Source organism: Fringilla coelebs (genome assembly GCF_963513975.1).
Source record: "Fringilla coelebs genome assembly, chromosome: 5".
Taxonomy (NCBI): Eukaryota; Metazoa; Chordata; class Aves; order Passeriformes; family Fringillidae; genus Fringilla; species Fringilla coelebs.
The window spans coordinates 30,778,207-30,850,295 of NC_140033.1; the positions used below are offsets into that span (position 1 = coordinate 30,778,207).

General features: G+C 38.5%; 2 protein-coding genes across 3 annotated transcripts; one reads left to right on the forward strand and one right to left on the reverse strand.

Annotated features, from left to right (window-relative positions):
* Nucleotides 1-20,054: 20,054 nt before the first annotated feature.
* Nucleotides 20,055-38,404, reverse strand: RPAP3 (RNA polymerase II associated protein 3). Of its 2 annotated transcripts, none has more exons than XM_084206229.1 (17): nucleotides 38,350-38,404; nucleotides 36,393-36,554; nucleotides 35,664-35,804; nucleotides 35,133-35,255; nucleotides 33,809-33,936; nucleotides 33,110-33,231; nucleotides 32,705-32,775; nucleotides 31,609-31,740; nucleotides 30,020-30,147; nucleotides 28,320-28,441; nucleotides 26,834-26,904; nucleotides 26,556-26,672; nucleotides 24,634-24,842; nucleotides 23,284-23,479; nucleotides 23,093-23,190; nucleotides 21,633-21,733; nucleotides 20,055-20,539 (listed from the first exon to the last, which is right to left on the reverse strand). In XM_084206229.1, the coding sequence occupies exons 2-17, from the start codon at nucleotides 36,546-36,548 to the stop codon at nucleotides 20,448-20,450; spliced, it is 2,007 nt and encodes a 668-aa protein (XP_084062355.1). In that variant the 5' UTR covers nucleotides 36,549-36,554; nucleotides 38,350-38,404; the 3' UTR covers nucleotides 20,055-20,447. The 2 variants fall into 2 exon arrangements, with proteins under 2 accessions (XP_084062355.1, XP_084062354.1); XM_084206228.1 differs by having other exon boundaries at nucleotides 36,393-36,551; nucleotides 38,350-38,390.
* A 108-nt stretch (nucleotides 38,405-38,512) lies between these two features.
* Nucleotides 38,513-46,086, forward strand: ATP23 (ATP23 metallopeptidase and ATP synthase assembly factor homolog). Its single transcript, XM_084206090.1, has 6 exons — nucleotides 38,513-38,742; nucleotides 39,996-40,041; nucleotides 40,149-40,230; nucleotides 40,511-40,648; nucleotides 42,993-43,076; nucleotides 43,999-46,086. Exons 1-6 carry the CDS (start codon nucleotides 38,559-38,561, stop codon nucleotides 44,200-44,202), a joined length of 738 nt encoding a protein of 245 aa, XP_084062216.1. The 5' UTR covers nucleotides 38,513-38,558; the 3' UTR covers nucleotides 44,203-46,086.
* The last annotated feature ends 26,003 nt before the right edge of the window (nucleotides 46,087-72,089 follow it).

Below are 72,089 nucleotides of genomic sequence, written 5' to 3' on the forward strand. Positions count from 1 at the left end.
GTATACAGTTCTCAAAGGACAGAACAAAACCCATAAAGGGGAAAAAAACAAACAAAAAACCAGCAACAGCAACAACAAAAATACAACCACCACCACAAAAAAAACCACCCCCCCCCGCAAAAAAAACCCAAAACCCCCCAAAAACCCCAAACAAAAAAATGAACAAAAACCCTGAACCAAAAAAAACAAAAAACCAACTCACTTTAGAAATGGTATACTTGATTACACTCCCCAGCCATGAAGAAAAGTAGATGGAAAGTATATTTCTTTTCCTTTCAGTGCTAGAAGTCCCTGTTGGGAGTTCTAACCACAAAAGTATTATTGGGAAACCAACTCATATAACAACTGGTATTTTTAAGGGTCCAGAACATAGAGCCTTGTCTCTTTTCTTAAAAAGATAAAAAAAGGCAAAATAATATTAGTTTTCAACTGACTAGCAGCTGTCAGCTCAAGGGTAACTTCTCATTACTATCTAATGTAACTTACTCTTTAAAAACAAATAGAGTAGCCATCTAACTTTTGGGTCTGTGAGTTTGCATTTGATATTTCATGGCATTCATTTCTCAGGCATGTTTTTTATGTCAAAGAGGAAATACCTTATGGATCTTGTGGCTATGGAAATATGTGCTACTTCTTAGTCATGTTTAGACTAGACACATATCTCACATTAAAAATTTGATTCTGACAACATTGGCATAAACAAATGTGAGAAGCATATTCTGGGTGATTTAAGGAGATATTTTCAGGATTATTCCCTTAAGGAGCTAATATGTGTTACATGAGACAGAAGAGGGTGTATGAAATGACTCATTTTCAGAGTTTAAAGGTTTAAAAATAAAACTACCTGGGTATTCGCAGGCTTCATGAATAAAGACAAATACCCTGTAAAGTAGGAAAGTTTCGGAAGAGTGACTCCATTACTTTAAAGAGTTCAGTGGACTGCAATGAACTGACTTCACAATAAATAGAATTTGTAAATTGCAACCTGATAAATGCGCTTATAGAAGGTAGAGGAAGATTTAAACACCATCTAAAGAAATAATGTCTATGTTACGGTATCTCATATTGTAAGAAAGCAATAGCCCAACATTTATAATTTTTTAGGTAATGACAGCTTATTAGGGGAAAAACTGGCATTCTCTTTATCTTCACTTGCTCCAACAGTTTTAAACAAGAAGCTTGTTTAATATGGAGACAAAGCAGCAAAAATAAATCACAGGAGATGAGCATATCTTTGGCTGCATAGGACTGGGATTTTGAATGAACCTTTCTTGCATATCTGATACGTATCGTGGGAGTACAAGAATTAATAACCACAATTTTAGACAAAGAATCTTCCATTAGATCAATCCCTCTATTATGTAATGCCTCTTGATTGCCTTTTTCAGTAGTTTATGTCATGATATACCAGAATAAATTCAGTCCAACCTGCATGCTGATTTAACTCACTGTAAGAGCTACCAGCAAGTTGCACTGGAGTGATGGAGGGTTTCCTCCTCCTCTGCTGCCAGCAGGTCTACCACGGTGTCAGGCATTTCCTACCAGATGGGAAATAACTAGGGATCTCACTGCTATTTTTCTTCTTTTTCCCCTCACTCTGTGAGTGTGGGTGGTGATTTGCACACACTGAAGCAGGTTAAAATGAGGTGGCTGTGTGCTGTGCCTATTTACCCACCAGCCCCTCTCGTGGCCCTGCCACCTCTGTGGCTATGAGTGAACCGTGTGTGTGGCTCCTGGCTGTCAGCCCACACAGCCGAAGCACAGCTCCTCATGGGCTGTGTGAACGTGCCATTCTGCAGGCTGAAGAGCTTCAGGACCTGCTCTGCATGTGATGAGATGCTGCTGCTGGAAGATAACCAAGTCTAATATCTCCTGGACAGCTTGAAGCCTCCCAGCATTATCTGAAGCCCTTTAGAAATAAGCTCTCCATCCTATTGGTACTCACAGGGGTATCACAAATGTTGGTGACATTTGTTCAACAGTTTGTCAGGTCTGGTGGTCTGACTGGAAGAAGTTTGGTAGCACATATAAGTTTTCTGGCTTGATTTCTCACATTTTACAAGACTGACATCCAAATATATTTTGTGTTGGCACAGCAATACATTACTTGAGAGCAAACCTGCTCCCACTGAGACCATTAAAAATTGTGAGTTGTGAGGAATAACTCAGGAATGACATTTACTCCTTCAATAGTGTGCTAAAGAAGTTGCAATGTGAGGACTGAAAATAACTTTCAAAAAGTCAAAGAATGGCTATGCAGTTGCTTAGGGTTTTTGGTCAATGTTGCAGATTCTCCATCTAGAAAAAATACTAATCTTGCAGATAGTTTAAAGAAATAAGGTTTCATTTTTAACAGGATAATATTTCAGAATAATTTCTGTAAGGCTCTCTTCACAATTTATTTTTACAAAAATTTTGACATGAAAATAATATACAGGGAACGTGTCTCTGATATGTTTTGGGAGCTCTTTATTTTACTCTGTTATGTGAAAATTGCTCAGGAAGTGATCTGACAACATCGCATATAACAGAAATGCAAAAACACTTCAAATGGGAAAACTATGTGTTGGTGAAGGGTTAGAGTAAAAAATCAGATCTGGTGATAAATATAAGCTTACTCTCTTGTTTTGTGGTCTGGTTTATTTTTATGTCATTTTATCTGTGTCTCTGCTTCCAAATTACGGTACTTTAATTAAGCAGAACTCGTCTGTCAGAAAGCAGAGGGTTCTTAGCCTGTCTCACAGTCCTCAGACCCAAAATAATTGAGGATACCACGAGGACAGCAGGATGCTCTTCTAAGAATACTCTTATGATTGACTTTTCTTCAGTGAGATTTTTCAATAATTACTATATTACAGCACTAAGCATATGGAGATGTCTTAGTGAGAAATTTGCTCTTGTGAAGAAGACTCGAACAAAAATATCCAGTTTCAGGTCTGGTCAGGGGGTAATGAATCATCTGAGTGGAAAAAAGCTCCAGCCAGGATGGGAAGCAAGCAAAGATGACCTTATCTTTTCGAGGTTTTTCCCTTTTTTTCTTTTACGCAATTTTTCTGAAGTGAGAGGAGTCCCACATCATATGAAATCTCCAGACTACTCCCTTTTTCCTCTGAGGAAATTCAGTTTCCATATCTCATCTGATCACTGATCTATGAACCACCCTGACAAACAGGGCAGAGAAGGAGGTTCATCATCTCTTCTGTTAACTGCATCTCATTTCAGAGTAATTGAAGCTTTATTAAATGGAAGGAGGAGACAACAGTTAGACAACAAGTAGGACACTGACCTGGAAATTATGAGAGATTATTTTCAATCCCTACCTTCCAGCCAGAGGAAAGAGTCTGGCTTCTTTTCTACACTCCATCCATAGAAGATGATGTGCTTGTCTTTGGCACTGCTGGGGGAAAACTGCTGTAGGCATCCAAGTCTGAATGAGGCTCATGGTGAGGAAACCAAACCCAGAAATGGGAGGAGAAGGAGTGAGGACAGAAAGGTCTTCTTGGTCTTTTCTGTGGTTCCTGAGGATCCCTACCAACCCTTGGCAAGGCACTGAACAACAAACCCCGACTGGAAAAACCCCTGTAGTTTTTCTGATGCTAGCAGAGAACCCCAGTAAAGGATTGTCTTTTTCTGAGTTGACTCCTGGTGTGTCATTTAATTGAAACAAAATGGCTTTCCAGTGTGTCTTTCCAGTGCTATTTTTCAAAAAGAGAGACTGAAAACAAAACTTTTTGTTATACTGCTTTTTTTATGGATAGGCAGAGTTAGGGTTACTAGACCTGTGCCTGCAGTGTGTCATTTTTGTGCCACACTTAGTTTCCAAAAGATCAAGGAGACTGCCAAGGACAAACACAGCTATGTAAACACAACTTTGGCTTTTGCAGTGCCCCCAAGAAAGATACAGAAAGGAGCCAAACAAGTCAAGGGTGATAACAGATTTCTTGCAACAACTTTTCTTTCCACTTGCCAAGAGCCCTCCAAACTGAGCTCTTGCCTGAGCATAGCTGCTGCTATGGACCATCTCCTGAATCCAGGAGCAGCTATTCAGAAACACCCCAGCCAGCCCCAGCCCAGCTCAACACAATCCACACCCACACCAGCATGGCACTGTGCAGTCAGGTGGATTTGAGTCAGAAGACTGTGCCCACGCCAGCTGGCTGTTCCATCAGTGAGGATGATGGTCTGGGATGCAGAGCCAGTGCTACACATTTTTGGTGTTTGCCTGGTCTCTGCTAACACCCAGCTTGGTGTGGGCAAGGACACCAAGAGGCGGTGCTGGGAGCTAACCCCACCTGAAGAGACACAGTGATGGCTCAGTGTGGGGACAAGCCCAACACAATTTAGATTAAAGGCATACTGTCCCATGATATATGTCAGCTGTGCATGTTGGGAACTAAGAGAGGTGTTTAAGAGATAGGTCTCACACTAGTCCTGAGACTTTTAAGATTGAATGCAATCAAATATGCTTTAAACTTTATACCTTACTTAATTTCTCATCTTATATTCTCATACAATAAACTTAGTCATCTCAATGGTCTTTTTCAACCTAAATGATTCTGTGATTCTATGCTCCCTGACAAGTAAATCCATATGTTAAATATCAAAATACTGTGGTGAAATAAACCTTGTATAGAAACACTGTAGAGTGCTGTGAAGCCCTCCACACTTGCCAAGATAGTTTAAAAATCACCAACAAACATTTTGGGGAGATGAAAATAACAGGCACTTAAGAGTTCATGAACCTACCCCAATAAAAATATATATCTGTAAGTTAAGCTGTACTCCAGCAAGAGCTTAAGTACTGCTAGAGCTTAGGAAGTCATTTTAATAATGAACTGGAATTTAGAAACCACAACCAAAGAGAAGGCAGTTCTCCCTCTCCTGCCATCTCCAGAGCACATCCAGATGCTGTCATCTGCTCTGTCTGAATGTAATTATTGGTCTTCATACAGAGACAGGAAAGATAAATCAAGTTTCCTGCATATGGGATGTCTCACGGGGTGATAGGAAAAACAAGAGCAGTTCTGAGGCACACAGCTGCAGCCTCAGTGGCTGAGATTACTGGAATGAGGTGCAACTGTGGGAGGAAACGGTGAAGCAACTCCAGCCAGGAGTGGTGATGGGCATGGTTATGTAATGGTGCACAACACAGAGATAGACACTCAAGCCTACAGTCAGACTTGCTGAGAGAAATTTGGCAGCTGCCTCCAACTCCCTCGGTCAGGGTGCTGTACTTACACAGCTTCAGGAGTCAAGGTAGCACTTTTGGAAAATACTCGTGTGGCTGGTGACTGGCTTCTTTAAAAAGGTCTCAAAATTCCCCTTATAGTGCAAAAAAATAGATAAAACGAATCCTGAATTCATATATTGTTTATCACATGTAAATAGAGATTAGAAATCCAATTTATGTAGCAGTAAGTGAAAGTCCTCTGATTCCTTTTCATACTCAGTTGAAGACTGAATTTCACCCACAATTCTATATGCATTTTTAGAGGTGTGACAAGTAATGGTGGGCAAGGGGAGAAAGAGGCTGGGTGTTTTTGCTACAGGTGCTGTTTAGGACCATTCTCCTCTTTTCACAATGGATAAACACTGAACAGAGCATGCATTTTAACTAGGAGGGATGTATTCTTGCCTTAATACATTTGTATGTGATTTTTTTTTTCAATGCAAACTGCATTGTATGCCTATGAGATTAATTACAAAGATGAAGCAATTTTAGCATCCATTCAGGAAATGGTATATTGATCACATATTTTGATTTACATTACAAAAAATATTGTCTGAGATCTGACTTCAGGCAGTCAGAATTTCATATATTTGTTGCCAACAATCTAATAAAAAGATCAAAATTGCTTTTTTTTTTGCTGTGGTTCCACACCAATTTATTTCCTCAAGGCAGTACCTGGTTCATATACTTAATACTTTGTATTTAAATCAATATTTTTGTTCCACTTACATTTGAAATCAAATATTAGAAGACTTGACCTATTCTTCTGTGAAATGACTGCTTCAGATGTCTCTATTAAAATATTAATGAAAATATAACATTTTCTTATGACTATGACTTTTGTCTGCACTTTTGATTCTAATTAAAAACAGTAAATCTGCCAGAAAATTCTTATTGTATAACTCTAGAATCGTCATAAATGGGAACATTTCATACCTCAATATTGTCTTCCAGAAATTCAGCTTTAAAATAGGAAATAAAATAGTTTTAAAAGACATCATCATAAAGAATTCATGTTAGTCCTGTTCTTAAGAGTTCATTGATAGTAGTTTAGCATACTAAATCACCCATGGGTTTTATTTTAAACTTTTTCCATTAAGTTTGTCTATCCAGGGGTCTAATGAATTTAGGCAAAGTGAAAAAGCCCAATACTGTCCTCAGTAGCCACACTCAGTGAGACTTTAGATAATATTTACAACAAACCTTGAAGTAAACCATTCACTGTAAACAACTTCTCCTATGATGTTTGACAGGAAAGGTGCTTGGAGGGATAGTTGCTTCTCCTGCTACCTTGTTTTGTTGCTGCTATGTATTTATCATCTCTGCCTCTGGAGTTTTTCAGAGCCAGAGGGGTAGATGTGAAGCAATACTTTCCAGAAATTTGACATAGAATCATACAATCATAGAATTATTATGGTTGGAAAAGAACTCCAAGACAATCAAGTCCAACCTTAGACAGAGCACCACCATGTAAACTAAACCATAGCACTAAGTGCCACATCCAGTCATTCCTTGAATACCTCCAGGGTGGCCACTTCACCACTTCTTTTCCAATGGGCATCCCTTTCCAATGCTTAATCAGCTTTTCAGTGAAAAAAACTTGTCTTGATGAGTTCAAGTGGGCTATATCTACTTTTGAGGCACATCCCACTTTTGAGGCACATCCACTTATCGTGGCTTTACCATTCAGACTACACCTCCTGAGTTTGGCTACAAGGAATTTTGCATTCTCCACACAAGAAAGTCTGGCTTCAAGAGGAAAAATTGAAATTCCATCTTGCCTCCATTAATTTCTCCTGTTTCTTTTTGCCTTCAGTGAAGATGTCTTCCTGTAGGTGAGTGTTGTAGCCTCATAGCCTGATATAAAAGGTGACTGGCAACATAGATTTTTCTATAATTTTTGAATGAAAGAGACTGTGATTCTCTGCTGTTGCTGTAAATGCAGGGAGGTCTAAGTACACTTATGGTAGTAAAGACATCTGCTCACTGTGCTATATTTGAGCTTTATTGAGGCTCTCCCACGCATTCAACATGGCTTTGATGCTGAGGTATTTTCTCTCTCTGATAGTTTATGTCTGTGCATGGATTTCTACCGTGCCTACAAACACATTGGACAATCTATACTCTTTCCTTCCAGCATCTTTCAGCTTTTCATCAATCCTCTTCCTTCCTTTTTTCAGAGATAAATGGGGGAATCTACCCTGAGAAGGTGGACTTCATGCTACAATGCAAATGGAGACCTCAGTGATTTCTGTAAGAAAATTATTTAACAGGTTTTCCAGCAGAGGACCACCACACCTAGTAATTTGGGATTTGACCATCCAGATTGGAGGTCTGCCTGGAGCCTATTGCATGTTCCTTTTCCCCTGAATCTGGGTTTTATTTTCACAGTAGAAAGGAGTAAGATGAAAGGGAAAGATCATGATACACACTTAAGTCAAAAGGCCAGTATGCACACAAAGACTGACTGCTACAAGTACAACTAATATTAAGGCAAGGGAATGTTCTGCAAATAACACCACGTTTTGTTTTCCTCAGTTTTAGCATGGAATTTTACACAAGATATGTGTAAAGATATTGCTCCTGTGGCAATCAATCCAGTATTTATGCAGTTATAAACTAGCTATAAAACTTCCCAGTAGCTGAAGAGAGGTCAAGGTTTGTATGTTTATATTCTACCATATTCCTTCATATTTTTTTCAAGCAGACATTTATCCAGGTCATTCAAAGCTGAATTTTCAGAATATCCTGCCCAAGATGTTCTAGGGCACTGGCTCGTGCTGTAAGGATGAGAAAGGTATTTGAACCAGGATTTTTCCTTCTGATGTTCATCCACTGTGATCTTAGGGAGTGTGTAGGGGCACCAAATTTTCTCTTGAGGTTTGGTTAAACTAAAGGATTAAGCCCTGTTGGTAGGGAAGATAAACCCCAAACTGGTTTCAGTGTCTGCTAGGGGTTGTGCAGCTCTGTCCTCTCTGGGTTTTGGTGGTCAGATGTACCCACTGTGAGAACTTCAGCTGACTGTGAAAATTCAGCAGTGAAATTGATGTGCTGAAGACATTTTACCTGATAGGTTAGAAGAGAAGGTCTGCTACAGTAATTTGGGTCCTAAATCCTCTTTGTGTTTTTGAACCTCCAAGCCTCTCTTCTCATCATTATTTTATGAGGAAAACCCAACAAGACTGAAAACTGTTTGTATTTTTTCTACTGCTGAGAATATACACGTATCGTATCCTTCGAATCTCCAACATGCTGCTGGACTTGCTGGATGCAAATTGCAATCACTTAAATAATTAAACCACAGAATTATTAAACAACTTGAAATACTCCAGCAGGAATTTTAATGCCTCAGGATAAAAAGCCCTTTTAAATAAGAATGTGAAATAGCAAGAGTTGTACTCCTGAATGCAAGTTGTACAAGTCAACAGTGTAGAACAGTTTGAAAAGGAAAATGCCAGACTTTATTTTTACCTTAATTTGCATTCAAAGTCTGGGTTTTTGGGCACACTGTACTGTGCTCAGCCTGTTTTATTGGTTTTATTGCTGTTTTCATTATGCCAGTTTTTCTGCTGGTGCTTTTTTTCTTTTTTTTCAAGATCAGCTTTTATTTGAAATTTTAATTTATTCTATTTATCTTCTTATCTATTTCTTGAAGAAGATTTAGAAAAAAGATAAAAGCTGCAAATGTATTTATGAGGCTGGCAGTCAGGTTGTTCTGGCTGGACAGTCCTCTCTGTATGTTTATTTTCTACACCAGGTTTTATGTTGGCTTTTCCAGCACAGCATAACAACCAAATAGAAAGTCACAGTGCACTTGGTATGATTACACACACTTAATCTCATCTTCCTCTTTTAATTTCCCTTTGGTGGAAGCTTTTCTATAAAGCTATTCATTGCTTTGCTTTTCTTCCATTAATGTTCACACATAAAAGAGCATTATGAGAAAAAAATCAGTGTTGCTCTAACCTTGTTTTCCTTTGTGTCATGAATAAGACTGTAGTGTGAAGTCCAAGGCAGCACCAAAGAATCGTGAAATATTCATATTTGTCATGTTTTCACATGGTGTCTTTAACTGAGGAAAAGTGATGTTAAAGCCAGAAGGAAAATATGTGTGTTGCATATGCTATTGGAAGCTCTCAGCTGGTGAGGGGAAAGGGTGACACAGCGCTATCTATGCCTGAAAGCAGGGTTTTCATTCAGTGTTTCACAAACTCACCTTTGCACAGGAAGAATTGCTATGATTTCAACAAGTTGTGGGGTAGAAAAGGCTGGACACTGGTCTGACTGCCGAAGAGAGGGTCCTCATCCTTCTTTTATCCCCCACCATTCCTTGCCTTCTGTTCTCACTGCTCCATGAGACGTTCTCCATACAGAAGAGAAGCACAGCCTGAGAAATGCTGTTTATGGCTTTCTTCCAGGCTCTGTTCCATGGACAATGTGCAAGAAGTGCAGAAATTTGGGAAAGGCATTTTTCAGCCCCATGCAGCTTCATTCTTGCAGCTTTCCATCAGCTTTTGCCTATTTTCCATAACATTCATTCTTGTGGCATGTGTGCTCTAAATGAATAGCTGAAGCCAGCTGAAGAAAACTCCTTCGTGCAATAGACCTGCATGTGCTTATTTGCCTTGAATGAAAAGCAGGGACTTCTGCAAATCAAACATCCTTTTTTTTTTTTTTTTTGTCTCTGCTACAAAATGACTCACAACAACAATTTCATTTGGTATTATATTCAAAGATTTTAATTTCTCCAAATGAAGGTCCATTTCTATTCTTTCTTTTCCATTCCTTTTATGTTAACACTGTAAAGAGTTCAGTGTGGGATCTTTCACTGAAAATGCATAAAAAATAAGGAAAGAGTGTGAATTATATTTTTTTTTTCACAGTGCTCTCTTTTGCCCATTATGTTGCAGAACTTAAAAGCACTGAAGAGCTATTTTGTTTTTGTATATGCCTGAAAAAGAAGGGATGGAGATACAGATGCATCTCATTTTCAGTTATCATAGAGGCATCAAATCAACCCATTTCTCCCATTTTGCCGTTTTCCAGAAAGGACTGATCCTTCCTCTCCATTTATAGTGCCTTTCCTGTGAAGCTGCGTGAACCTCTCCTGCACCTCCAATTACACTAGCTCCACATCTTCCTGCTGAGCTGGCTCTTCCCTGAAACATTTTCCCTTTACTCTGTCCTCCTTTTTTCTTAAATGTGGTGAATTTTTAGGGCAGTTTGGAGGGCCATGTCACAAGTCAGAGTAGGCACAGCCTCAGGAGGCCCCCAGGAAGCCCCTCTCCTCCGGGCACAGTCTCCCCTGTGCTTCTCCTAGCGGGTGTCTGAGCACTGCTGCTCTGGCTGCTTCCAGGCTTGACTTTAATTGCACAGCTCCAGCCACTCTCCAAAGGGCTACTCAGTGGAGCTGCTCTCCAGCCGGCTGACACAAGGAGATGTGCTGCATTTGGCCCAGCTGGAAGTGGTTTTTTTCCCATGTCTTTTAAGGTGCTTTCACAAAGCTCATGGCTTGTTCATTAGAAAAGTGTTATGGCTCATAGGCACAGTTAATTAGTACTTATGAATAAAAGAAAAGTAGGAAAGAAAATTAGACTAGTAAGAACAACAAAAAATTAAATTAAAAAACCGAAAAACAATGAAGGTCTATTGGAGCAAGGCACTCAAAAATTAATAAAAAATACATTGATGATGTAGATTTTACAGTGATTTTTCATTTCCAGTCTAACATAAAGCAAATACACATTGGCATGTGGTTCAGCTGAACTGGCGCACACACATACCTGTGTGCATGTCTGTCTGTCAGACAGGTGATTCTCAGGTGCCAGGAAACAGGGGAGTACTTAAACAGGGAGAACAGGGCAACTGTGCATGGCTGGGTTTTACAAGTTTCTTGATAGCATCATGTCACCGATGCTATCAAGAAACTTATAAAACCCAGCTGAGGAAGGACCCCTAGTTTCATTTTACTTTGCTCCCTGTGGCTGCAACTCAGCTAGATGTTTTTGAACAACTGTATTATAAAAAGCTTAAAAGCATGAACAGTGCTGCAGAGAGACTGACCTCTTGATGGTTAAATTCAGGCACCAAAAAATCTCCCTGGAAAAAAGCCAGTGTTTCAAACAAACCATCCATGTTTGTAAGATAAATACATTCTAAACGTGGCTGCTAGAAGGTAAGAAATTTGGTGAAACATGTAATTAAAGATTATACCATCATATGAAAAACACACAAATGGACTGTTATAGAGCTAAGTATTGCTTTGGGCATTATTGGCAATTTGAGCTGAGTGCTTGACTTTGCCATTCTACTTCTATTCTTTGAAGAAGAAACATTGTTTCCATGACTGTATTCAAACATGATCAGTAGGCTCAGTACAGCCAGCACATTCTATTTATCCATAAATCAACACACTCTACATTGAGAGAATGAATCAGTGACCAGAGAAATCTACATCAGCTAGTGTGGCTTCTTAAGGATTCTGGGATAATCTGGGGCAGAAAGAACAAGAAGCTGTGGCAAACTTTGCTCTTTCTGTCAGAGCAGAAAGCTGTGGCTCTCTTCTGACTTTTTTATTAGAGATAGAGCCAGTGAGTTATTTCAGGGAAAAATCTTCCCTTGAGCCAACAGCTGGACACTCCTGCCTCTTTCTATCTGTTTATCCTGGCATTCACACCCTCCCTACATGCCTAACCCTCTTGTGCTGCTCTTTAATACCAACAGCCACGTCCCAAGACACGTTACCCCTCGAAAAACAATTTCCTGTTTGTACCCTAACTGTCTGGATTTTAGGCAATTCTGTGAAGCTTCAAAATTTACTGTCACAATATATCTTGCTGGTAGGCTGTTAAGTAAGGAGAGAACTCAGGATTCTAATTTTTAGCATTAGATAGAAGAGGAAAAAGGAACCATGATCCTATATGACAAGTCAGATGATCCAGGACTGGGTGACAGGAAACAAGTGCCAGGATGGGACTGAAATAATAGAAGAGCCAAAGGTTTTCTTCACTGCCAGAAATAATTCAGTGAAGATAAAGGCCTTGTGCTCTCTTCCTCTCATAGCATTTCCTTTCTCCCAGGCTGGGTCAGATTCAGAGGTTGTCAAATAAATCAAACAAATCAAATATAGCTTTCCCTTCACAAAATTCACTTCACAAATAGTCCACAGATTTTCTTGAATCATTATGCCAGCTGTATAATTAGGAAGGAAAAAGGGTATTTCATGCAAATTTCATCAAATACAATCTTCAATTAGTCCTCTTAGCTGTAACATGAGCCCAAAGTTGCTCTAAGGTTTTTCCTTCTGATTCTTAGAGGCCAGAAGCCTCCCCCCCTGAGAAGCTCAGTGTACCTCCCCTTGCCCTGAGTCTCCTGCAGACCCAGAGTTGCCTTCCCCATCAGAAGAAAACATTTTTACCTTCTCCTGCCAGTGAGGAGAATTTAATCTCTACACTTGGCCAACAATCTCCTAATTATCTCTGAAAGCCTCAGATGTTCCCCCTGAGCTGGTCAGAGCTTGATGTAATAACACCAGGGTCTTGGGCTCAATCCCCTTATTGGCCATTTGCTTAAGAGCTGAGTTCATGATCCTTCTGAGTCCCTTCCAACTCAAACTGTGATTCTACGATAAATTTCACAGGTGACAATCTGCTTCTAATGTAGCAGTGATAGCACACAAGTACAGCTATGGTGACAAAAAAAGATCCAGGTCTTGAACTTACAGGACAAATGATTTCCAGGGAGGAACTTGCCTAAGACATGAGGCTATGCACAAAAGTGGGACAATTCTCAAAATGAGGCAATTCCCTAAAATCATGGAATATAATGATGGGCGGCTTGGTCTCATCACTCACTTCATTGCTCGCGTTCCCTTCTTTTCCCAAGGACTGATTAGTCCAAGTGTGCCAGTGGCCTGTAATAAAACTGTAAAACTGGACACAGCATTGCTCCCCCAGGGTTCATAATGCAGCTGTTTTTTTCCTGAGTTTTAGAGGCACATGGACGTTTAATTGTCACATGTCTTTGGCAATGTCCCAACAGATGCTCCTCAGTTTGGAAATATCTGTCTTAAGTTCTGAGATTTGTCAGTGTGCATTACTGTTCATGGGGGAATCTCGTACACAAGGATATTGAATGCATTGAGGTGCCGGAAAATCCTCTTTGGTCTATTATTCTGATTTAATTTCACCCATCCAAAACATCCTCCTTGCTCTGACAAACACATATTGTATTCAGTCAGGAACTGGCAGTGACAAGAGAGCACAGGCAGGCTGAAGGATGGCAAATTATCAGCACAGGGAATTAGCAGGGAAAAGTAATGAAGGCCAGAACAAACTCTGTTTTATGCATTAGGCAACTGGGAATGATAAACAAACATCCTTTATCAACCTTTTCAAGCTTGAGGTCTGAAGATGAAGTGCCATATATTGTAACCCCAGGTAGCTGAACAGGAACAAACAATCCCCCTCATCAGCCTCTGAGCACAGCAGCTGATCCCCGTGATATTTTGCACTGGCATTACTGCAGCTGGAGGAAGGAGCCTTATGAGAGGAGTTGAGGCTGGAGCTCTGGCTGTGTGGCACCATGGCTTCTTGTCTCTACCAGCACAAACCAGGTAGGAGTACAGTCAGAGCCTGGCTGTTTTATATGCAGCATGTGGGCATTCGTATTGAGCCAAATTTCTTTGTGTCCGAAGCAGCAGAGCTGTCCTGATAAAATCCACTGACTGCAGGAATCTGTCCTCAGTACAGCTGGCTTCACATAAACCCAGTATGTGAAAGGCACAAACACAAAAGGACAAAGACTAGGACAAAATGTGATTCTGAGAGGAAAGCTAGTGGAAGTTACCAAAAAAGGGTTAGTGGAGTTTGTTCTGTTCATAGCTTCAGCAAACCCTATGTTAAAAACATTAATTGATTTTTAGATTTTATTGAAGTAGAGAGAAAGGTTGAGACTGAAATTCTGAAAGCTTGAAAAAATACGCTAATCTCGAGTCTCGTGAAAGGGAAATTCACTTCTCCTTCAGCTGCCAGTCACTGAGTTCTTGGATTACATGGGGGAGTCTACATCTGCGTCCCAGATGATGTGATGTGTCAGATGATGGACCTGTCTCCATGAGAGCTCAGAGAGATGTCCATCATCTTGCCCCTCTCAGCTCAGGGGGTGTCCTGTATAATGTTTTTACCCATCTTTTGAAAAAAAACACACACACTTTCACTTAAATACTGCATTTAGTATGATGCAACCTGTAATAGCCTGGCTAATTTTCACAGCCACCAGAATCCAATCACAAAAAGCAAAGAAATCTGAACATTAAGGACAGAATTGGACTCCTCAAGTCTCACATGCTACATGGTGTTACACACAGTCTCCAGTGTACAGCAGTAGCTCATTACTTTTTATTTTAAACATCTGAACTTTGGGCTATTTTAGAAAGAGTTGGCAGCTTTTTCACGTTCCAGTGAAGGCTCTGGAGTACATTTTTCTCAAGTCAGCAAGGTGTTTACTGATTCTTCCAGAAGTGATAGCAATTCATTATAAATCACTTTCTGTTTCAACCCTGTAGATCATCCTCTGGTAGGAGGCCCCAAATATGTGTCTGGGGGCACTTCAAAGGTCTTTGATGGTTTTATAGCACTTTATAAGACGTGACAGCTGCCTCTCAAATCACGGTTTCCCATCAGTCTTTTCCCTTATCTGGCTCAAAATCCAGCTTTCTGCTAAACACAAGTTGGTTTGTCTAGTCACATTCTCTGGGGATGGATAGCACCCTCTCGGTCTGTTGCAGGTCAGAGGTTTCCCCACCACACACAAAACACTCTCCTCCTCCCTTTGGTTGGGGGATGCAAACCTGGCCTCAGCTAAGCACCCTTGAAACTGGCCAATTGTTTGAGCCATGAACCAGTAACATTTCACTCTCTCACAGGGGTTTCCATGGATCTCCTCACTTAGACTGATCTGATGCTCAGCTCATTGTGGAAGACCTGTCTAAATAGGGGGCCACAAAACAGGACTTGAATAGTTTATACAGAGCATTAATCAGGCATCAGGACAAGGAAGACTTTTGTATATTCAATTGTTGGTTAATGTAACACTATTCATGCTTCGTGGTACATTTCTGCTTTAAAAACCAGGTAGACTTACTAGGGACAAGGAACAAAGTCTATCTGTTATGCTGTCATCTTAAAGCTCACAAGTAGTGCTTGAAGAAAGCACTACTTTCTGCAATTATTAAGAAAGCAAGAGACTTTGAAGTATTCAACCACAACTGAACTCAGCAATCACTTGAATAGAAAGCAAAAGAAAAAAGAAAAAAGGAATTTGTTTGGGTTTTATGCTGTATTTGCTTCAGTTTATAAAGTAAGACTTTAGAGTGGAATACTTCTACAAAATGGAGTCTGAAGAAGCAAGGTTATTAGAAGGAGCCTTCAGAAAAAAAGAACTTTGAGCAGAAATCTTTAAAAATTAGAAGGGGCCTTCTAATGACACTTTCAGAAGCTGAGTTGCTTGCAACTAATGACAGGAAAGGGGAGGCAGTGAAGAATATAATGTTTTGAACAGAAAGGGCACAGTGAAAATGAAGATATTCAAAAAGGGAATCAGCACATAGTGACAGATAGAATAAGAAATATCTGATACAAATGGTTTGTGTGAAATGGTACAAAGAAAAAGTGACAGATGCATGAAACCCATAAAACTTTACTATTTCAATCAGTCTGAACTGCATGCTTAAGAGAAGACACAACAGTGAAAACCACACTTCCACCTTTTACCATAAAATCTGTACCTTCCCTCAGCCTAACCAGCAAAGAAAATAAAGTCAGATCAATCACTAATGCAATTCCTGGTCATTTGACAGACTTGCATGAAGATTAGATTCCAGTTTAGAATGCATTCCTTAGAGGTCAGGCTAGTTTCCTGCTCTCTCAAGGATAATCACTAACAAAGGATTTTGCAGGTCAATAGTGTCCTCTGAATAACACAACCCTTAGAAATATACCTTAAGGAAGTCAAAAAAGCCTCGTGCAAAAATAGCAAAGATAAAATGCAATTCAAAACACTAACTGCTCTCTAAGATATGAGATAGAGTGGCTTAACAGCTGCTCCAAAGAAAAACTACAGGGTGAATCTTACCTGGGCAGAAGTAAGAGACAGTAAATGTGCAGCCATATGCTATTATTAAGGTCCTTTTTGCTATTCCTAGAAAAGCATGGATTTACTGAAAACAAACAAAACCTAGTGGCAGAAGAGACTGGCACAGACTGCTTGCCTCACAGCTGCCCCTACATGGGACACAGAGACAAGAGGATGTATTTTTAATGCTCCCCACACTTGGATTCTAACACTGACAGTAGAGCAATCCCAAGCTGCCTAGATACCACAGCACCTGAACACAACTTTAAAAACTTCATTTCCTTAATCTTCTCTCTACTTCCTCTGCTGTAACATTGCTCATTAAGGTTTAATGGGAGAAAAATAAAAGGGCTGAAAAGGGTACACCAGAGTTGGCAGCTACCAAATAATATCAAGATAACAAGCTTAAATTATGCCAATGGAAAGAAAGGACAGCAAGTGTGCAAAGGGATCATCCTGAACAAAAAAGAGCTCCTCAATGATCTCAAAAGAGAAAAGCATGTAAATTATAGAAATGAGGACAGATTGTTTAATAATTATTAAGTAGCAGTAACAAGAAAACATAGAACCATGAGAGGAAAACAAAATAAGCAGTAGTTGACAGGAGTAAGAAGAGACTGCACTGTCAAGTGCACCAGCATTAAAACAAAAAACCGCCCTGAACAATGGAAATGTTAGTCATGGAAGATGGAAGAAAACAAGTGACAGTTGATGACACTGGTAATGAGCTGTTCAGTATCTGTTTCCATTTCAGTATTCCCTAGTGATGGCACCTACAAGCAATTGCATTCGTATCACTGAAAAGAAAGAAATCTGCCCAGTAAAGGAGAATAATGAGCTAGAACCTAAGTTTCCTCAAACTGGTTCTCTGGATGCTGAAGACTTATACTCTAAATATCAAAAACTGGTACATTCACCTTATACTAATATTAAAGTTATTAAAATAATATAAAAATTTATATAAATAAAATTATTTTAAAAGTAGCTTCAAAAGCAACAGTAGTTGTTGATATGAGAATTGGCAAGCTGAAATGACCATTTTAAAATAAAATGAAAAGAAAGAAGAAAAGCAGCGAGAACTTCTTGAGCAGCGTCACAATCATTAATTTTCAATCCTAGAAAAACATCCTAAAAAATCTTTGGGAACAAGTACATTCACTTATGCTTTCCACAGTAACTGACACAAGTATTGCCAAGTACAAGTTATGTTAAAACCTTTTTTTGAGAGCAGTTTAATAAAAAAGCAGTAAGTCGAATGTCTTTATCTTGATGTGTGATGGTCACCAGACATCCTTATAAGCAAGAAAAACACAGCTCAGATTAAACAATTACTTTATGAATGCAGAGCTACCCAGAGTTGCTGGAAAGCAAAAAAAGAAAATAAAATCACAGTCTACTGTCAAAGGGGAAAGCTGTAAGGATGTTCTACAGAAGTAAGTCCTAGGATAAGTTCCCTCAATATTCTAACAACTTGGGTTAAGGAATCAAGAGACAATATGGAGTTCGACTGTCTTGGAGATCTACTGGAGGACAACATCCAAATTTAAAACTTATCTTGATGAACTAAAAAGTTATCTAGAAAAACATAATTTAATACTGGTAAGTAAAAGAATAATTCAAAACTCAAGCCTGAATTCATCACTGCAGCAAACACAATCTCATATTTTTGACACCTTGAATGCTGTAACACAGCCAAGGCCTATGAAGGATTTCACAGTTTAACTGCTTCACACAATTTATGTAACCTTTCTTTTCTCCAACACAATAGGGTTATAACCACTGTAGAGTGTGTTAGATTGAAAAAAAAAAAAAAAGGAAAAATCCACTTCTCTCCCCAAAAAAGATTTTTTACTTGTTTTGCATCTGTGAATCTTCTCCATGTTTTATCAAATCCTACCATTTAGCAATTTGGCAGTCTGTAACAACTTAAAAGGGAAAAACACTGCCATCTCCTGGAGCAGGTGGAGCTGACAGATCCCAGGATACCTACATTCTGCTCTCCATCTTGCACTGTTTTCTATGCCCTGAAAAGTAACTTCAGGTGTTGCATTTAAAAATGAAAGCAAAAGTCTACAGTAGCATATCATCTGCAAGATTAATCTTGGCAGCCTAAATTCAATGGCAACATAAAATCAGGTCTACTCATCCACCTCTACATGATTGGAAAACTTCATGAGCCCTCCTCAACATGCACAAATCATGAACAGAAATCTGTAAAAGTAGCAGTTTGGCCAAAACCCAACAGCTTATTTTCTTTAGGAGCACAGCACAGCAAGGTTATAGGTGAACTCTTGGTTTACAGTTCAAGTAAAGTCCTTCTGCCATGATCTTGCTTTTACTTTTGAAGGTCCCTATTCCAATCACCTGTTTTCATACAACAGTTTTCAAAAACCAGCCTTTGAGAATGTACCAAATGGTTTATTAGTATAATGTAGTCATGCAAACACCTCTGCTGTACACTGAACAACTCGTAACAGTCCATAGGAAGGTACATTGTATCTACAAAATCTGTACCTGTAAAATTATCAGGTAACTACTCCATCCTCTACCATTTACTAGTGACAGCAGTATCACCAATACCTTATCCAAGGTGCTTTACAATAAGGGGAGTAAATAGCTGTTATCAGTAACTTGGGACACACCCAGCAGTAACAATTCTTACTGTAGGTAGTAAGCAGAGCGACATTAAGGCTCTTCCATTCCCCCAGCAGCACTGCCTGCTCTAGTGCTCAGGTCCATGGCTAATCTGAAACTACCTTAGGGGTCCGGCACTAATGTCATTTCTGTCAATTGCTACCAGGCCTGAGGATGCAGCTCAGTTTGGTTTTTTTTGTTGTTGTTATTTTTTGGTTTTTTTTCTTTTTTTTAATCTGGATTATATCTGAACTAGGACATAACATAGCTGCAAATGTTCTAAAATTATTTTTCTAGTACTGACTGCATAGAAGACAACATTTACACCTTTTCCCATTAATCCATGTTGGGACTTTGAAGTCTTTTTGAATGCTATAGCTATTTTATCATTTCTCTGAAAAAAGCACAACTACCAAACCAAAACTTTCAGAGAAGCATCAGCACAGCACAAGGGCTGAATCAGGATGAAAGCAAACTGGCTCTTCCATCAGGATGGAAGAGGCAGCAGATAAGCTTACACCACCACATGGATACTACAGTTACAGTATACTTGACAAGTGCTGCTATTTCCTCCTGGTCATGTGAGCAGTACAAGTAATTTATCATGCCTCATGCTCAATCTTATCTAAGAATTATAGTTAATTTCAGGCTTTTGCCTTCTTCTACTGTTGAAGTATTTTGCTTTGCCTCATGAGTCATCTTAAGGGGTTTACCCAGTCAGGAACAACTGACCCACAAGGATTAATTTTCACCAGATTGTATTAAAAGTACTCTTGAAAGGACACAGAGAGTGTTTTTCTTTAAACTTTTTGCTTAATTCTACAGTATTTGTTTTCCTTCTATTCTGCAATTACAGTTGGGGTCCACAGGAACAGCTTCAGAGATTCTCAGCTACTAATGCTAAAACTTCACTGTTAGATAAACTCAAGTAAAAATTCTGGAATTTTCTTGCCATCATACTTCAGATTCACTTTGCACAGTAGAAGTTCTGATGTGATGGATCTTTACAGAAGAGAGATTTAGGCATCTTAATAAAAAAAAATCCTTAAAAATATAATATCTTCAACATTCAGTTTATTTTCTAAAATAAAAACCCCATGCATAATTCTAATATACAGCATTTGATAAACAAAGACATGTTTATAAATATTTTTTTCCTTTTAACAAAGATCTTTATCTACAGTCCAGATCCTGAATGCCAATCTGCCCAACTGTTTCTCAGGCAAACAGATTCCACTGAAGAAAATGTAGATCCGTATTGTTTCAGGTACTGGAAAACAAGTGTACTTCAGAACTAAATAATGACCTCTTCAGGCACTTGCCATTTGGCTAACCCAAGCTTAGGAGTTTCATTATTTATAAAAAGCAACAAAATTGCAGTCTTTACAGCCTTCTTAGTAATTTCCACATGAAAAAAGTGCAAATCTAGACATTTACATCAGCCATCTTGCTAAGAGAAAATGCCGTATTTCTTCTCCAATTCTCCAACAGAAGCATCTTTTAATCCCATGTGGTTCACATGATTGAATAATACCTGTGTAACTGAAAAAGAAAATCCCAACATGAATTCTTATTTTTCTAACACACACTCTTTAAGTAAATTAGTCCATTTCTTTCCTTGGTTGAGAGTAAGGGGCATATAGATTATACAGTTGAAATACAAATATATTTCTGAACTACTGGGAGGATGAAAACAAGTAGCAAAGCAAAACTCTCACTTTGTTTCAATGCCCAGGAGCTGCCTAATATTGTTAAGTTTATATGTAAACTTAAGCAGGTGTATAATTCAGGCAACAGAGAGCTTTTAGTTTCTTTACTAACTTGACCCTATGCCACTACATGCAGAAGACAAACATGCCTTTTCCTTACACGAGGAAAATGCATGAATGTCATTCATAAGAAGCATTACACTTCAGTAAGTCAAGTTATTTTATTTTAAGGAGATTCCCATTTCAAAATTTTTTAGGTATAACAGTAGTGAAACTCAACTGTAGATAGTGAACTTAAATTTACATGGACCAAGAGAAATGTTTTTAAGAGTCTCACTATTACATAGTCTGTCTGGTGCACTAAATAAAGAAAAAGCTTGAGACAAAACCCACTTTTATAAACCATGAATTCAAGCCAATGTCAACACAAATTGCAAACTAACATGACTCATGCCTCTAGAACAGGACAGACAACCAGGCTGAGTGCTTTAGAGATTCTGTTTTCATTCTTCTGCCAACAGAAAAGTCAGGATTTGTCAAGAAATAGTTGTAAATTGCGGAAACTGTATAATCATCTCGATACCTTGGATCTCAGATGTAGGATTTCATACAAATTCATAAATTTGTAACATTACCAGCTACAAACTGACAAGCTGGCAAAGCTCATATTTACCAGAATAAAATGCAGTGGTATTAGTGATTAAAATAAGAGGATTTAGCTGTAGTTTTCTAGTCTAAACAATAAATAAAGAGTCAAAGGATAAAGAAAAATTACATGACATTCATATTAACTTCTAAAATAATAAAAAGCTAGACTAAATGATTATTACATAGAATAAACAAGAATAACGCTAAGTTTTACATATTTTTGCCAGATTCTACAGTATCACGAAGTATGCTTACAAAGACACTACCAAATTACTTACTTTTTTTTTCTGAACCTGACATAAACATTACTGCCATATCAAATCTTTTTAATTCAGAGAGCCTCTGGAGGATTTCAAGGATGAGTGATGGCTCCTCTTTCCTGAAGAAGATTATTACAAATATAAAAATAACCACTTTTGATTAGAAATATTCAGTAGCTGCAAGCAATATTGAAGAATTCAGGAACAAGAAATTAAAGGACAAATAAAATTCCCATCTTTCATATTCGCTATCTTTGTCTTTTCATTTGTCCATTCACAAAGCAAAAAGTCAATATCTAGAAACCTTTATGTAGGTATTATTGTTCTGCTGAGCAAGAGTGAAGAAATACAAAAACCCAGACTGATGCAAACTGACTGCTGGTCATCTACAGAATACCTACTATATAATTTAAAGCTTACACCTGGCTATAACATTGCTGTTTTTATATGTATCAGGTAGTGTGAAAAGAAGCAGCACCTGGGGCCTTAGGAAGGCCATTGAAAAGCTGAGCCAATTACAGCTGCCTTAATTTTCATCCATACAGAAAATTCCTAGATTGTTTTCATTTTACATTTTTTTGTTAACAGTAAACAGGCACTGCCTTTGTTATAAATACTAACAAATATTATTTTTCTTTCATAATTTCATATTTCTTTTGGAGAGAGACAGGACTCTCACCTTACAGCAAACAATTTCAGCTTCCTAGCTTTTTTAAGTTGTATCACCAAATGCAGGACTGTATCTCTAAGACAGCATTTTTCACCCATTTGATGGATATTTTACTTTTTAAGGAAACCAAGGGAAAGCAAAATATTGATTTATGCTTGCTTATCTCCATAAAAAAACACCGAAAAACATTGAGTGTAATTCAGAAAAGCAGTACAGTGCCTCTGACAGACAAAATGAACTTTAGGACTCAAATGGTAGCATGGATAGAAATTTCAAAAATAACTTGTCAGGTTCTGTCTTATCAGAACCTCAGTCTCCAATACACATTTGCTACAGGCAACTGCAAAATGCTAGCAGATAATTAAGTCTGAATGCATCACAGTAATCGTGGTATAAAACCGAAACCCTCTGAATTTCTCAGCTTTAGAAATTTAAAATAGAGGATAATGTGCAATTCTGTGTGCTCTCAGAATATGCACACAATACTATGAACAAAAGTTATTTCATACAAATTAATGCAAGTTTATGGTGCTCTTTTGCAAAGCACAGTTCAACAACACGACAAAAGTTTTTTTTTTTCCATTTTTCTACCTGTTTTTTCATTATGAGTTTCACTTCTTAAGAAGCAACTACTGAATAATTCCAATGATTTCATTATGCTCATGTAATGCTGTGTGCTGGGACTAGAGAGAACATAAAAAACCCCCAAACACAAACCAAAAAAAACAACCTTCCCCCACCACAAAACCCCCCCAGACCTTTCAAAACAGCAATAAGCAATGTAAAACAAAGGAGGAGTTAAACTTACTCAATATAGAAGTCATGTAGAATTTTCAGGATCTGGTTAAACAAGTCTGGATCTAAGGACTTCTGAAACAGCTTTCCATAAAGAGAGGGCTCTATTTGCTATAGAAAAATTTTAAAAGTTAAATTCAGACAAAAAATACAACTGATGTTGAAGAAACTGTTCAAACACTGCTGAGACTCTGTGTTTCATACCTTCAGGTACAAGTACATGTTTTCAGGGCAGTCTTTCAATTTCCTGAAGTCAGATTCAAGCTGGAAAGAATTTGCAGGAATGGGAGGAACTGGAGAAGCAGACATAAATGACCTTCTGATATCTTTTTCTCTCTGTTGGCTTGCAGGAAAAGATGGATGCAATGTTGATGAAACTCCTTTCACATTTACAGGCAGCCTGCAAAGATATTTCGAAACACATAAACAAATCAACTTTTAAGGAAATTCTACAGTGAGACCTAACTGGAGATCCCTCTATTCATTAAAAGCCAAAGTACTGAAAACTTTTTAGAAAAGAATGTGCTTTAGTTTAAGAAGATATTTTAAAATTCCTTCAAATTATACAAGTTTTATAGTTGATTCACCTTTCCTAAAAAAAACACATCTGCAAATACTTAAATTTACTCTGCCTCTCTCTACTTTGTTCCTGGAAATAACTGCATTTTATAGGAGGTTTCTCCCATACATACCTGCCAAAACAACAAAAAAAAAAATCATATTTTCTGCAATTTCATAATGCAAAGCAGCAACAAGATCAAATGGATAAACTAGTTTCAACACTGATAGCAGCAGATCTATTTTTTGTCCTATAATTTGTCATTTAAGTACATTGATTTTTTAGAAATTAAGAAATGGCTAAGAATATCCTTTTTTCTTCAACATTTCACAGTAAATCCATCTAACTGAGCTAGAAAAGGTGTGTGGGGCCAGTGTTTCTCATAGAAGTTCTTTGATAAGGATTCTTTATATCAACAGAATGAGGCGGTGCCAATGCAGCAGACGAGTTCTAAGACTGAGCAAGGATGAAGCTTCTGAACTTCAGCCTAGTTTTACCAAGACAGACTTCACTCTGCCTAAGTAACAGTGTGACTTACAAACTGAGCACATCTGAAGCTACCACCTGCCTCAGCAGAGGAAAGGGTGGTGACACTCATCTCCTCCTCTTCTCTCACACAAGTGGGGCACAAAGAATGCTTGAATTCTGTTCAAAATATCTTCTAAGAACAACAAATAAAAGTTTAAAAAACAGCTAGGGAAGATGGAGTGCCCAAGAAAGAAAGCATACAGCATGCAGGAAAATATGAATGCCTTTATATTTGCAATGTAATTCTGAGTTTTCCACCTGACACTAAATAGATCGTATTTGTCTGAACCACTGAGTGGCCAAAAAGGCAGATGTGCAAGAACTGCACATTTCTTTTAACAGTTCTTTTTCAATTCAGATTCTCCAAAGTATCTTCAACACCTCGCCACATGTAGACATCTGGAAATTAAGATTCTATTTCAGCTACATTTACCTTTTAAAAAGAGGATCAGAAGTATTATACTTACTGTAATAGTGATGTATCACTGATTTCTTCTATTTTCAAGTGCTTTGCTTTTGGAATATCAACTGTAGTCAACAGATCATCCTGATCTAGAGCTTCTGTTGCTTCAACACTCACTGAATTCCTCCAGTTATTGACTAAAGTAGTGCTGGGCAAGTCACCATCTGACGTATCATCATCAACTTCCTCAATATCTATTCTTTGCAATGGCTTCTAAACAGAGCACAGACCTCAGGTCACAAGTGGACTCAACATAAAAGTGTTTAAACAGACTCCAGACACAGCTGTGTAACTTAAAATAATCAAATGATAACCAGTTACCTCTGCAGTGGTGCACAGAGAAGACACTTTGCATAAAGGTAAATGGCAAAACCAGAACACCATAAAAATCTACATGAAGCCTGATATGATAATTTTATTGCTTTACCCTCATAAACCAGTATATCCTTATCCTAGAGGATCTCCGTATGCAGTCTGTTTTCCCATAATAATTCAAAATGTATACTTTTTTCACACTAAAGCTGAATAGGTAAGATCTATCATATACTTTGTCCTATTATGTGGTAAAGCTTTGTAATTTAGCAAAACAAAAAAATATCCAATAACCCAGGCCTTGGCCCACAACTTAAAATTTTGATATAATAAATATCTGTAACTCAACCCTGTTGACTGACCAAATTACATACATCCTAAGGTAATTAATTCCACCATATGCTAAAATGCTTCAGCTTATTTAATCTCTGTATGATCCCTATTATTTTTGACCATCACCTAGTACCACCATCACAGGTCTTTGTAAAAAAGCTCTCATCACTTCTTACTTTGGAACTTCATTTCCTGAACATGAACATAGTATATATTATACTGCAAATGCACATGCTTAAACACACTCAACAATTTATACTTCTTGGAATACTAAAAGCACAGATGTTTCATCTGTACTTATTCTACCTTAACAAAATAACAAGAGGAATACAACCAACCTAACATCTTCACTTAATTTATCAGCCAAAATGAACACTTAATAAATATAACTGTCTACAGTATTTCAGCTACTTCACAATATATTCATTTAGGTTTAAAGAAATAATGTTTCTAGTTATAGAGAGGACATAATACTCTCTCCCAAAGGACCAAAATAATCCCATGTTTTCTATTAAAACTATCCATCTGAATTACATCACTTATGAGGATAAACAAAGGTTTTCAAATAGCATGAGTGCATACACATACAAAGCATGAGCACTCTTTGTATTTACACAACTCGTTGATGAATGTATAAAGATTAAATGTACAAAAAGAGGAAGCCTAATACATACAGAAACCTGGTATTAAATTTTTCATCTATAACTCATTCATCTGACTATAACCACTGATAAATCACAGTCCAAATACATAGCTCACTGAAAACTAATATCTGGCCAACCTGCAGTTTACATCAATGAAAATGCATGCTTAAAGCAGCCCTATGTGACAGCAGCATAAGGCACAAGTAGGCATATGCTGCTTGTCCTACTTGTCTTTTAACCACTATGGCTGGTGTAAAAACTGTAAACAGCAGTAGAAATGAAGGAAAGTTTACCCAGAGTTTTTCAACTCTCATTTACTCTCAACTGCAGTGTTACCTATGGGCACAAGCCAGGGTTTTGGAGCTGCCTGCCTATTCCACGTTATAAATGTATGCATACACCATGTTTGCTGAGGGTGGTACTGGAGGCTAAATGCTTATCCCACCACTGCTGCGAACATTAACATTTCCATGCGTGTATATGTTCTTGAAAAATATCACAAGAGTAAATTTATATATTTTTGGCTTTCCACAGGCAAGGCTATCTATCAGGGTTAGTCTACAATATAGAAATCAGATTTTAACTCCAAACTCTACTTTTGCCACCATTGTAGAAAACAATTCATGTAACAACTTACTGTTGATTTAATCTGTAATGGATTATCAATCATTTTCACTATATTTTTGATTTCTGCTTCTTTTATCAATACTGCAGGATATTCTTGGTGAGTCTGCTGCTCTTTCTCAGCTAATTCCTGAAAAAAAAGCCAAGTTGTCCAAAAGATCAGGTGTTTCATGAATAAATACAAGGTATGTTAAAAATAATGTAATAAAGAACGAAAACTTTCCAGAACTATAGCCTTACAAAAACTCCTAAACAAACAAAACCCCACTATACCCAAATAAGCATACATACATTCCTTATTTTTGTGAGTTCGTTTATTGCTTGTTTATTTCCAGGTTCCAGCTTCAGAACAGCTTCAAAATCTGAGCGAAAAAACAACACAGAAACTGTAGATATTTCAAGTGACAATGTACACGTGGCAGATTTTTAACCTTCTATTTTCTAAAAATAGTTAAAGGCAGGTAAGTGACAGAATGGCCAAGGCTGGAAGCGGCCACGCACCAGTGGGTCATGTCGTCCAACCTCCCTACTCAAGCAGGGTCATCCTGGAGTGCAATGCACAGGATGGCATCCAGACAGTGCTTGAATATCTCCACTGAGGGAGACTCCACAACCTCTCTGGGCAATCTGTTCCAGTGCTTCATCACCTGCACAGTAAGAAGTTCTTCCTCATACTCAGGTAGAACTCCCCGTGCATCAGTTTCCACCTGTTGCCTCTTGTCCTATTGCTTGGGACCACCAAGCAGAACCTGGCTCCATCCTCTGGACACCCTCCCTTCAGATACTGACAGACTTTGCTGAGGTCATCCCTCAGTCATCTTTTCTCAAGACTGAACAGGCACAGCTCCCTCAGCCCTTCCTCATAAGAGAGATGTTCTTTCCCCTGACCATCTGTGTCACCCTCTGTGGGACCCACTCCAGGAGCTCCATGTCTCTCTTGCACTGAGGAGCCCAGAACTGGGCACAGCACTCCAGGTGTGCCTCAGCAGGGCTGAGTGGAGGGGCAGGATCACCTCCCTGGACCTGCTGGCAGTGCTCCTCATGCAGCCCAGGATTCCATCGGCCTTCTGGCCACAAGGGCACTGCTGGCTCATGGACAGCTTGTTGTCCACCAGGTCCTTCTCCCAGCAGGTCCGCCTCAGTCTCTGCTGGTGCAGGGGCTGTTCTTCCCCAGGTGCAGGACCCTACATTTGCCTTTTGGATTTCTGAAGATACCTCTCTGCCCATCTCTCCAACTTCTCGAGGTCCTTCTGGAAGGCTGACAGCAGCCTGGAGTATCAGCCACTCCTCGAAGCTACGTATCATCACTTAACTTGCTGAGGAGGCATCTGCCCTTTCATCAAGTCACTGATGAACAAGTTAAACCACAATGGGCTCAGTATTGAACCTTGAGAGACACCACTAGTGACAGGCCTCCAACTAGACCCTGTGTCACTGATTAAGACCCTCCAGGATCTGTTGTTCAGTCAGTTCTCAATCTACCTCACTGTCCCCTTATAAGTCATCCTAATGCTATATCATGACCTACTTTTAAATGAACTTTCCAAACTATTTCTTACCACTTATCATAAAGAGCAACAACTGCAATTTCACACAAAACTGTCCTCCCATTATGTGGGCACCAACACAAGAGTTTTTATACAAATTCAGTGAAATCCAAGAGAAACTGCTTAATTCTTACTGATTATCAAAGCAGAAGTTAAGTCAGAACAAAAAAAGCTCAGGATGTCCTTATATTGATCTCTTAGGCTACTCTTAGGCTAATTCAAAATCATACCTTGAATAGCTTCCTTTAGCTTCCCAAGAGCAACTCTGGCAGCTCCTCTTCTGGCAAAAGCTTTAGAATAGGAAGCATCTAGGAGCAGAGCTTGTGTGCAGTCATCTTCTGCCTCTTTGTACCTCAGCAAAAACGTAGTACAAAATTAATCATCAGTTTCAAGAGGCAGTTTCAAGTGAAATGACAGAGCTGCCCAAACCAATTAAAATATAAAGGTAGATCTTTATTACCTACATATATAAACACATCACTGAGCTAAAATGTGAATGTAAAAACTCCCATAAAATATAGTTTCTCAGCACCTTGAAATTTAAGCTGTATCTTTTGGTATTTCATAACAGAATACGGACTCTTTTTAGCATTATAAAAATTCACATCCTCTGTAAAGAAAAAAAACACATCAAAGCTTGCAGAGACATTAAAGATCAGAGTTCACTTTAAAAATTCAACAACAGCCATAAAATCAAAGTTAGCACCATGGCTTTTACTTTTAAAAACTAGAAATACCGTTATGAACAAAGAAAACGTACCAGAGAGGAGAAGCAAGTATGCATGAGAATAAATTTCTCTACATTTGGAATTCTGTGACTTGTCCTTAGCTATTTCAGAATGAGGACTCAGAATATCCTTGCATTAATGTCATTTGCTTCATTTTAAGATTAAATTTCCCCATCCCTTTTATATTGTTACATTAGATCACGATTCCACTATGTGCTTAATAAAATATTTTCATTCATTCCTCTTCTCTACGTTCAAACGATCATTAAATTTATGCAAATTAATTTTTATTTGCTGTTCTTATCAGCACTAGCAGTTTGTAAGAATACCAATGGGCTTTTGTTGCATTTTATGTTTGGTCCTCTTTCAAATGTAAAGACTCATGATACAAGATTCATCATAGGGAAACAATTTTCTTGCTTGGTCATTCAATTCAACTATTGCTTCCTCTGAATCTCACAGAAGATTATTTGCATTCTGATGTCCTTTAAATTACAAGCGTCCATGCAACCTATCTTATCCTAATTTGAGATCTACTGTCTCTAGAGATACTCAGCCAGGTCCTCTTAAAACAGATGACCAACATAAGCCTCTGCTCCATCACAGAGTCAAATGAGTTCACACCTAAAAACTGGCCAGATGGAACTTATCTAATTTGCTGGAAAGCATAAATTTCCGTACAGTTTCTGGGTTATTTGGATAAAACTTAATTAAAAATAAACACACAACACATACATGCATCTATCAGTGAAGTTAAAAAAACATTTTAAAAAGTAAAAATTTCCAGAAAAAGTTTTTATTCATTCCCCTCAAAGTCAGAAGTTATAATTCACTTTTTTACAGAGCAATGTTTAGTAGTGGACTGGGTTTCATACTCAAAGACAAAGCTTTGGGCAGTTCCTTTCAGAAAGGTGAATATCTGGATTTTGCACACATAAAAGAATAAAAATTCAACTTCAAAAACCATTATTTCATACTGGTGCTATTTTATTCTCTCAAAACTTGCTCCCTACAAATTGCATTTTGAGATCCCACATACAGATTTGTTCCCTCTCCTTCACTGCTTTCAATGTGATTTATTCTATACTGAATTCTAACAAAAATGAGAAGGCATGACAATAACTCAACTTGAGTGAAAATCTGCTGGATCATTATTCCTCCTGATTTACAACAAACAATAGAGCATGTGCAATTCCACTTACTTCTCAATCTTTAGGTAGGCCATGGCTCTGTTAGCTGGCAGTAGTGCATTGGTGCCATCTGCTGCGATACCACGGGTGTAACACTCTATTGCAGCCTCATACTTTCCCTCTTTGAAATAACCGTTACCCTGGAATATTTAGGTCCAAACAAAAAAAAAAAAAAACAAAACAAAACAAAACAAAAAAAAAAAACAAAAAAAAAACAAAACAACAAAACAAAAACAAACCAGCATTGAGAAAATCCACTGCAATTAACTTTTACTTATCCTTTTTTGCAGAGAGGGTGACAACATTATGAAGATGAACTGCAAAGTACACCCACATCAGAGCAGACAGTTACTGCATATTTCTTCCTATCTAAGTTTTGAGGCAGAAGACAAAAATTATCTTAATACTTTCTAATACTTCAAGGAGTAAAAAAAACCCCAAACTTTGCTACATGCATAGTTCAAATGCAGACTTGTAAGTCTTCAACTTGTTATTTAACTTTATGCTTGATGTGCAGGATAACCTACCCTGTACCTCATGAATTTAAACACAAGCTGAATGTTTACAATTCCCCCTTCAAGATGATTTTATGCACTTGACAAATTCATATTTATCCTGCTCCATAAAACTTATTCTCAAATATTACTTGGGTCCAAATGTTGTTATTTTTTTCTAATTAATGCTCCATACAAGAAAATTACATTACTTTTTTGTTTGTTTCTGGGGAACTAACATTACCTTTTGCTTCTCAATACTGCTTTGAAGCTACATATCTCTGCTACTAGTCTACTGACTGACAAAAACCAGAAAGGCCACAGCTCAGACTTGATCCATGTCACCAGGAACAAGCCTGCAGTGAGTCAGCTCTGCTGACAATGAACTATTGCATTGGACTGAAATTTCTCTTCTGAGACCTAGTCAAACTCTTGTTCCTTAATGCATACTTTCAATTCTTATCTAATTACTTCTTACAACCAGTATAGCAAACCTGAATAATGACAAGTTAGGAGTTACATAGCTAGGTAAGTGAGCAGAAAAATTATGGCTTAGTTGGTAATGCTATTTATTTATTGAAAGCGTGATGAGAGGGAGAAATCAATAAGCCAACTGTGAGTCAAGACTATGCATCCAGAAATACATTTTTACTGTCATTGTTGCCTGCACCCCCTAAGTCCTTTTTATAACTACTATTCATCATGGAATCAGAGGTTTGAAAAGAAGAAATAGTGCACAACTCCCCGTGGACAAGCAAGCATCAAGATGCTTATAATAATGGAGAAATGGAATCTTTGTAAAGTGAAGTTTAAGTCCTACTTGTCTTACCAAGTATTTGAAATTTTGCATATACAATCTGGGCTGTAAAAGCTACCTTTTACAAGTATTCCTCCAGACAAATCCAAACAGAACTCAGTGTCCCACTAACCTTCCTAGAGGCAAAATGGGAAACACGGTAACATCAAGGATGTTCCATGTATGAAGCTCAGGGTGGTATTGGGTTTAATTTATACATCTGAATAACTAACAGCAGCACAACTAAGGACACAACACCACCTTTTTCTCTCTGCTAGGTTTCTCCTGTTCCACCAGAACCTGTGACCTACCAGATCTTTTTCTGCAATCGCCTTCTGCTTGAGCTGCTGGTCTTCAATGCGCTGCTTCTCTTCATCTGTTAATCCTGTTCTGACTGCATCTTCAAACTCTTTCTTTTCTGAATTTTCTTTTAAGGACAGAGCCTGTAAAAACAGAATTTTTCCCTTCACTAAGTATTTTCCCACTTAAACATTTTCAGAACACAAGTTACAATGATTTCTAAACTTTTAAGAAAATCTGCCAAGCTTTTTAACAGAAGTGCCTGTGTTGTAAATTAATACAAATTGAAGAGACAATTTAAAAGCAATTTGTTTCTTGAAAATGTATTTCTTTGAGGGACTGCAAGTCAGAATAATGCCTGGTAAATAAAAAGTATGTAACTTCGAAGCACAGCGTGAAATGACTCATGGAACCTTCCTATACAGTCCAATTCACATATCATTTATTTCTTCAATTACTGGAGACTTTGCATCTTCATTCTGAAAATAAATTTTTCAAGCACTGTCAAAAACACAGCTGAAGAGGTGTAAGTAAATTCATACAGAAGTGACAGGTGAGCTTACATTTACAAAGGTCATAATAATTAACATTCTCCTTGTCATGAAAAGGATCTAACTTGCACCAGGAGTGTTTTGTTCTGTTCTTAGAACAACTTTCTGGTTTGGTTGACCACAGCAATCAGGGACTACAAGCAGGCTAGCAATGCAGTTTTATGGCCAAGAGAATGCAGTTCTCTCATGTGCTCTGCTTTCTTATACCAAACTACTAAGCACGATTAAATAAAGTATTAACATAGGAGGTAGAAAATTGGGGAAAATTAAAAATAAACCAACCAACCCACTAAAACCCAACCAACAACAAAAAGTCCAAAAGACACCAGATGGTGCACACATGCAGTCTTAGTCTGGGATTCAATATTACACTGATATTTGCATATGTGTGAGTTTCCCCAAAAGAAACTCCATTAAAGATTTTGACCTCTGTTAACTTCAGATGCCAGAAAAAGCATGTAAGAATTTATTGAATCAGTTCTTGTTATAAAAATTGACACAGATATAAACTGAACAGGGTGTATTAATTTATCTTAGGGTCTATTAATCTTTTTACCTGATCAATTTTCTTCAGTTCATTTTTTGCTTCGAAATTGTTTGCATCCAGCTCCAAAACTTTTTCATAATCTATAAGAAGACCAGAAAAGTATGTTTCAGGTAGGAAGCACAGACCAGTAAGCAGAGCATTTTTGAGATAAACATTTTTTGTAACTACTAAAGAAGCCTGACATATTTCAAGGAATACATCATTCTACAACAGTTAAAGCTAAATTATTCAAGAACTACTAACACCTACTGCTATAATCTGGATTTGCTACTTGAATTTTACCTTGCCAAAACAATATGCAACATAGTATGTAATGTCTTTGTTTATAGGAAACAAAAATTAAATTCCTACATCAAAGAAGCAGATCACAGAAGTTTGTATGTATTTTAATACAAGAATTTTAAAAAGACCCACCTTCTTTAGCACCTTGAAGATTTTTCAAAGCAAAGCGAGCAGCCCCTCTTCTCGCATAAGCCTTTACGTAATTTTTATCTAAAGCAAGTGCTAAATTGCAGTCAGATTCCGCAACAGAAAACCTACCAAAAAAAAGAATGAGTAGTTTGGACACACCTAGGTTACAAACCCCAAAATTTCAGCAGTTCATCTTACTCTGAGCCCCACCCGGTTCTTGATAACATAGGAAATCTTATGTGCTTCAGGAAGGGGCACAAGCCAAGTACTTACACATTTCTTGATTCCAAATATTCTTAAAATAAGAAAGGAAAACAGCAGTAAAGAATCTCTACTGCCACAAAAAGAATAACCAACTGCCCTGTATCCTTTCTTCACCCAAAACAAATCAAAGCCTTAGAAATAGAGGTCACTGAATGTGAAAGGCAATTTAACTTTCCCTTCCTCTTTTTTCTTCAAGTCTTACACTGTTAACACAGAAGATGGTGAATTGCTACTGTGCAAGCCAAGGAAAAATTGATGAGGGAGACTACCAGATTACTTCTCCTGGTGATTCCTATTTTACTTTGAAATTAGAAGGCAGGTTGCAACAACACAGCATGATGCACAAATCAAGAATTAAAACTAAACCAAAAATCTGAAGGTATTGAAGGCAGTGTTTCAAGTACAAAAATATTACAGATTTAACAATGCAAGTCTTACTTTTTCATTCTATAAAAAGCTGATGCTCTGTTTGTGGGCAATACAGGATTGTATGGATCAGAGTGCATCCCTCTAGTATAGCATTTTATAGCTTCATCATAGTTTCCTTGTTTAAAGTAGTTATTGCCCTGTGAATAGAAAAAAGCATTTGCAGCAAGTTACTCTACATTGGCAGCTACATTGCTAACTAAAAACTCTAAAAAAATCAAAGTATTCTAGAAATGCTTAAATATTTTTGTTCAACATTTCTCATGAAATACTGATTTACTATGATATATGCTAAATATTCTATTTTAAGTGCACCATATTAACTAATTTTCATCATATATTCTATAACAGAGATCTACAAAATAATAATTTTCACTATATCTAGGTCATTTCCAGAAACATGCAACAAGCATATGCATAGCTACTTAAATTGCTAAATTAGGTTTCTTTAAGTCTTCATTAACTAGGTTTGGCATCTTTGCTTTGCAAGTCAACATTTTCATTTCTGCCTCCTCTGGGACACAAGTTTTACCTCACACACCGTCAAGGACCTCACTGCAGCCAAGATAACAATGGCCAAAGATACCTCAGCTTCTCAGTATAGACTGCAGATTACACGTGAAGGAATTCCCACAGCAGCAGGAGTACAACACAAATATCACCCACATAGACAATTTTAAACTAACAAACAACTCACCCCACAAAAACCCAAATCAAAGCCAGAACTACTGAAGTCAATATTGACTGGCAGATGGGTTAGGTGATTGCTTACAAACAGAGAAGTTTATCAAAAATAGAACCTACTACATAACTTAGCCTCCTTCTCACGGCAACGAAGCCTGAGATAGATCTCTTTCTATATCCTACCCTATTAGGTAAAACTGAAGTGGTAGAAACTTGCCATTATTAAAGCAATGAAGTTCACCCACCATTCCCAGATGTACTGGCCTCACAAAAGGAGTATTTTTAACTTCTTGCAGATTTAGTTTGGGGCATTCAGATGTTGTGTTCAGGTAAAAACCAATTTGCTCTACATAGCAATTCTATACAGCCATTCAGCTTCTCAAAGCAAAACATCACCATCATTTGTCATCACAGGAATACATTAATTGGAATTGGCGAAGCTTGCTGCTACTGACAATGAGAAGGAATAGAACTGCAGTGAGAATTTTCTATTTTGGAATAATGGGCAGGGAAACAGACAGAAAGACTTCCAAATAGGCAATTCTTTTACCAGATGTGCAGTCTCAGTAGATGATCTTTTAAAAGGAAGTTGCAAATACTCCTATACCTAAATTTCTTCTTAACCAATAATAAACATCTATAATTCTATAACCTTTTCCTTCTCTGCAAGAGCCTTTTCAGCATCTACATGAATTCCATCTTCTTCAGAGTCTGATTCTGGAGATACAGAATCATGAGTACTATCTTCTTTATCAAGTTCTTCAAGTATTTTATCCTGGAATCAGAAACAAAAAAACAAACTGTTGTCTTCATTATAATTTAACAGCACAAAATAATACAAGTAAGATTTTATTTATGTATCCTCCAATACTGACAGTTGTGCTTACTCTTATATTTTACTATAATTATGACCTTTTAATAGGCTTATTGTTAAAACTGGTTTTTTTCCCCTTAAACTAAAATTCGATCTGCTGGATGAAAGCACACTCAATAAAAGTATTTATCAATATTCCAAATATTAAATTCGTAATCTGTTTGGGAGAAAGCTACCCTATGTTCATACAGCAACTAGCACAGTAAGATACTGACTAGTGAACTGAATTCTCAGCACTGTAACAAAATTTTATTTAACACAGAATCAGCTGGGGACAAGACTGACAACAAAGCAAATCTTAAGACTCACCACATCTAGTTTTCCCCATGCTTCATAATCGTAAGACTTGATCTTGTTTTTCTTGTTTTCCACAGAGGTTATCTTTGAAGGGACTTTATTTTTGCTTTTCTTCTTTTTCTTAAAAGTCTTGTTTCGAATTGGTGGCAAATTCTAAACAGAATTAAGTAACTTATAATAAAACAGATGTGTGGAAATCACTTGCACTGAAGAATCTACAACACCTGTATCTAGACAGAATATCTATCTAGTAGCTAGTTTTATTTTAGAAATCCATTCAGCAACCTGTTCTCATGAGCTCTACAAAACCACTAAGAACTACAAGCATAACTCTTTAAACACTTAATAGTAAATATTACATATATGATATAAAACTGAGTTTTAGAAGACAACTCTCTTCAGAGTATCACTGAAGAATCACTTCAATATGCTGAACGTCAGCAGCAAATTACCAATACTGATGCTGCAAACAGAAATATTCTCATAGCTCTACCCAGAACTGATAAAAATTTACTGGCCTCATCACCTTCAGGGGCTACTGGCCCACAGCTCTGTTGGTCATGCAGTTTACAGAGGAATCTCTCATTTACTTCAGGTGAAGAACACATCAGAGATTAGTTTATGCCTTCTATTAAGATATTTTAAGTCCAAAAATGTAATTCTGCTAACACAAAACATATTTATCAAAACCACTATCACAGTAAGAACAGCTGAGCTGATACTGGTCTTGTGTTTTCTTACCTCTTCTGGGACCCCACTTTGTTTCCTGAGTTTAGAATCCACTTCTTTAATATCTTTTTCCCAGCTCTCCAATTCTCTCATAAAATCCTGCAGCTCTTCAGCATTTTGCTTCACTTGCAGCTGCAGTTCTACTGCTTTACTTGGTGCACTCATCATAATCTGCTAAAATTCAAGGAAAAAAGCCATCTAAAAAGAACTTGGAAGTATGTAGTGAAGGAAGCTAGCTACTTCAAAATTAACAACAGCATAGCAGGAACATTAAACACCAAGAAACTAAGAAGAAACACAGTTTAAATGTCTTTGAAAAAATGAAGGGAAGCATATTATTCAGATAAAACAAAGTATATAATAACAAACAGCAATTCACGTTTTCCTAACTAAGCATAAGGTAAAGCACCTAACTAGTCAATGGTAACTCTGAAACTGCAAGCAAGTCCTTAAAACACTATTTAATAATTATTAACACTTGATTTCCTTCATAGATTTTGTTGTCTCAAATGAAAGAAGTTTTATTATCACAAAAATATCCAGTCACAATTAAAAAGTAACCTTAAAAAATTTTGGTTACAATTCAGAAAAAAAAGAAACCCCACACGTGTACAGTTTGTAGCACAAAAATCAGAAAGGATGAAGCAAACGCGTTTTGAAAACAGTCATGATTAAGTAACTCAAGATAAACTAAATACAAACTTAGACAAAGACAGTTATGAATGGTGGCTAACTATAACCTCTTGATGGCAAGTTTCTGGATCTGTTACAAGCCTCATGGAAATATAAACAAGCTATTTGTAGAGATACTACACAAAAAGCTTTTAAGGAAGAAAAAGGTCTAGGTTTTGACATGCTTTATTTAATGTTATTTTTCACACCTGTGCAATAACCTAGGAACACAACAACATAAACATTTATGAGCCAAACAAAGCTAATGATTTCTGTGCTACAACGTGCCATCCATAATTCCAGACAAGGGTCGCAAAGAGATGGAACACACCACATTATTACTACTGAACTAATGCTACCAAAGAAGAAATGCTTTTACATGCTCAGGATAAGCAGCTGAGTAGATGCCCCACTGCAGCAGTTTGTTTCTCCCTAGCTCATGCACAGGTGGTGACAAAATTATTCTGAGCAATGTATTAGGTCTATTTGAAACAAAACAGAAATAAACTTTCAGTGAAACCAACAATACACAGCTTTCATCATGTTTCCAGTTAAGGAGCTTACTATGTTTTTTTCCCACTTTCAATTGTTGTTCCATGCCGAACTACCAATTTAATATTCAGTCTGTTAATTTCGTGCAACTTGGGCATGGACACAACAAATATTCCATACAGCCTAGCATTTCTAGGTAGGTAAAACAAGATACTTAAAAATACGCAAAAAAATAATTTGTAATCTGTTGAACTTTTTTTTTTCCTATGTCTGACTAAAACAGTATTCTCTCGCAGGCGAAAACCTAACATAAAATCTGGCTGTTTGTCCTCTGCCACGCTAAAGCACCCTGCTAAAGCGTATAAAGTCAAATTACTCCGTCACCCACTAGCCGCACACAACTTAGCAACGACTTTAATCCACGCACTGACGGCAGCCTCTGCGGCGCAGCCCTTACACCCTTCAGGGCACTTTTATTCGACTCTCAACGCTGAGCGCTCCCAACACCCGAAGGCTGCTGCTCCCAGGGACTGTCCTGGAGCGGCCCGGCGGGCAGCACGGGCCCGCCCTGGAGCGGCTCCCGAGGCCGCGCCGCAGGAGGCCCCGAGGCAGAGCAGCCCCTCCGAGCCCCAACACCGCCTCTGCACCGCCCGCGAGTTGCAAGCGAGGCCTTGACTCCCCACGCCTCGCCTCGCCACCCCACGCAGCCAAGCCGCCCGTGGACCACAGGGGTGGGGATGCGGCTGCGGGACGGCGCCGTCCGAGCATCGCACGCCGCGCTCGCCCCGTCCCGCCGCGGCCTCACCTGCGCCGTACCGCGGCTCGCACCGCGGCTCCTCCCGCGCCGCCGCCCGCGCTGCCCAGCCCGCTCCCAGGATGCAGCGCGGCCCCAGGCGCCAGGCGCCAACTGCGCCTGCGCGCGGGGCCCCCCTCCCACGTGCCGGGAGCGCAGCCGGCGATTGGCGCGGGCCCGGGCCCCGCGGCCCCGGCAGGCGCGGGACGGCACGGCCGGACATGGGGCAAGGGGAGGCGGATTCGCCGCCGGCGGCAGAGAAGAAAGGGACGGAGGAGGAGGAGGATGATTTCGGCTACCGGCTCTTCCCGGACCGCAATAAGAAACCGCAGAGCTTCCTGGTCCGCAGCCTCTTCACTTTCCACAATAAGTGCCAGCTGATGCTGAGGCTGACCCTGGAAACGAGTAAGCGCTCCGCCGCCCTCTCGCGGGCCCGGCCGCGCCGCAGGAGAGGTGCCAGGCGGACCCCGGGCCGTCCGCGGCCGCTTGCGGCGGTGACCTTGTGCCGCGGGGCCCGGGGAGGGCCCTGCCCTCCTGCCGCAGCACCCCCGCGGCGGCCGGACTGGGCCCGAGCCGGGGGCCGGGTGGGGCTGCTGATTTAGGAACACGCTGGTTTTGGTTAAGACAAAACACAATTTCGAAAGTTGCTGAGAGAGGCTTTTTTCTTATAAAAAAGGTTCTCCTGTACTATTTTTTTTTCCTGAGAAATTAAGATGATTTGTCAATGTCTGTGCGTTCGTGGCCCTTGCCCTGTTTGATGTGGACTGGAGTGCTGACAGCAAACGATGGTCACTATAGGCCGCTCTATTTATGCTTATTGGTAATAGAATAATGTCAAGAATGACTTGATTCCTGAACAGCTTTTACTCTGTCTTCTGGGCTACGTCAAAAAGACCGTGGCAAATGGGTCAAGAGAGGTCATTCTCCCCCTCTGTTCTGCTCTCCTGGGACCCTGCCTGTAGTACTGCAGCCAGGTCTAGTGCTCCCAACAGAAGAAGAAGATGGAGTTGTTGGAGTGAGTCTAGAACAGGGCTGTGAAGTTGGTAAAGGGGCTGGAGCACCTCCCCCACAAAGACAGGCTGAGAAAGTTGGGGCTGTTCAGCCTGCAGAAGAGAAGGCTGCATGGAGACCTCAGAGCAACCTTCCAGTGTCTAAAGGAGCGTACGTGGAAACCAGACAGAGACTCCTTATCCAGAATTGCAGTGATAGGAAAAGAAATAATGAGTTCAAACTGCAGCAGGGCAAATTTAGGCTGGATATACAGAAGAAATTTTTTTACTGTGAGGGTGGTGAGGCACTGGGACAGTTGCCCAGAGAAGCTGTGGTTGCACCATCTGGGTGTGATCCAAGGCTCAGTTAGATGGGGCTCTGAGGAGCCTGGTTGAATGGAACGTGTTCTTGCCCAAGGCAGGGGGATTGGGACTAGTTTATCTCTAAGCTCCCTTCCAACTCAAACTGTTCTATGATTCTATATCACATAGTCTGATTTGTGACAGATACCAGTTGCATTGGAATAGGATTAAATGCTACAAAATATAAATTTGCATGTATAGAGCTTTTCTTATTTGATTTTTTTCCTTGACTGTCTTTATATTTTGTTTATAGATGATTTTCAAAACTTTTGTCTAGAGAAATTGATTGCAGCAATGTTTTTCTAGATCCACATGCTCGACTACTCCTTGAGGCTCTGAAGCAATCTGGTTGGTATGTAATCTTATTTGTCTTGTTCTGTGTAGTAATGTCACTGTGATAAGTAGTGACTGAAGTTTTTAAAATTCTTTTTTGTGACTTTGTTTGTTTGGGCCTTTCAGCACTGTCTTCAATGACCGGCACTTTTCTTGTGAAAACTGTGATGGCTGTGTTAGTGGAGGTTTTGATGCTGCCACATCTCAGGTAGGTGCTGGACATAGTACCCTTTCAAATGACTGCAGTTTTTTTTTAGTGTTTTGTTGCTAGGATTAAATCTACCAATACTGATACCTGAGTTAATAATGCAAACAAGATAAATGAAAGATGTTCCATGGCATTGGAACTAGTACACCTCAGTATGATAAGGCTGGTAATGTTGAAAAGCACCAATCCAAAGACCCTAAATGCTGTCAGTGGTGTCTCTGAGAAGTAAGGGAAGTGTTGATACTTAGTGAAAAGACTACCTGTATCTCTTCTTCTGCAGATTGTTCTGTGTCAGAACAACATTCGCCAACAATCCCATATGAACCGGGTGGTCACACATGAATTGATTCATGCATTTGATCACTGCCGTGCACATGTTGACTGGTTTAAAAACGTTAAACACTTAGCATGTTCAGAGGTAAGTTAAAATATTTCTAATGTTGTAATTGTATTAATTTTTGCTGATTATTAGGGTTACTTTGTGTTATATGGTCTGTTACACACAATTAACTTGTTTTAATCCTGTTAATACATTTTGTCATTTCTGTCAGGTCAACATAAATAGTTCTGTTCAGAAAAGAAATACTTAGTTTTCACAAATACTAGTAAGTTAATGTCATACTAGGTAGAATGTGATCACTGTGAGTGTAAGAAGTGGTTATTGACAAATAAGAGAGTTGTTAGAAGTGAAAACACATTTGCACATTAATCAATTGTTTATAGAATTCTTTTTATTCCATGCAAGTCATGGTATGTTGGGTGGGTGGTTATCACAGTAACCTTGGTTTTGTTTAGGTTTTTTTGATTAGCAACAGACTTGTCATTTCCTGTAACATTCATTTTTTGAGTAATTGTGGTATTGCTGCTAGTACACTGTAGTTATAAATCCGTCACCTTTGGATGAAGTTCTGAGCAACCTGGTCTAGTGGAAGGTGTCCCTGCCCATGGCAGGGAGATAAGAACTTGTTGATCTTTAAGGCCCCTTATAACCCAAACCATTCCATGATTCTGTGGTTTCAGAGGACGTTTGAGTATTAAAGGCCTTAATACTTGACACTTTAGGAGGTGAAATTAAATGGAGCACAGGCTGGGAGGGATTCCTCTTGTGTATGTGACACAGGTGTTGTGTGTATGAATCTGCATGCTTTTATTTGATTTCCAATGTAATCCATATCTTTTTGTCACAGAAAAGTTTATCCCAGGCTCAGCTTCGCTCTGTCTCCTTCCCTGCCAAGTGGCACAGGTAGCCAGGGAATGTGAGCTGTGGTCAGTTCATAACACTTTGTCTCTGCTGTTCCTTCATCCTTGCAGTCTTTCCCTAGTCCACTTGAGGCCCTTCCTGCGAAATACAGTCCTTCATAAGTTGCTTCAACATGAGTCTTTCTCTTGGGCTGCTTTTCTTCAAGTCCTGCTCCAATTTGAGTTCTTTCCACAGCCTACAGTTTTACGGATGGACTGCCCCAGCATTGGTCCCCCAAGGCCCACAGTACCTGACACAAAATGTATTCCTGCATGGGCTCTCTATGGGCTGCTGCTTTTTTCAGGGCATGTTTGTCTCTTGTGTCATGACGTCTTCCTTGGACTGCAGTGTGGATATCTGCTCTACTGTGTTCCTTTACAGACTGCAGGGAGACAACCTCTGTCTCCATGGTCTTCTCTGATGCCTGCAGCACCTCCTCCCCGTCCTTCCTCAGTGACTGTGGGGCTGTTTCCCTCGCATCTTCATCACTCCTCTGTTTCACAGCTGCCCTGTAGATTTTTTAATCCTTTCTTGAATGCATCATCACAAAGATACAACCAGCACCAGTAATGGTGGGTTTGTTTTAAAACCAGTTAAAAGTCTCTGTCTGACATAGGCTCAGCCACTTCTCCAGTCTCACAGAAGCCACCCTGAGAGGCCCCTCACTGCCAACATTTTGCCCTGTAAACTCAATGCAATAATTTATAATTATTAACTGTAATATACTTTATTTTGTCATATATGTATGATATACTCATATATATATATATATATATACTTTATTAACTGTCATATACTAATTATTCAAGATTGTGTTATGCATATTCTTGCTCTTGCTGGGATTATTTGTTCACTTCAGGTCTTTTGATTACTTAATTTTATGGTATTTACTTTTTTTTGTTGACGGCTTTTTTAATTCTTACTTTTTCATTTTTTTCCATGCATTTATTTTTACTCTGGTACTTAATTATAGGAAATCAGGATTTATTTACATTTCCTAACAGACTGTGTAGGGTGTAAAATATTTAGGAGACAAAAGAAATTCTAGTGTACAGGACAAGACAGTCTAACTAAAGCATACATGCTCATTTAAATATAGCTTTTTGCAAAACAGATGAGTTACTGCTCTTCTAGTATTGCATCTGTAGTCTTTGAAAGGTATCTGCTTTTCTCCCTGACTGCTCTAACAGGTTCTGATATAGATTGAGGACAATATTACTTTCCTTGTTCTTCTAGCAGTTCATCTATATACATACATATAATCTCTACTGCTCATTTATTTAAATTTTAGGGATGTGTGAGAGGTAGTTCCTGGAGAAACCTAAATGTTGTAGTTCATTGAAGCTGAGGTGGACGTAAAGGGTATGGTAGTAACAGGTGCTTAAGAAGTTAAAGTGTCCTCGGGAATATCCCCTACTAACAGTCACCAGAAATATACTGAAGAAAAATTTTTGTTACAATTTCTTTGATTTTTATTTTCATGTGTTTCTCTGATCTTGTGATTTTGTATTTTTCTCAATAGATTCGAGCTGCTAATCTCAGTGGAGACTGTACTTTGATGAATGAAATAGCCAGGTTTAAATTTGGATTGAAAGGGCACCATCAGGTATAAACTGTGGCTGTTAAAATCTAATAATTTGTTATGTTACCTACTTGGTCTTAGCCTTCTGGGCTTTCATAGCTGAAAACTTTAGAAAAAGAAATAGATACCATGGAGTTGCTGTTTCCTCTTAACTAACCCTTAATGATCGATGTTAGGTTTTTTTCCCACCTTGTTATTTTTTTTTGGAGTGAAATCCCTAAACATTTAGTCATGTTTTAAAGCATTACCATTGACAATGGATGGCTAGTAAAACCAAACAAAAAGCAGGGTTTGCAGGAAATGTAGTGGAAATAACTTATCCATTTTAAGTGGTCGACACTCTTAAAAAAAGTTACTGAAAACAGAAGGAAGCAAAATGAGAAGATTTCTATATAATCATGTGTATTAAGTCTTGTAGGAATTATTTTTGTGAATGAAGTCTACAGATTGAAACCCAAGTAGCTGCTCATTTTAGAATGGCAGTTAGCTTGTAGATGATGTTTACATATTTTTTGGTCTTTTGGCAAACAAACTGTAAGAAAAAGTTGCCATGAAGAGAAGTATCAAAATGAAGGCCAGTAGAGAAGTAATTCCATTGTTTTACAGCATGCCAGTTTGTAAAGAACCTAACTGGTATTTGTGTCTGTTTCTTTCTGACTTTTTTTTTTGTGTTCAGGTCAAGTTTTACAAACACTTAATACCTACAAAAAAATGCCAAATTGTATTTTAATTCCTGTTCTAAGCAATGTCTTTTAATTATTGAATGGTTTATGGAAAACGTAAGCACATAGTTTGCAGAGGATGGAACTATGTACATTAAAATGTACTTTAATGCTTACTACAGGCACTGTTTGACTCTTCTTTCATACAAAATTGTTACCTATATAATAGGACAAAATCTGGAAAAAATTACTCTTAATAATGACAGTTTTTTTTTTCACTTTAGACTTGTGTACGAGACAGAGCAATTCGTTCCATTCTGGCTGTTAGAAAAGTTAGCAAAGAAACAGCAGAAAAAGCTGTGGATGAAGTTTTTGATGCCTGCTTCAATGATCTGGAACCTTTTGGAAGAATCCCACACAGCAAGGCAGATGCAAAACGTGCTTACAGAGACTTTCAGAACAGAGATCGCTATACTGCTAATTTGTAAGTGGGGGGAAAAAGCCACTTGAGAAATTACATGAATGCCTGATTGTTCAGTAACATCTGGAGTTATAGTCTATGCCCACAGTGCTTGCGGAAAGGGCAAATCTATCAAATGTATCAATTAATTTTTTAGACATTTTTCGTGAGCCAACTTCTGTGGAAGTAAATAGGGTAAATGAACAAGACTAAAAATGGTGCTTGCTCACCTGTTATTCCAGAAAGATAATTTAGTATGCCAAATGACTCGTCAAATACAATTCAATGTGCTTTTAATTTTTTCTTTCTGACTGACTGAGATTGATTTCTGAAAATTTTGTTGTCACTGAATAAATCTTTCCATAAAATCTTTACATTTTCCCTGTCTTCGATATGCAGTAATGAACTTGATAATCTTCATCACTTTATTTTAAAAGATGGGCACCTGACTACAGCTCTATGCTGTAGATTTAATAACTATGGCTAAACCCAAAATTTAGTAACTGCCACATTTGCTTTTGAGCACCTCCTGAAATTCTTGGGTGGTTATCATTTCCAGTGGTGGGAAAGCTTTTGTGACTTTTGAGTCCCTTATGCCCTGAACATGCTGCTCATGTCCTCACTGTGTTTGGTATTGGAGGACGAGGTATGATGATCAGTGTTACCTTCTCCTGTTCTGTGTTCTGAAATGTTTTGTGACAGCAAGACTGTCAATGTATGAAGCTTTTTTGAGCAATACGTAATTTGACTGTAGTGAGGCAGCAGACTCTGGTGAGACTTGAGCTGCAGTGAGGCACTGAACTGCTCAGGAACAGAAATCTCAGCACATGCACCAATTTCAAGAGCCTTGACATGCTGCAGCTGAAATGGGGAGGTAATCCCAAGTACTTCCAGAATTTGGCTGCCTTTGACAGGGCGCTTATTTGACTGTAGACTTTGGCTCCTGCTATCCACCTATTTATTTCACATGCCTACAACGTTTTGGATCTGACCATCATTCTGTAGTTTTCTCCTGGGAGGTATTCAGTCATGTGATAGGTCTCCAGCCCACTGGTCCTGCTTCTAAGGTGTCACTCAGGAACAAGGTGCCTGAAGATGGCAACAGTGTGTTGCCTTTTCCTGATCAGCAGCATCACTTAGAGAAGATTAAAACCTAAGCACAGTCCTCACAAAGGACAAAGCAGAACACACGCCAAGTGCCTGAGAGAACTGATCAAGCCTGAATTGCCTGAGTTCTGTTTGTGTTTGACTATGTGGGTGTAGCATAATTCATACCTACAGGAACCATTGCTTCTGGGCTAAGCATTGATGTAGATCCCTCAAAAAGTTATCCCTGTTGTACTGGGGGAAGTTAGGTCTTGACTAAGATTCTTCAAAGCTGTGCTTTCAGTAGTTTTACAGAATTTCAAATGGAGATTTCATAATATTATTTTTCTGGGGTAATTCATCAGTTACTGACATAATCTCATGGTTGAATATTTGAATAGAAAAAAAATGGGTATAATAGCCTAGGTACCTATGGAGAAAATTACACATTGAATTCTAGGCTTCCCATTATCCATGTAGTCTCTGTAGACCTGCAGTTTCCAAAATCCTTTGAGGATCAGAGATGCCTTGAAATCAGCATAATAGTATGTGTTAATACTCCCTTAACCTTTACTGTTCTTCAAGTCACTGTTTTAGTCAGTATGATGTATGATGCTGGGTTTTTTATAGTTCTGACATATATTCTGGCAGATAATGCCTTCCCTGCATTATACCTTATTAACCAAAGTTCTGCTTTAATGAATGTGTGTGTTTGCATTTATATTGTATTTTGATCAATACATAGTCTGAATATATACATTTGTCTTCTATCTGGGATAAGCTTTATGAAGTCTACTTAGAAATGAAAAATAGAGCAATAAAAACTAGAAAATGCAAGTACACAAGCTGCTTTTTCCTTTAACATTTTTGATAGGTGAACATTATGAAAATCTTAGAAAGAAAGTATTCCAGACATACAGGAAATATTGCTAATAAAGAGGACATTGAGCTATAGAAAGATACAATTCTTAACATATATTATGTTTCACAGTGTATCTTAACATGTAGTATGTTTCATAGTATAGCACTGTGAAACAGTTGGGAGACCATGTTGGGCACTGTAATCACAAAATGTTTGATTTTCTGCAATTCTTTGAGAAGTAAAGAAGGGACTCAGCAGAACTGCTTTGGACTTCCAGAGGGCAGACTTCATCCTGTTTAGCAGCTTGGTTGGCAGTGTACCTTGGGAGGCAGTCCTGGAGGGCAAAGGAGTCCATGAAGGCTGGACATTCTTCAAGAAGGAAATTGTCAAGGGGCTGGAGCAGGCCAGACTGACTAAACAGAGAGCTTTGGCTGGAACTCGGGGAAAACAGAAGAATTGGAAGGAAGAAGGGCCAGGCCTCTCAGGAGGACTACAAGGATATCATGAGGTTTTGCAGTGAGCAAATTAGAAGGGCCAAAGCCCAGCTAGAACTTAATCTGGCTATTGCGTAAAATAGCCAGTAAAAGTGTTTCAATCAATACCTTTGTGACAAAAGGAGGGCTAAGGAGATTCTTGATGCTTTATTGGATGGGAGGGAAACAGTAACAATGAGGAAAATGCTGAGGTACTTAATGCCTTTTTTGCCTCAGTCTTTAGTAGTTAGACCAGTTGTTCTCTGAGAACCCAGCCTGGGAGACAGGCAGGGAGCAGAATGAATCCAAGGGGAAACAGTCAGTGATCTGCTACACCACTTAGACAGCTGCAAGTTCCTGAGACTGGTTGGAATCCAATCATGGATACTGAGGGAGCAGGCAGAAGTGCTCAGTGAACTATCTTCCATTATTTATCAGCAGTCATGGCCTAATGGGAAGGCCACAGTTGACTGGAGGTTAGCAAATGTGATGTCCAGTTACAAGTGGGGTTGAAAGGATCCAGGGAGATAGATGCCTGTTGGCCTTGCCTTTGGGGTGGGGAAGGTCATGGAGCAGATCATCTTGAGTGCCATAACGTGGCACATAAAGGACAACCAGGGGTCAGGCCCAGCCAGCATGGTTTATGAAAGGCAGGTCCTTCTGGACCAACCTGACTCCTTCTGTGACAAGGTGACCTAGTGGATGCAGTCTATCTGGTCTTTGGTAAAGCCTTTGACACTGTCTCACAATATTCTCCTGGAGAAATTGGCTGCTCTTGGCTTGGATAGGTGCACTGTTCAGTGAGTTAAAAACTGGCTGCGTGGCTAGACCCAGAGACTTGTGTGAATGGTGCTACACCCAGTTGGCTGTGGGTCATTCCTGATGTTCCCCAAGGTTCAGTATTGGGGCCAGTCCTGTGTAATATCTTTTTTGATGATCTGGATCAGGGAATCAAGTGCACCTTCAGCAGGTTTGCAGATGACACCAAGCTGGCCAGCAGTGTTGATTTACTGGGGGGTCAGAAGGCTCTGCAGATGAATCTGGTCAGGCTGGATTGATGTGTCGAGATCAATGGTATGAGGTTCATCAAGGTGAAGAGCCAGGTCCTGCTTGTGGGTCACAACAACCCTGTGCAGCACTACAGGCTGGGGGAGAGTGTCTGGAAAAGTGAGCCTGGGGCTGTTGGTTGACATTTGTCTGAAGATGAGCCAGTGTGTGCCCGGGTGGCCAAGAAGGTCAATGGCATCCTAGCATGTATCAGAAATAGTGAGGCCAGCAGGCCCTGGGCAATGATCATCCCGTTATACTCAGCACTGGTGAATCCTGTGCTCAGTTTTGAGCCCCTCACTTCAAGTGCTGGAGCATGGTCAGAAAAGGGAAATAGGGCTGATGAAGCATCTAGAGCACAAGTGATATAAATAGCAGTTGAAGAAATTTGGGATCTTTATCATGAAGAAAAGGGGGCCTGGGGAAAACTTTATCTCTCTTTGTAACTTCCTGAAATCAGGTTGTAGCCAGGTGGGGCTTGGTCTCTTTTCCCAAACAAGTGACAGGACAAGAGGAAACAACCTCAAGGAGGTTGGGATTGGATATTAGGAGACACTTCTTCATGGAAATGGTTGTCAAACATTGGAACAGGCTGTCCAGGGCAATGGTTGAGTCACCATCCCTGAAAGTATTTAGAAGACTTGTTTAGTGGTGGACTTGGCATTGTTACGTTAACAGTCAGACTCAATGATCTTTCTAACCCTAACGATTCTTTGATTCTATGTAATAAAATTGCATATCCAGAAAAGGTCAGTTTAAGCAAGGGATGCTTTTCAGTTATACCAAGTCAAATTATAATGGCAGAATATCTGCCCAGCAAGTCACCAGAAAGCAATCAGGACAGTCTAATGGGCTTCTCCTCATTCCCTGAGAAAAGGAAGGACAATAATTACATGGAACTTTGCACACACTGTTTATCAATTTGTGCAATCATTTCATTGCTTCAGGTACAATTTTAACCTGCATCCTTTTTCCTCATTGAAACAAAAACCGAGTAAAAACGCCATGCAAATATGAAAAATTTGTGAATCGAATAAGCAGCAGAGGGAGCTGAAGGACTGTGGAACAGCATGCTGCTGTGGAAAATCATCTGCGGACTACACACAGCTGTTCTTCAGTGAGCAGTTCACTCTTGGTTAAAATTTTTGTTTTAATCAATCTTGCATAACTTTAATATTAAAAGAGGTTAAAAATTAAACCATATTTCAATTCCTTTTTTTTTTTCCTGTTTCTGAAGAATATTTGCTTCCTTTAGAAGAACACTTCAAAACATGTATGGAAATACTTTTGCCATCTGTGCTGTTTTGGAGTGTGATTGTGTTCACAAGGACACTTAGATAAATGCTGGGACGCGTGTGGCAGACCAAAATGTTAAGCTGTAAGGACCCATCATTGGTAATCACAATTATGAAATTACATCAGCTTCATTCCTTATTTCTCATGCCTGAATTTTCAGAATATTATAATTTTTTCTCTTAAATTGGAAAGATTTTTAAGTTTTGACTAAAAGAAGCGAGCATCATTGTCCAAATAGTAAAGATACATAATTTTACACAGCAGAGTAGTTTAATAAAGAGCCTCCAGTTATTTTATTTCTGCTAGAGAGGAAGTGCTAACTGTGACATATATCACTCAATAGCTGCTTGGAAGAATTCTTTTAAAGTTTGTAGCACCTAGCTCTCACTTGCATGGATCTATGTCAGTTACCACAGGAGCCTTCATATATTGATTGTACTTTTTTAAAACTGTTCTGGAGACTGTAGCAATTATAAGTGAAAACAATAAAAATCATCAGTAAACAGAAAAATCCAACTCTGAAATGCAGAAAAATTCAGAAATTCTCAGGGCATGGTCCAAGAGTCTTATTGCTTGCTAGATTTGAAGAATTCAGCACCAAGGGGTTATTATCCTATGGAAATCCACCCAAATTACCTAATAAATATTCATCCTTTAGCCTGCCTGTATACCTGATTAAAAAGAAAACTAGAAAACAAAGATTTACTTTTTTGTTTTTGTTTGGTTGGTTGGTTGGTTTGGGTAGGGTTTTTTGTTGTTTGATTCTGGTTTTTGTGGTTTTTTTGGTTTATTTTTTGAGGGTTTTTTTTGGTATTGTTGTTGTCCTTGTAGCACTTTAATGGATCATGAGAAAATAATTCAGAACTTAGGAGAGAATTAAACCATTACTTTCACTTTTCTCAAGAAAAAGATGAAAGGAGGAAAAAGGAGAACATGATGAAAGTAGGGAAAAGGAGAAGAAGGGCACACACAAAGCACTCTGTGCTGCTGGGTAAGGAACCAATAATGAAGAGACATCTTGGATTGAGCCCCCATTCAAAGCAAAAAGTTCTGAAGTGCTTGCTGGTTTTACACCCGTGTTCTCCACTCCCAGAGATCCGCTGGGGAAGCAGCTGTGAGCAAGGCAGGCTGTGTAGCAGCTGGGCAGCAGGCTGGCTGCAGGGCCAACAGGATTCCTCCGGTATCCAGGCACTTTGGTCAATTCCCCTCACTCCTTCCAAGTGCAAAGTGAAGCCCTTAGGGGCACCTTTCCCATTCCCAGAATGTTTCACAGTTGAATGATTTTCTTTCAACTCCATTTTTTGTTCTGCTGTTTTCTCCTTGTTTGAGGGAATTACTTCTCCATGAATGCATTACACCTGTTCCTCTTTCCTACTCAAATTCTTCCTGTGCATCTGTATCATGAAAGAGTGTTTAAAGATTGATTAAAGAATTGCCAGCAAAGGCATCAGTAAGAACAGGTTTAATATAAAAGTGGCAGCATGACAAAATTCGTTGGCAAGGTTTAATCTACTACTTACTAGATGGTTAAGGCACACTGAGGAAAAGCAACAAAAAAAATCCAGAGCCAATCAATCCAAAGCCTAAGGGCCCAATAGCATTTAAAAGCATTTAAATTTGATAGTACTTAAACTTAACAACATTTCACCTAATTTACTTCATAATTTAAACAATTTGGCAAAGAATTCATATAGGATTTACTATATCACAACATTAATTTACTTACTGGTCTAACTTCCTTACGAATCTAAAGTACTTAAGAATCAAGGAGAAAGGCATTTCTCCCACATTTGATATGCATGCTAGCATGCACACAGACATAAAGAGTCTGTACAAGGTAACTATGAGAAATTACCCTTGAAGGTAGTGGAATACTGGCTTCAGATGTCTTTTCAGATGCCTCCAGTCAGTGGGTGAAGGGTTGAGCCTCGGGGAGTGGGGATGTCAGATCTGTTGTCATTTGGCAATCCTTGGAGTACAGCAAACCTGAGAGTTTGCTGGCTCTGAGAGGTGCTCTGCTCAGAGGGAGGCTGCTGGTCACACGCTGCTGTGACTGGGCAGCTCAAAGGGTCTCATTTTAAAGCACTGTGTATCAGGCCACAAGACAGTCTGCTTCAGTCATAGCAATGTTCCATCTTGGCCGCCCTTAGATTGGAAACTTAGAAAGTATGACAACAAAAATATTGTTCCACTTGAGTTGTTATTCAGGCAAAAAAAGCTTCCAAGGTTGTTCAAAAATGAGGGGAGGAGCTCATTAGGAAGCACAAGTTCCTGGGAGCAGATGGTATTTCTGATAAGCTCGACAGTTGCCCGGCCCAGGTGCTGTTGGTCAGGGCTGAGGCTTGGCAAGCATTTCTCAGAACATATTGAGGCCTGGAGATAGGGGGATGCACCTCCACACTTTGCATGTGTAAGTGAAGGATGGCCTTTCTTATTTTCCTTTCATTACTAGTTACCTCCTCTTTGGCCCACTGTGCATCTCCAACATACACAAGGGAGAGGATAAATGAAGATTTATCTGGGGAATGAATCTGCTGTTACATGTGTGAGAACAAGGGGTATTTCTTCCAAGCATCCTCTTTTAATTTCTACTTCCTAATGCCACAGCACTGGATTTTACTCTGGTAGCTTTAATCTGGTCTGGTGGGAGCCAGCTGGGAGTTCCCAGGCAGTCCCCAGGATCAGACTGTGAGTGAGTAGTTGAATCTCCTTCCCCAGGTCCTGTTTTACAGAGCTTCCTTCTCACCTCTGGTCGTATGCCCATGAATAAACCTGGATACCTGTAGGCATCTTGACTGTCTCCCCCACTCCTCCTGTGCCCCAGCTCCTGCTGCTGTCCTCCTCTTCTCCTCAGCTGCCCTCACACTTCCTGCATCCATGCCAAACTGTTGTTGGTGCCAGCTGGTGTCTCACCACATGTTAGTCTCTTGATTTGACACTTTACTGGAATGCGCTTGGGAAACCATTGGGGAATATGTTTCTTTACCATAGGAACCATGGCAGGGGATAGGGATTACCTGTCAGGCCTCATGCTGATACTGAATTGAATTTCTGTCAGGGCTGAATATTCATTCATGGGAACTGGAGCATTCCTTGGTATCACAGAATATATATTACCCTCAGGTTTCACGCCTTCTGCCTTAGACCTTCTGGTATGAGGAGTAGGAGACTAATTACCTGTAGGACTGGGAATACAAGAAAAGAAGGTCACAGGTGCATATTTCCATCTTGATGTATTTTCTGACTGCTGAGTAAAAGCAGACTTAAAAGGACAACTTTAATATACCAATCCTTTTCTGCTCTTTGTATTCCTCCAGTACAGTGAATTTTTCTGCCAGCCACTAACTGAAGTGGACAGGATATTATGTCAACTCTTTCTGTTTCCTGCATATTTCTACTTACTTCATGCAAAGAAAAGATACCAAGGGTGTCCCCTTCCTTCTCTTTACAATACCCATACTCTGACATAATATTCCCCAAGAGGTGACAAATCTAGATTTCAACCCTTTAAGATTTCTGCTCAGAAACAGAGATGCTCTGTGTTTCAGACACATGGGCTCAGGAAGCCTTCCTGAGTTCAGTCAATGAACCTTGGATAGCTGAGTCGTTGGGGCAGTTAGGCTTTTAGAAATCTTACTGTTCACAGGCCTTTTCAAATGCCTATCTCATAGAAAATGCACTTTTCTGAAGATATTTTCTAGAAATCTGATAACCCCATTCAGTGAAGACTGAGCATGTAACTTCTACACTGCATGTATCACCATGAAGTAAGGTATCTGCTGTATGTGCAGTGCTTCAGTCTTAACATGGAGGGAGGCAAAGTAAATTTGAACACTTTCTTTAACATTTCTTTTAGATTTCATCTTAGAAATTATCATGTTTAGGAAGTATTAGTATTAGGTTAGTCACTTTTTGTTTTGGCATATTGGCCTTTGTAGACATTTTTTGAGACACACAACTGTCACCATCCATGACTTGGTTAATGTAAGCAATCTAACTCCAATCCAAATGCTGACATTAAAGGCAACAGATCTGGTCCCAGAGGCTGGGTGTCTGAGAGTAGATGATCCCATGTTGTCTGAGGGTGGGTGACTGAAGAACCTGTGGATGAACTTTAGGAAAACACTAGGATATTAGATTTTCCTATTCAAAATCACCCTTTCCTGTGATGACGCTCTTTCTTGCTTCTTCAAGACTCTTGGACACGCTCCTTATCTCCTGAGGGTCTCATCAAACTGCTGTCCACTCCTTCAGCATTCCTTTCAGCAGCAGTGGCTGTGGCTGCTATCCATCTTTAGGCATATTTACTTCCACCTGAGAAATTCTTAAAGCGGTGCTTAGAGTAAACCTGCCTCTCGTGCAATCTTTGTTGCAACACTGGAGATGTCTGTGGAAACCAGCATCTATAGTTATGCTAATAGCTGTGTAGAAGTCTTTTAGAGATCTAGGTTTTGTCTAAATTTCTTCTGATATGTTGTGGGGCTGTTTTTCTTTGTTTGTCTGTTCTGTTTTGGTTTTGCTTGTTTGTGTGGGGGCTGTTTGTTTTGTGGGGTTTTGTTGGTTTGGTTTGTTTTTTTTTTAATAGGACCCTTCAGCTTTAGCCTTATAAAGAAAACTCAAAGGAATGGGTGAGAGAAGGGACTAAATTACTTATTTCTGGCCTTGTAAACTGTGCCAGTGAAACAACCCAAACCTTTTCACTGCCTCTATTTCTCTTCTTCAGGAATCCTACTTTCAAGAAGTGAATGTCAGACTCTCAGGGACACAGACTCTTTTACGCAGCTCTGGAAGTTCTAATCAGTAAAGCACTTAAGAACTTACTTACATTTAATCCTGTCATTTTTACAGACTTACCATTTGTTGCCTTGTGAACCACAGTACTCAGCACCTTGGAGAATAGTACTCTAAGTACATCAAGTGCACTTGAACTTGCTCAGTGAGCTATTGCATGTATGGTCCTCTCAAAACACAAAAGGAAGGTCATTAAATTGATGTGACACACTTCCTAAGTAGTATGTTAACTTCAGTGGTGTCTTTGCATTTCCATTTAAAGTGTTATTGTCTGCCTGCTGAGACTCTTCCTACTTTATAGCAGCCATATCTTGTGCTAAAGTGAACTTTACAGTGTATTGTTAAACACCTTTCACAACAGAGGCTGCTGGTATTCAATGGTGAATGGTAAGATTCATGTGTGTAATTAGTCAAGTTTTGAAGCATTTGTGCATTCCTTGGCGAGAAAACTACTCTACAAATGGCAGGTGATTATGACTGTGACTTGTCTCCATGGAGAGAGAAAAACATGAGTAGTCTAAAAAATTCTAGCAACATCTTATTAATGCCCTAGGTTTTGTTCATTCAAGTCATAAATTTCTCAACAGAAGTGGAAATAATAGGATACTGATGGCAAATTGTTTTTTTCCACATCATGTTGCCTAAGCCAACTTTTCTAATCCAAATTCTGTATAAAAGTTTGCAACTAAGTTCAATAGAAGAATGATGCAGACTGACTATTGTTCCTTATAACTGTTCTTTGATTAATACTTAGATCCCATAACTTATAATAAATTTTTTACACAGATTCAGATCTACAAAGAAGGCAGATACATAATTTTAAAATGTAAAACCTACATCAAGGGCAGAAGGGAGATCGCTGGTAGGGCAAGAGCCATGCTTATAGTAAGGCGATATATTTACAGAAATGCTTTTGTCTTCTAACCAAAATTTTGCTCCTGATATATTCATACTCCTCATTGTATCCTCCTTTCTTGTTTTCTTTCTCCCCATAAATTTAATATTTACAATGCTGTATTTGTGAAGGTAGAATTTTATGAAGCAAGAGAGATTTTAGATGAGGCATTGTGTTAAATTAGGTGAGCTACTCAGAGAACTGAAGCAAAAAAAGGTGCTTTAGGTGACTAGACACATTGCATCCCAGAAGCCAAGCTTCATTTGCACAAACCATTTATTGAGGAATTTCAAATGGAAGACTACTTTCTGCTTACCAAAGTACATATTTTATCACTTGAGTATAGAACACTTAGGTGCAAGTATTGGTGGGGTACTGTATTCTCTGATCTTGCAATGAAATACTCAGAGTGACGCCCCTCTTACTGCCATAGACCAAGGACAGGGTGAGACTTCAGGAGGTACTCACCACATTTGTTGTCAATGTTGTCCTTTCCCTGTGATTTCACATTCTTTCCATAAAGGGAAGAATGGGCCACAGAGATTTGATTCTTCACCTGAATATTTTCCTATTTTTAACTGTTTTATGAGATTGAGGTTAATAGTTTAGCTGGGGATTTGGCCTACAATATGATAAAACGTGTAGCTATTGTCAGAATTCCTCCTGAAAAGCACATTACAGATTTGTTGTTACTTAGTAGAGTTTATAATAAACAGATTAACATTGCCTGGAAATCTGTTTCCTTCACTTTAAGACAATTGTATGCTCACATAATTTTTCCTTTTTCTTTACTGATCCTGCATCTGAATGGTTAAAAAACTCATAGCTTTTTAATTTCTCCCAACATCTACACATTAGTAAGATCAAAGCAATAGCATGATGAAAAACAAATTGAGAACTAAAAGAACTCCTTGTACTAATGAAAAACATACCTTATGTTTGTCTATTTTCTAAAATCAAAATTATACATCAGTGATATGTCTAATTGAATGTCACAATATTAGTAATTGTGCTGTCTATGAAAGAAATTTGTTCCAAAGTCAAAGTGTCACCTTGCTGTCAAATAATCCCATAGATTACCATAAACAGAGCTAGCAAAATTGTCTTGTGACTGGAAAGATATGTGATGTGAATCCCAGTCATTACCAAAGACATGACTTCCATTGTAATTATCTGCCTACCACAACAGCTTCCTTCTGCCAGCTCTGCCAGCTCCTGCTGCCACACAAACTCATTAACATTTCCGTTGATGCAATACCATTTGTACAGTTAACCTTTGTGCAAAGTGGGGGCATTTCTTCATTATGATGGATTCTGTAATATCACAACAACTTGCATTGAGGATTATATTTTTCTTTTCTTCATTTATGGCTAAATTAGAAATTAGTCTAACACCTGGGTTCCATTACACTGAGCTGCCTTGTCATCTGTGGAAAATGCAATTTGGTTTACAGGTAGCTTCAGTGTTCTCCATCTAAGAAGGGATTACTGCTGTTGCTCAAAGTGACTTTTAAAGGCAGATAAATTCTTGCATGTTTCAACTGGTTTTTGATGGAAAATAAAAAAAGTATTTTTCAAAGTAAATTAAATAATTATTGTTTCATTTTTAGATATCAGACTTCAGAATCTACAAACCTTTTCCTATATCTAGACTTCTAACAAAATGTTACAATCACATTTCTAGATTATTTTAGGCTAAAGATTGACTTTATTTCAATATTCAAATTCATAGTAACAATCTTAAGTTTTGGGCTTCTTTTTCATCGTCTACAAGCATAGCCTCTTTTTGCATTTGTTGGACCATTGTAAACCATAAATGTTTTTTGCAACTCCTATAGAACACTTTTTCTAAGTAATTACTTGATCTGTGTAAATTTAGATTAGAATTTTACTTGCCCAATTGTTTTAAGATTGAAAGTAAATGTATTTTTATAATTAACCAGTGCTGAGAAATATAGAGAGTGGCTTAGTGCTAGACAGAAGAAATTTATCACATTTCAGGTGTTGGGTGGATCTGTAGAGCTTTTTGCATTTAGTTTAGGTGACATATCTTACATTTTATCTAGCAATTTAATTAAGATTATTACTCATCTGGTATTTGAATTATCTCTGTGCTTCTCACAGTGATGCAGTTTGTGAGGCTGAAGGTGAAAATGCTGCTAATTTTACACTTGTGAGTTCTCTGCCTCACATGGAATAGACACTGAGCTTTCTTGCTGATCATGTCTCTTTCTCTCCTGAGAGCTCAGACTCTTTGACACCTCCTGTTCTTCCCACTATCCCATTCCTAAAACCTGCTTAATTCCATTTTCTGTCCTTTTTCTGCCTCACATCAGTTTCTTTTTAATTCTTTCCCAAGGTTGCCTGTATTATGTGTCTTCCCTTTACTGTGCAAATTTCTAGTCCCAACTGATGCAGCAGCAGGGAGGCAGGTCTCTCGCAGACGATATCTGACACAGAAGAGGACTCCAGGCAGCAACTGGCTGTGTTAGGTTAGGATGTGTTCTGAACACTGATCAGAAGAGCTCTGTAAAAATCTAGGCTCGGAAAATTTGCCAGAAAATAATTCAGTAGGGGAATTAGATACAATGCAGAGTGCTCAGAAGCAGCACAAAATGAAAATAAGTTCTGGGGGGGTCTCATGAGATATGGTGTAGGTACAAAACATACACTTTATGACTTTGTAGACCTGCAATACAGTATTGGCCTTGTTTGTATCTGGCTACAGACTTTGAAATGAGTTTGCAAGGCCCAGAACAGAGGTGCATCAGGCTTGCCCTCTCTGAACTGTTGTTGTTTTACTTGGGTTGACTTTAACACTTTTGAATTTTTCTATCAACTAGATGGTTGCCACAAATTCATTCTACTTTCCTTTAACCTTGTAAAGTATTAAATCATAGTTTTATTAAGATAGCAATAATAAGCAGTTGTTCCACGTGGAATGATACATTTATGGCTACCATGAATATGTAGTATTTAGAAATACCAGCCTGGTAAGATAGCAAAGGCATCAAGAATTGGAAATGCAGAATGCAGAACAGAGCAGGGCAGATGTGATTATAAATGGGCACAGGCTGACACTTGGGCTGCTTATGACACAGGGCTGTGAGCAACTCACCAGTGGTCAAGTAAAGGAAGCAACATCTGGAACCACTTTTAGGGATAGCCCTATTTTTTAGGGATACCAAAGAGAACAGATAAAATAGTACATTGTACAGGTTAAAGGCACTGCATATAGTTAATTTGGTTGTAATGTGGAGCTTCAGATCATTGGAGAAAAAAGAAAGGGTAAAAACATGTTAACAAGCACATAAAAATGTTCTCAAGTACGTCACTTATTGAGAAAGAAGATACCACCAATATGAACTCATATTCCTACTGGTGAATACTCTAGGTACTGACACTAATCATATTACCCATCACTGCTGCCAGGCTCAAGCCACCGACTGCAGGATTTGCATGAGTGAGGAGAGGGCATGGGGAACACTAGGAAAAGGGGTAGAAACCAAGCATATGACAAGATTGCTATTCTCTGTTTGTCTTGTTACTATTTTACAACAGAGACTTTTCCCCATAAAAAAAATAATAATTAGATCTAAACTGGAAAATTTTTCTTGGATTACACTGTTGTAGTTTGAGCAAATTCATGACTTTCATACAAGATGTATTTTCCCTTTGCTTTTTGACAAAATCTGGAATACAGCTAGAGTAATCACTGGAAATTGAAAAAGACCAGAGGCAGAATCCAAGGAAGTAAAGAGGTTCTGTCTCCTTATTTCTGTAGTTTGCTAAACTGTCAGAAGCCAGTCCACAGACCAGCTTCAAGTGGAAGGACAGGTTTTTTTCTGTGGGCTGGTCACTGAAATAGATTGCCTGAAGATGTCATGTACCATCCCTGGCAGTGTTGAATGACAGGTTGGATAGGACTTTGAGTGACCTGGTTTAATGCAAGGTGTCCCTGCTTTTGCCAGAGGGCTGGAACTAGATGATCTCTAAGGTCTCTTCCAACCCAAACTATTCCATGATTCTATGGTTTGCTGTGGAGCACTACCTTGTTATGAATCTAGACTCTATCAATCAGCCATAACTTCACTGGGGCCATATATCTTCCTTCAAAACCACACTCATGTCAACATCTGAAATCAAATGAAATTGCCTGATTGTAGGTTTCTTAAAGTCAGGCCTATTATATGATCTCAGGTTATTCATACTCCTAGGAAAGAAGCATTTTTCTTTTGTGTAACAGAGGAAATGTCTCAAGTGTGTAGTCGCTCTCAGCTAGAAAATGACTACAGACTACCACAACTGCAGGAAATTTTTCAGTATGAGCCTTAGCATATCTTTGAAACACTGTAAAGGGGACACATTCACTTTAAATTTTTCAAATAAATGAGACAGAAACAGAAGAAGGAATATTTTGTATGCTGTATTTATATGAAAACAAGAAATGTATATTATTTCTCGTGTAATAAGATTCCTAATGTGGAAGGCATTCAAGATCTTCCTGAGCTTTTGCAACTAGAGAGGGAATTAGATATTCAGTGCCTGAAAAATTCACCTTTAGGAGTACAGTAATATCATTTCCCAGTGAAAAGAAATAAAAAAGACTCATAGGTGAAAAGGAATCTTAATTGATTCTGATTATGCAAAAAAGTAAAGTAGATTAATCAAGAGAAAGACATAGAAACATTTTATTGCACAAAGAATTTTAAACATTTTATGATTATGGGTGCAAGGGTTAAACCAGATGGCATGCATTTTAAATAGGCACTACAGCAACATGTCAAATATGTCCGTATTTGCATATACTTTATGTTAAAAACATGCCAGCACTGTCTTATATATTCAGAGCCTAGCAAGTGGAAGTCAAAGAGGTCACCTGTGCAGCTGGTGCAGGTAATGGAATTCCCATCAGGCAGATTTAGAAACTCTAAAGAAATGTGCTAAACACGACGCTCCATCTGTTTCTAAACTATTGAGACAAGCATGCAATTTGCATGCTTTAAAAAATAGATATTATAATTTTAGTATGTTATTTTATGTGTGCTCTAATACATTTCAATATGTGTCACTTGTTTGGAGCACATACAAACGTGCACATAAATACCTATGCCATGTACTCCATTGTTTTGGAGTTTGCCATACCTGTTTTGCTCCTGATAAAAAAAAAATCATAATCATCTTAATGCTTAACTTAAAAAAAAGCAAATGCTGAGAAATATTTTATGGCCATACTGTGCCAGGTGGTTGCTCCTAAGACCTGTCTAAGGGTGAACGCTAAATAAAATGATAAAATCAATCTGAGAAGGAGGGATAATAAGGATGAAGATTGTAAGACAAATACTTGTGAAAAACATAATAGATTCCTCTCTTAGACAGGCATGAAGATCTTTAGCTAGATGCTATGCAGTAATTTTGCCACAGAACAGAATTGATAGCAATGATTCTAGTATCCACTTTTTCTCTAAAGCAAGAGCCCTGGTAGCTTGAGACAAGGACTGGACACAGAACTTTGTATTGTACAGTAATTACTGCAGTGCAATTTTATAGTGTCCTGCCTGTAACTTTACAATGATCCTACCCAGGCTGCCTCAGAAGCAGATGAAAGAATGCACATCTGCTAATGTTGCTGATTTTGGCAGTAGCTGACTGCTTTTATGTCTCACCTCCTAGTCTCCTATCAGCATTAGCCCTTTTCTTGGGGATTTCTGAGTGACCTCAGACAGAAACAGGACAAATGACAGCTGTCTGTGTCCAGGTCATCTATATTTTGCATGCTTGATTAGTCCATTCGACTGCCCTTGGGTAGGCATTTGCTTTCTGAACATGTTGACCACTGTGTGGGTGTTGCAGTGACCGTCTGCTCACACATTGTGGATCTGCTAAAACTGTCCTTAACTACATTTTTTAGACATACCCTGAATAGCTGCACAGAGCACCCACACAGTTCTCAGGATGTCCCTGCTTATTCAAGCTTTAAGTTGTGTAACAAATTGGAGAGAAAGTGGAAAAATTAAAGTCATAATGATGCAATTTCATCCCTTTTTCTACTCCAGTCTTTTCCCTTATTAATATGTTGAACAACAGGGTATTGCAGTTAACACCAGATTTTAGTGTGACATGCTTATTTGAAAGACATTTGTGAGTCTACGTAGACAAGAAAAGGGTTGCACCATCAGGTGTGCAAGATGCACACATCAAACTTTGAACCCTGAGTTTTCAGTAGTGGCTCAGCTGGGAGCCTGGGGATGTTAAGGGTGCTGGTGGAGGAATAACATTCTGAGAGAACTCTGAGGTACAGCTGTTAACATCTGTTCCGTGGAATGGGGATACCTGTAAAATATTGAGTGGGAAGCACCATCCAAGCTGGTTCACTCCAGAAATATGGTTTACAGATCCATGCTGCCAGTGTGACTGTCCATGGGTCCATCCTATCCATTTCCCATGCTCCCCAAATGTGCAGAAGGAGAGGTCTGAGAATACCAGAAGTGCCTAAGTTTGGATGGGTGACAGGTATTGCACTGAAGGTATTGCACTGAAGGTGCTGTAGTGGTGCTGATGGAAGAAGATGAAGAAGCTGAGCATTGTGATGAAGGGAGAGGAGACGTTCACAGAAAATGTGGAGAGATATGTTTTTGTATATTCTAAATGACATGACAAAATCTTAGGAATCAGGTGTTCATCCACTGTCTGCTTTACATTAATTACCTTCTTTACAGACCTTTAAGCTTCATTGTTTATGCATACAGTGTTTTAATTAAATAAAAGCTCAATAAACTAGCGAGGACTTAGTCCCTGTTAGTAGTACCTTCTGGTCATATTTTGTTGATGTAGTAACTGGATGAGTAAATTTCCTGTCCCCAATGGTTATATAGTCACACCAATTTTTATTTCTTCGTGACATCAAGAAAGTTATAAATAAAAAATATACTCTTAGGGCCAAATGTGTATTTGTTCAGACATATTAAAAACTCTTCTTTCAAGAATATCTTTTAAAGATTTTCTGAAAGATTTGCCAGTAATTTACTATTGAGATAACTAGCATAAATGATGAATAATTTTAATAATGTACTATTATCTGCCTTGCACAGGGGTTTAGACACATTAAGGAGGAGTATGAATAATTTAGTTTGATCTGTGTTACTTGATCCCAAACCACTCAACACACATAAAAACACAGTTTGTATTGTTTTTAGTCTGTTCTTAGCCCATTTCTGACACAATATTTATATCCATTTTTATACTCTTAATTAAAATGCATTATAAGTATTCATTGAGTTTACTGGATAAATTCAGAACTGTTTCTGAGATCTTCCTTACCTTAGAGTGCCTGGTCATTCCCTCATTATAATTGTTCCTTCTTCTTTTTTTCTTTTTTTTTAAAGCAAAATTATGTAGCAAAAAAATCAATAAAAGCTATCTTCTTATATATCAGTATATATTTCATCCTCTGAAAGTTGGTTCTTGGGAGGCAGAATGCTTTAGTGGTGAAGGGGTAAGGGTGTGAGCTCGGGCTGTACTACTTGCACGGCCCTACCTTGTGGATGGGCTGTAGATGAAACTGTAGATGAAAAAGGCTGTGGAAGTGTTCATTGTTAGTAAAAGAAAGTCATACATCTAAAAGTGGGTCCTCTTTCCCAAACCTGAATTTTAATTAATGAAATTATTAATTTTTACCTTTGTCAATGATTTCTTGGAGACTGGCTTTGGCAGCGTTATTTTATTTGGAAAAAAATTTAATGAACTAAGGTTTTATATAATTGGTGTAATATGACAAAATATTCCTAATATTCAGGTAAAGAACCTGTAGATTCCTGTTTATATAAACAGAATATGAAAAAAGGGTACTACTCCTCGTAGCTCTGTAGATCAGATGCATCTTAGATAGAAAAGATGAAGAGATGACCTTATTCAAGTTAGAAATAAAAATTCTCAAGGACTTTAGCAAAATCCAGTTATTAAATTTAAATAATAATAACAGTATACCAATTTCACATCAGAAAATAATCACCATTCTCATATATTAGAGTAATACATAAGATAGCAAAAAAAAGAAGTAATTTAAGGCATATATCCAACTGCCACACTCACTGATTTTTATATCCTCTATAAATCCATATCTTATTCTGAGGATAATAAATGTCTTTGATGTCTTTCACCCTCACTGTGCAAAACTTTTCCAAAACAGCATTAGCAAATTGTGTTTCTACTACTACCTTCAAATATTTTACTTTGTTACAAAAAAAAACCAAACAAAAAACAACAACAACAACAAAAAAAAAAAACCCAAAAAAAACCACCCCAAAAAACCAAACTTCATTGGAGAAGAGAGGGAATATAATTAATATTGAAATTAAACATCTTGCTACCAGTATTGTCCTGTGTGTATTTTTGGTTCAGAATAAAATATTTGCGCTCCTCTGCTATCAAAAAGATATTTATACACCAGACTTTATTTCAGGTTGTCAAATAAGTAGCACAATGTCACCAGTTTTTAAACTGTCCTGTACTATATCATATGCACCTGTTATTGTAGGTGTATGGGCATGCACATTCCTCCATCCACAGGTAGATAAATATACATGTCCACATAAGACCTTTAAAACACTGAATTGGGAGTTGGGTTGAAGTTATAACTTGTAATACTAATGATGTAAAATTTTGAGCAAGTGCTTTTGAATTTTTAAATTTTGTGTTGAAACAGAAGCTTTTGATGATGATTTTAATAGCATAGAGAAGAGGATACTATTTCTGTGTCTGCTACTTAGGACTCTGGGCTGAGTAAATTGTTAATATAAGCATCTGACTAAATACTCAGTGAAACTGACACCACCTCCTTGAGATCTGAATATATGCAGGCAATACGCCTAGAGCATTTGCCTTGGCTCCTCTCCAGTTGTTGTCATATACTATATCTAACTTAATTTTAATTTTGCTTTTAGAGGGGAGTAATACAGGAAAATCAGCCAAACGCTCCTCAAAACTCCACAACTCCTCTTGGGTTTCACCTGCTTCTTCATGGAGAGAAAAAAGAAATCGTCAACCATCCACACCTACCATCCATGATAGTAAAATAAATTCTTACTTGCAAAATATTTCCATATTTTTATTCCATTTGTTCCTTTATTATCAGAGTAGTTAACATTGCTGACTTAATTCTTAGTCACCTGATTTATTTACACTGGAATAGATAGATGAATAGTTGTGTTAGGGGGTTTTTGGGGGGTTTCCTTTTTGCTTTTTTTGTTTTGTTTGTTGGGTTTTGATTTTGTGTGTGTGTGTGTTGAGGTTTTTTTGGAAAAAAACAGGCCTTATGCTACATAATAGTCTGACTGCCACTGACACAAGAAAGCAAACGAAGCTTACATTCCAGGTAGTGGTGACTTTTCTTTTGCTTTTTGATCTTAAAACCCCCATTATAAGCAGAGGTGACTCATAACTTGCACACCTAATTTATAATCCTTTAATCCTCAAATATTTCTCTCATTCTAGGAAATTGAATGTTAGATCAATGTCTAGTCTATATTTGCTCAAATATTGTTCAGTTGACCTTTATTTCATACTTTACTTATCTGAATATTATGCTTGATGTATGTTCTTGACAAGGAGTGGCAACAAATACACTTATAATGGCCAGATATCCCAGACATCTTGTCATTTTCTACATAAAATGCAAAAAAAAAAGAAGAGCATTGAGGCAGAACTACTCTTTTGTCTTCAGTGTGATATTTCAAGGTCAAAAAACGATGTGTTAATGGGGCAATTTAGCATGTAATAAATAATGCATTTGCCATTGCATGGGTTATATTTCTACTACTATCTAGGTTTCTGTTTGCTGCATTTTCAATCCCACCTTTCCATGAATAGCAATGCTCAAGTCTTTAAAGTAAAGATGAGTGTATAACTATATTTTCATTTCAAAACTACCAATCATGTAAAATATAACATTATACTTCTCATACTGTTTTTTCATTTTTTGCTGCAACATCTGAAAACAGAATACATCAAGGCAGCTTTTCACACGTTGAAAAAACCCATATATGTTGACAATATTTGTAGATGTACAAATGTTGTGAGGCAGCTTTCCAGCTGGGTGGCCCACAACATGTACTAATGCTTGGTGTATCTCTTTCCCAGGTGAAGGACTTTGCACTTCACTGTGTTGAACTTCAGGAGGTTCCTGTCAGCCCACTTCTCCAGCCTGCTGAGGTCCCTCTGCATGTCAGGATGATCTGGCATATCAGCTTCTCCTCCTAGTTTGATATTATCTTCAAATTTGCTGAGGGTAAGCCCCACCATGTTAAATAGAAGTGGACCCAGTATAGACCCCATGAGTATATGAGTACTGACTGCCCTCCAACCAGATCCTGTTCTGCTGATCACCACTCTCTGGACCAGGCCATTCAGCCAGTTTTCAGTCCATCTCATTATCTGCTCATGCAGAATGTACATCCATATTTTCCCTGAGGACCATAAAGTAACCTGGAAATGGTTTCCAGGGTTAGACGTTTCATCAAGCCCTAGAATTCTGTCCTAATAACAAAACCTACTGGATCCAAACAAAAAAAAAAAAAAATTCATTCTGCCTCTTGAAAGTAAACTTCTGAATAGACACAAGTGAAAAAAATCACAGGCCTTGAAATATGTGAAAGAGGGCATATTTCAATGTAAGTCATCTACCAATTCAGTACAGGAGAAGCAGAACTGCAGATCTGTTCCCTCTGTTTGGAACTGGGTTTAATTTTCTTCTATGATCTATTGTAAAAATCAGTTCTTTCAGGTGCTGAATTGTTCCATAGAGGTGATTAGCTCTAGACTCTAATCATAAGAAACAACTGGGGTGCTCATTTCCTGAGCTGGTTCCTGTAAGTTATATACCTGAGATAAGTGGGATGACTCTGAGTACAGGAATCTTGTTTGCCATTTTGTTTTCTTCTGATGTGACAAGTTTCCCTGTTTTGAGCAAGTAATTACTAACAACATATTCAAAGTCCTTTTTGATTTATCACATCAGCTACTTGCTGTTCTTTGTTCAGTTCTAGGAACCTGGGCTGTTCTCACTTGAGAAATCATGGGAACAAACCCTCCAGACCCAGCACTGCTGACCTGAGCCGAGGTAACAGCAGTGGAAGGGTGTGACACACTTTCCATGGCAGATACTTGGGAGATGGGCAGAGTACAATGTGCTCCTCCAAGCCCAGATGTCTTGGGAATTTGGAGACTTTGACAGATCTTAGACCACACTCGTGGCACTGGGCAAGACCAAATAATCCCTGCTTCTTCTCAGTTATCTTTCACTCTGTGTTTAGTAGCTCTTGTCTCAGGACAAGACTGTCTTTTCTATCAATCTGTGGAGTGCCTCATAATTCCCAGAGGGTCTCCCATTCAATGTAAGGATGCACACCCTTCTTTTTCTTTAAACAAATGCAATGTGAGTAGTTTATAGTGTTTGGGCATTTTTGTTTCCTGATCCAGCTTGCAATATTATACCTCGTTGTCACTCTGTCACGTTCCAGAATAATACTGAAGTTTATCTATGTAAGGAAATGTCTGGTGCAAAATTTGAACTGCAAAATGAAAAGTTACTCTTAACCATGCTTAAACATTACTGCTTGTCTTGCCTGAGATTTGTTGCATTTACTGTTGCAAAGACTTTTCAAAACACATTAGTTAAATCGAGCTGAAAATCATTCATGCATATTTTATGGAATAAATTACAGATATATCTCCAGTTGTAAGTTATAAAACATATCTTTGCTTGGGCTATTAAAATATTCTGCCCCATTTAAAATAAACTACATAATGAAACTGATGTGCAGTAATAATTTTACAATTCTTATTAACATAAAGTATTTTAGAACAAAATGCATTTTGAAAATTTTTGTGCATAAATTCTAGCATTTCTGTTCAATTCTTCTCAGCAAATACTGAAATAAAGTTATATACAGTTACCTAAAACTGTGAAAAAAATGAGAGAATTTTAATTTTTTTTAACAACCATGGAGACTTTTGCCATACTTGCAAAAATTAAAGAAGATAGGATAAGCTAAACACAGCAGGGCTGCCTGGAGCAGAAAGAAGCAAGACAAAGTCATACAGTGAAAAAAATCATGTTCAAAGTCTATGTAACAGATTTTTCCAATTTATGTTACAGAGAGAAGAAAGATTTTGGAATGCTTTATGTCTTAAACTGCCAGCTTATGTGATGCAGAAAACAGGTTGCTGACATTGAAGAGGAGCTTTTGATCATCAGGAAGAACTTGTATCAGTTCTGTTCTTTAACTCGCAAAATTACAAGGAGATTTGTGTGCCTTATCATCATCATTTGTCAGGCTCCAAAAAACTTCCTTAACAAGACTTTTAAGAGGACTTACAGTTGTTCATGTACTCTGAATCAGATGAACAGGAGAAACACTGACAAGATGTTCTCAAGAGGTCAAAACAACAAAAAAACTTTACTAGCAACTTTAGAAAATGAAAGTGCTTTGGCAAAGGGTTTAGAACAGCATTCACTCAGCAATAAAACACTTCCCAAAGCATTAGCTTACTCCATTCAACTCAGCAAACTCTAAGCCTGGTCAATTTTAAGTTACTCAAAAATTCCAAGGGAATGAAAAGAAGAGAAACAAAAAAGGCATACAGAAGAAAAAAAACATAACCACCATTCCTGGTTCCAGCAGCAACCAGCTGATCAAACTTCCAAGAGGAGGATCAAGACATCAGCTTGCCTTGTGTCTCACTTTAAGTGCCCTTTGTCCTTCCTGGGCCCTTCCCCCAGGTGTGACCTGTGCTCATTTGGCCGCTCAGGGGCTGGGGCTCCAGAGGAGGCTGTGGAGCACTGCCTCCAGAGTGCCAGGGGCTGGTGGCCACTGCAGGGCTGGGACAGAGGCGTGGCAGGGTGTGCAGGGCAGGGCATCACCTCACCAGGGCAAAGCCTGACCTGCTCCTTCCCCCACACATGCACCCAAAATGTTTCAAGCCAGCAATCTTTTTATTAACTATGTTTATGTTACTAAATATATTATTAAATATGCTTTTTTTGTGCACAAAGAATTTAAATTCTTTGAGTACTGAAAACATCACAGAATAAGTTGACTTGCTCTGCTCCAGATCTAGAATAGTTGGTTCCTTTGGGTTATTTGAAATGAACACTATTGGCTGATATAAAATTCCTCCTCTCAATAGAACAAGTTTCTCCTGTACAGGAGAAATAGCCTCTCTGAATGTCGTCTTTAAATGGGCTGAGGGAAAAATGTGTTGTCTGTACATTGCGAAGGAACACTTGAGGGGCTGGCAACTATAAACAGAAGTTCAGTCCTTGGTTTTTAAGATTTCCCTAAAAATAAGTGTTCTTCATGTAAGCAATAATATATTAAAAAATATTGGGGTTTTTGGATTTTGGGTTTTTTTAAATTTAATTGGGGGAAACCAAAGCTGATGTGCAATAGGAAGAATAAAAGCAATAAGCATTGATAAAATAGGTGTGAGCAATTAATCTAATGGAGCTCTAGCTGAGAAAATTTCTCTGACACACCCTTGAAGGCTTGAATGAAATGCAACAAATCTTGGGTTTGTTGACATCTGCTGAATCCTGTCAACTCAAAGCTGCCTTTCCTAAACTACTGTTTAGGGTGCCTTGCTCTGCTGGATCCCTCCTGTTGCTGCATTGAAGATGGAGCCTTTTACACTGACTCATACTGTGTCCATAGAGCATCTGGTCTTGCATGAACTGGTCTAGACACTAATTTCCATTTCACTTTAATCTTGTGCTGACTAGACTTTACAGTTTTAATACCAAAATATCTGCAGAGCAAATTGTCTACTAAAACAGGAGTTGAGCAGAGTTTGGAAAATAAGATTTTTTTTAAATTGTAAGAAGTTAAGCTGTGTCTTTGGATTCTTTCCCAGCCTTGCTGGTTAATATAGCATGGAATTTTATAGCCTGAATTAAAAATAATTACTGGAATCCTGGAAATCATATGACTTCAAGTCATATGTCTTGCAAATCAAAGCCTAATTAATTATGCCATTAAACAGTTGCTATCATCTAGTGACCAGCAAATGTATATTTTGAAAAACAAAACAAAATGTGCTGTAAAATGAGCTTAAATTCTATTAGTTGCATTAAACAATGACTTATAAACTGAAAACTGAGGTTTTGGCTGGTTACTGTGAAAAGAGCTCCAAGACCAGATTTATAAGGCAGCAAGCTTGCTGGTTGGGGTTGGTTGCCAGCAATAATTTTGAAACAAGAATTTGAAATAGTTGTAAATAAGGTCCAAATACTGCAGACTACCTCTTAAGGTGTGACAGAAAAAGCTACAACATGAAGCATAAAGTCCTTATCCACTGGTTTAGTATTTATTTTGTAAACACACACAAATTGTGCACACACTTGGGGAGATTTTGTCAACATTACGTGTTTCTTAGCACTCACTCTTCTAAAAACAAACTATAGGAGTCCATCCTGACCACTAAAAGAGACCATTATGAGACCTGACCTAAACCTGCATGTCTTTCAGCAGGCAGGAGTTTATATGACTAGTTTTGTACAAATGATAAAAGACCTGTGATTTGTGAACCTGAATCTTCATTTCCAAAGGACTTGGCTACACATATACATGCAGATGAAGGTAGCATGGCATATTATGACTAAATGCTTCTGTACAAAAATATAACTTTTGGAAAATCCCTGCCTCAGACTTACCAGTCTGAAGAAACTACTGAAAAAGACAGATCACTAACATGACAATTTAATACAATTTTTTTAAAAATAAGATTTTGTCTGACTTTCTATGTGACTTTCTTCCTCTGCCCAGTTGTCTGGGAGTAAAGATAACTCTGTGATAATTGGATAAGAAACACTTGTTAACTCCTTTCAACACTGTCTTCAGAAATTCCATCTTCTATTCATCTGTATTTTTCCTTATTATTAATTAGAGTAGTTGGTAAAAAAGGCAGGACTGTAACTTAAGTTGTGTTTGGAAATTCCCTTCCTTCTGCTCCAGGCATTATTAAGAAAATTTTCAATGTTTGCTTTGGATAGAGAAAATGAGGGTAGAGGAACTCTGCTGCAGCCTGGAAATGAAACAGTTTGGTGAGCAGTGTCCTGTGTTGGTGTGTAACCAGATGGGAGGAAATTAGTAAGGAGAAGGGTCTTTAGGAACAGGAGTACTACACAAATGTTGGGGTAACCCATAGAAAAAAGACATGTGGTCTGTGGGAAGGTACCTGTGGATAAGCTGCCCTTTACTGATCTCACCTTAAGATTCTCCTTCCTATAAAACTTTTTGTGTTTTCCAGAATTCCTTCTGAAAGAGAGCAGCACAGCATCATTCCTGGTTTTAGCCCCTGCTGTAAAAACACAGTCCCTGAATATTTAACAATACAATACAATATACATCTGCTGTGTGATGCTGAAGCTTGAGAAGGAGAAAGACCAAAATATGTTAATTTCTTGGTTGAAATTCCATTGGCATCACCCATATCTTCAGAGAGTAACCTGTCATTCTGCAGATGAATGCCCCTATCACATACCAACTAGAAGTGCAGAAATTTAGTGGAATGGGACGTAGAAGTAGTTTTTTGAGGATGTGGCCATTGTGTGGGACAGCTTTCTTAGCATTTCAGAGGCAGTTTGATTTCCATGTGTGTCCTCAACATGACTTGTCAGGTCACAGTCCTTCCCATTTTTGTATAGCATTTACTCATTAGGCCAAAGCTTGTTCTTTAAGTGCAGAGTTGCCTCCTGCTCCATAGGTTCTGTGCTGGTGGGATGAGGACGGTATCTGACTTCCTGCCCTAGTTGCTGCTGGAGCCTTTGTCCAGAATCATTCCCTTCTGTTAACCCAATAGGAGCCAGATTAATTGGAATGAGTAATTAAAAACATCCCAAACTGTTTGCTGGTCTTAGCCAGGTGGAACATGGCGTCTAGGTAACTAATGTAGTAAAATATTTCCTTCTCAATGTCTGTCCACAGACCCAGTAGGTCCAGATTACTTCCAGGCATGGACCAAGAAAGGAAATATAACAGGTGCAGCTGCAGACTTTCCTTTTCTGTCTGCCAGAGGTTTTTCTTGCACAGTTAAGCTGAAGTTTCATGCTCCTTTTTCACATTTCCCAAACCAGCATGGTAAAGAACCTCTCTGCAGCTGCGTGTTAAGCCAGTAACTTCTTCTAACACGGTTGCTGTGTTGAATCATTTACTGGGAGACTCCACAGAGAGGTCACTGTCAGCTGTTCCTCTAGCAGTGTCCTCTGATTTCCTTCTTTGCCTCTGGCAAGATAATATCTCACAGGCAGAAAATATTTTATTCTTCACATCAGGATAATATCCACATAAATATGTATAATCATGCCATCCTCAGTGCTCAAACCATCTGTACAAGTGTCAGCACAAGAGCCACTGGTAGCGATTTTGCATGGCTCTTTACTTATTTACAGTCTGAATAAAGCATTAAATTCCAGCTTCTAATTAGCAGAGCAGTGGTTACTCACTATTGCTTTGACAAGTTATCAGCTTGTCCTGAGACAGCAAAGCCATCTGTAGGTGTACCAACTTACTAGCCACTGCAGCTTGCCAAGGTGTTGTGAGGTATTGAAACTCATCTTTGAGGAGTCTGCTCAGACTCAGCCCATCTTTGCTGGTTGTCAATTTACAAGCAATATTGATAGTGGGCAGTTTATAAAGGGCTGCCTTAATGAGAAGCAGAAGCATACCACACACAGTTCCCAGAGGCATTTATAAGCCTTGATCTGGAGTGATTTATGTTAAGTGTTCATTGTATTAAATCTGTTGCATTTGGTTTTAGGTCATCTACTGAAACTATCCTTCACATAGAAAATATATTTCTGTCACAGACTGAGCTTTTCTTAATCACATTTTAAAATTTGCCCATTTACTGTCTCCTTTTTGTCATCTGATGCATTTACAGACTTTTTTTCTTTCTTTTTTCAATTTATTTTTTACCCCTGAAAATGCTTATTTGAAGAGAACATCAGCAATGATGGAATAACAGGCTGATTGACAAAGATCTCCAGACTGACTCATCAGTAAGTGTGTGGCTAAATAAAATCAAGAATTGCAAAAGAAATAGGGAATATATAGCAGTTTAATTGACAGGAGAAAGACCGCATCTATTTGAAGTTCTGCGATGTGGGATGTCTGTAGGCTTCCAAATGACTTTTGCAATTTGTTATCTTTACAAATTACTTGAATGGACTATAAACAAGCCAGATTGACTAGGAAGGCAATAATGAGAAGAGGAATGACTGCACTTCAAGTGTCAAGAAAGTTTCAGTGTTGTCTTTGTATTATGGCTGATACCTAGGAAATATAAATTATTCTACATAAATATTCAGCTCTAATAAAAAAAATAACAAGAGGAGGAAAAATATAACAGAATAAAACTGACCAAGGAAATAAAGCATTCAAAAGAGGATCTGGGAAAAAGAAATGGTGATT

Coding starts and splice junctions, on each gene's coding strand:
- RPAP3 (XM_084206229.1), bottom strand. CDS start 36,548: ATGATGAGTGCACCAAGTAAAGCAGTAGAACTGCAGCTGCAAGTGAAG. Junction 33,937..35,132: donor CTCTTGCAGAGAAGGAAAAG/GTTATAGAATTA, acceptor TTCTATTCACAG/GGCAATAACTACTTTAAACA. Junction 33,232..33,808: donor GCTTTTTATAGAATGAAAAA/GTAAGACTTGCA, acceptor TTTTTTTGGTAG/GTTTTCTGTTGCGGAATCTG.
- ATP23 (XM_084206090.1), top strand. CDS start 38,559: ATGGGGCAAGGGGAGGCGGATTCGCCGCCGGCGGCAGAGAAGAAAGGG. Junction 40,042..40,148: donor GCTCTGAAGCAATCTGGTTG/GTATGTAATCTT, acceptor TGGGCCTTTCAG/CACTGTCTTCAATGACCGGC. Junction 43,077..43,998: donor GATTGAAAGGGCACCATCAG/GTATAAACTGTG, acceptor TTTTCACTTTAG/ACTTGTGTACGAGACAGAGC.